Raw genomic sequence first — 72,089 nt, 5'->3', positions numbered from 1 at the left:
TGAAAACTAATTAATGGAAATTAAAACTCAAAACTAGATCTAGAATTCTATCTCTAATGGCTACTCGCTACCTAACCTAATTATCTTTTAGACCTAAGTCTTGTGTGTGGAAATGGGGGAGACCAGATCCACATTTTCGTGTATGGGCTGAGGAGCCATGTTTTGGGCCGGAAAATCGAGCCCAAAGCCCAATTTCTTCAATCCACAGAGCCCTTTCAGCTGGCTTTGACTTCAATAGATTTTTTCGTCTACTTCTGCTCCTCTGATTGGGTCAAGTTTGGAACCATTGGAAAGCTCTTTCCAAGACGGTCGTTTTGACATAAGGTATGCCCAATTCGAGGCCTAAGTCTAAAGATACAGTCTTCGGAAGTTATGCTAACTTTTGTGTGCTGATTCTGCCCGCGTTGACTTTGACTTTTCAGCTTTTGACATGGCTTTACAAAGGCTTTTCCTCCTTGAATCTTGGCCTTTAATCACATAATTTCTTAGCAACCAACCCTTGCTCCTTTATCTCGGCAAAGTGGCACGTTTCTGCACATAATTGACTTCAATGCCTGAAATACATAAAAGCACGTAATTAGCATTAACTCTTATTTAGTACTCGCATAATTGGTCTAAAAGTATTATTGTTAAGGGGTTAAAACTACAATTTTGGGCTCTTATCACTCATTAACTTTGGATAGATTGATAAACCTAGAAAACATATATTCTAAAGAACTAGGAGTGGAACGAATCTTTTACTTCAACTCTATTGCGATAGCATCGAGAGTAGAAATCTTTGATAAACAATCTAGACAAGAAAATAATTTAGTACTACTTGAGTTTGAGCTTCATCGTTTATTCGTAGGTAAGACTATCGTTTTCCCTTTTATCAAATGGCATCGCTGCCATCTTAGTTCCCTTTAGAATTGTTTTCGTTAGTATAAATAATCTTTCCAAAGTCCCATTAAACCCACCCACCTTCATTTGATTCTAACTGTGGTTGTCCATTTCAGAACTGAAATTTTCTTCGCAAGATTATACGGAACGCGACTGCGCCCTTGGTAGGCAGACTTGGAGCGCCACCCGCGCCCAAATCACTGGACATTAGTGAAGTACGGAGCGCGACCGCGCCTTTGGTAGGCAAACTTGGAGCACCACCCATGCCAAATCACTGGACATCAGTGAAGTACAGAGCACGACCACGCCCTTGGTAGGCAAACTTGGAGCACCACTCGTGCCCAAATCACTGGACCTCGATCTGGACCTGAGCGCGATCCGTGCCCTCCCAAGGCTTAACCAGAGCGCCCCCCGCACCACCCTCTTCTGAAATGCCCGATTTCCGCAGGTTAGTTCAAACTTCCATTACTTCAAGTTATTCAGTGTTTCTAACTCGTTATACACACTGAGCTTGCGTATACAAGACGTTATTCATAAGCGAAGCAAGAAGGCATTCAGGTACTTCTTCCTTCCACTCCTCACATCTCCTGTTAGAGGTTTATACTAGCATATCAGGATTGTTTTGAGTGTTGTCATGTTTAGTTAAGATTGGTCTTAGCCTTGCATGAGATTAAGGTCAGGCAGAAGAAAAAGGCCTAACGTAATCAACCGGCAATGTCAACAAACACACGCCTATCTAGTATACCAGACGCCTATCTAGAAATTTATAATTAGAGTTTTGTTTGCATATTAATTGTCCTAGAATATATATATATAGACGAGCAATCATGTTATTATTAAATTTATAACAATTATGGTATATCAATATGTAGACGAGCAATCATGTGATTATTATGAAAACCCTTCACCATGTTCATGCTGTGGTAGTCATGACCATTGGGCTTCTCATTGCCTATCCTATCAATAGTTTGAGCCTACTATAAGATATAATAATAATTATGAGCCTCAATTTTCAAATTTTTATAAAGACCCATACAATCAAGAGTTTTCTAGTCATCCAAACAGTACATAGAGTCAACCAGTGTCGTCTAATTCTAGTTCCGTAATGAGTATGTACAACAAACCAAACACTTTTCCGTGCACAATTTGTTCAGATCCAGACCACATTGCCTATTCATGTCCCATATTTATTCAGCCTCAACCTAACCCATCATAGTACAATATCAACCATAGTCACTCAAACGGCAATAACTATGACTATCAAGCACCATACCAGCCAGACCTTTCCACCATGCCAGAAATCACCCACCCATCTAGTTCGCCACCCTTCCCAGACCAAATTTCCCAAACTATGCTTCAGAACCTAACTATGCTTCAGAATATAGCCCAAATGATTTCCATGATCTCCTCACCTAACAAAGAACTTTCAACCTTGCCAGAGATCGACACACAACTAGAACAACCTTCCCATGACCCTCCCATTAACCATTATGTTGACTCCACACCCCTACCTGGATGAGGAAATTCTTGAAGACAACTATTTAGGATATGTTTTAGATGACCACTCAAATTGGAGCGATGCCTCAGAGGAACCTCCCGCTGATCTATTTGAAGATGAATATAATGAGGACACATTATAAGATATTTATAAAGGTGTGACAGAGGAAGAATTTGATAACTATTGGCATTCTCTTAATATGGACCCTCCTGTTAAGCATGTCCAAGCCTTTGTGTTTGCTAACCGCACTCGGCTGGATGATTCCTCGACACATTTGAATGATGCCATTGAGGATACTTATAGTGTTTTAGAGGAAGAGGGTGAGAAAATAGATATTAACAATTCTAATCTAACGCATGAACAAGTTAATGTGCAAGAAAAAGAGGAAGTTACATCTTTAGAGCAATGTGAATCTCAATTTAGCTTGCCAGTTAAGGAAATAACAATGGAAGAAATGAATGAATTTCTTAAAGATAAAGTCATGAACCACAACTTTATGGATTCAACTAAAATAGATGAAGATTTCTATGATTTCTTAAGAGCGTGTGAGGATCTAACAACTGATGAACCAGCAAACAACCACCATCCACTTGAGTTACCACCTCCTAAAATCCAACCATCTACCACAACTAAGCCGTCCATTCACCCACCATTTCAGAGGAACCTCGAATTTGCACATGAGCCTATTGCCTCAGAGACCCTCTATAATTTTTTCAACCCTCACAGTGAAGAGTGTTTGCCTAGCACACAATCCTATGAGTACACCATTCCTGTAGTTGAGAGCCAAGCTTTGACCAAGTGTAGTGAGAAACCTAGTTTGTCTTATTTTTCCGCATCTGAGCCTCATGAAAGACATCAAGATCCAAACTTCATTCCTTTCTCACCTAAAGTATTGCTAATTCTTCTTTTAGGTCATTCAAACTTTTTAACACAGCTACATCATGATGGTTTGCATATGTTTTTTGAGGGGTTGCATAAGTTTTCTTTTATTCTTCTACATGATTGCTTCCAATTATACAACTTCATTCTATTTGAGCGTGCATTTAGTATCATGTTTTTATGGCTAGACCCCAAACTCTTTCGACTACTAGTTTATAGTTGACCACGCATCATCTATTCTGTGCCACCCCAGTTTCTTATTTGGTTGGGGGTGTGCACCGTCTAGGGGAATCTGACGTAAAATGACCCCACATTAAGTCTACGAGAATCTGAATTTAAAACACCCACATTTTAAAACAAATTTTCAAAAACCTATTTTCAAAAATTTGTTTGCGGGTGGGGTGTTTGGTTTTTCCATTCTTGATCACTAAACTTCCTATTCTTATCCCTTCCTCATCTCGTAGCTAGATTTCTTGTTGTTTGTTGTGTTGATATCCTTTTTATTGTTAAGTTGTTAAATTCAGTAGTTAAATTTGAATTCGGTAGTTAATTGTTATTTGAATTTCTATTTGAATTTAATTTGGTTTTTGTCTAAGCATGCGATGATTTTTGTGTTAATCCCACCTTCCCAAATTGGTTGGGGGTGGTATTATTTCTTTTAGCATGGTTTTTATATGATCCACCAATTTAGCAGTAATTTTACGATGATTGTTGGGAATGTTGCCGATATTGGCATGCCTATGAGTAGATATTGTGGTAGGATGAAATTTCAATGAGCTAGGAAGTTACAATTCTAAATTCAATCTAAAAGATATTAGGGTTGTTTTAGAATAAAGAATATGGGTTGTTTCCATTTCCGGTTTTGGAAATTTTTGGAAACTCAAAACCTATATAAACTTCATTCATTCTCCACACAAAACTCACATCTCTCACCTTTCACTCCCAAGTTTTCCCTTTTTTTTTTTTTTCACTTCAAAGACTTAAGTCGCTTTCGAGCACGCCTCAGGCTCGATTGGAAGCCACTTCATGCCAAAACAATGTAAGTCAAATTTCACTTGAGCGCGACCCGCACCCTACCCAGACCAAACCTGAGCGCGACCCGCGCCCAAAACACTGTTAGTTCGATTGCACCAGAGCGAACCCCGCGCCCTGACCTCCTTAGGCACGAAAAATTCCGATTTTTGTGGGTTGTTCCAAGATCATTTGCAGGTTCTGGGGAGTAGTTTTGCGAGACAGCCCCTCGTATCATAAAGGAATAGTCTTTTGAAGACTTGTTCCAAAGAGACACCTATGATGCGTGGTTTCATGAAGTGGTCATTCTAGCAAGCTGGGAGCCACTATAGGATGCGAAAGAACCTTATTTCTTTAATGAAGAGGATGATGATGATGATTAAAGGGGAGTTAAGGTAAATTTTTAGTTTCAGTTAGTGTCTACTTATGTCCCAAGCAATTTAATCCTTATTAACCCTATAACGGGTGGAACTCCTATAGAGTTGCGTCAATTTTTATTTTCTATATTAGTATGTTTTAACCTTGTTTTGTAGATATTCCAGAATTTCAATTCACGCGTTCCCATGGTATTTTTCTACCATTTTTATTTAAATACTTTGAGGACAAAGTATGTTTCTTGTTTGCGGATAGGCATAGAAACACGTGTAATTAAGGCATTTGTTAGGATATAGATATATATACTAGAAAATTTTTAAAAATTTCAAAAATATAAATAAAAAGTTATGCTATACACTTAGGAATATTGGTATTGTTTTCTTTCTCTATGCTCTGAATAATCTAGAAATCTCACGTAGCTTTTGCATTAGATTAATTTTTAGAAACTTAGGTTAATATGTAGGTAATAATCTTTGCATCTATCTATAAATATATTACATGAGTATCTATGATTGTTTGGCAGTAAGTTTCTGAAATCTAGGCTAGAGTACTTATTCTACAAATCCTGTGAGAATATAGCCTAAAGCCTTATATGAGTGAAACATTTGAGAAATGACACAAGGGAGAAGTAAAATCTGGATAGAGAAATAACACGTCCACTTGTTTGATCACTATACCATATCTTAAGCGAGAATTTAGGCCCTCTTTGGATCGATATAGCCAGAAATTCAAACCTTATTAAATTATATTCCGCTAGTCGCCCCTCTGAGCCTTTCTTTAGCCTTTCATAAACCACAATTCCTTTAACCTTTTACAAAAAAAAAAAAAAAAAAAAAATTAGCCTACCCATTCTTTGAATGAGTCTGAGAATAGAGATGAAGAATAGAAAAGAGAAAGACCTTCGAAATCAAGAATTGTTAGTCGCTTCAGATAAGAAAATAAAGTTTCCATCCAAATAAAAAATAAATAAATAAAGAAAAGAAAATAAAGAGTTAGAACTCCAAAAAATAGAATCAAAGGAGTCAAAAGCTAAAGAAAAAAATATATATATACGGTTAAGGATGGAAACAAAGTGTAGAAGCAAAAGTAAAGAATAAGGTTTCTCTAGTTACATAATATTAAGACTCTATTATCTCAGACTTGTCTTTTTTGAATATCCATTTCCTTCCTTCTTAAACCATCTCCTAATCCCTACAAAACCTAATAAAGACCTCTAGCTTAATTAGGAATAGGTTAGTGTGATAGTAAGTGGCAGATGTGTTTGATCGACTTCGGCTCATTGTGTGTCATTGAGTTTGTAAGGTAAAGTGTGCCCACTGCACACTGGAGTAGCAAAACTTGAGCGGAAAATCAGAGTGTTTTTGTTTTGACATTTATGTAAGGACCTACTTAAGGACGTTATTCCAAAGTTTTAGAAATGGACCTGTTAGTGCATTTCATTGTATTACTCATTGTATATATGTTTAGTCGTAGATGATTGATTATTATGCATATATTAGCTTAGGTTTCGACTTGATTATTATGTATTCATTGCTGGTGAGATGTATAGATAATTGAGACATAAATAAGGAAACAATAGTTTTATTTCTTAGTCGTTGTAGTATAGATAAAGTTTGTGAGTACCTTCACTGGAAAACTTTCAAGAGGCTATAACTCGTCCACTAGGGAATTCCTAGTGGTTTAAGGCCTTGTTGCATGTGGTCAATGCAATCGCACTCGGCGAAACAATACTAGTTAGAACTCAATTTTTTGGTCACTTATTCTAATTTCTCATATTTGCTTGAGGACAAGCAAAATGCTATTTGGGGGTGATTTGATAAGAGCCCAAAACTGTAGTTTTAACCCCTTAACAATATAGCTGTTAGATTAATTATGTAATTAATAATATAAGTTTATCACTAATTACATGTTTTTGAGTATTTCAGGCTTTAGAGTTGAATAAATATAAATTAGTTACTAATTAGGCGTTAAAAGGAGCTAAAGTGATTACTATGAAAGGTCTATGAAGAAAGCCCAAGTTTCATGGAGAAAAAGCCTTTAAAAAGCCCAAGTCAAGCTGTTAAGTAAAAGTCAAACCGGATTAGAAAGTTGAAGAAAGGTCAACAGAACTTCAAAAGGTCATATCTTTGGGCTCAGACCTCGAATTTGGGCCCATTTTATATCAAAATGACTGGCTCAGAAAGTTCTTTCCAGTGGTCTAGACCTTAACTCGATCAGAGTAGTATAAGTTGGTGAAACCTCATGCTACAGTAACACGAACAGAATTGGAAGACTTGGATTCAACAAATTGGGTTTTGTGCTTGATTTTTCGGCCCAAAACATGGCTCCTCAGCCCATGCACGAATTTGGGGATCTAGCTCTTCTATATCAAGAGAGAAAAGCTTAGCTCTGAAATTATCTAGATCTAAACCTAGTTCTAGTTCATAAATTTAGTTTTTGGTAATATATAATTAGTTTTAATTCATTAAATTAGTTTTGATAGATTAATCTAGTTTAGTTGTTAATTTTATTTGTTTTTAGAACAAGTTTTGAATCTTAGAATAAATTAATTAGTTTATATTTGAAGTTTTAGTTCTAATTCAATATTTAATTCATAGATTTAGTTTGTTTTAAATTGATAATTAGTTATTCATAATCGTAATTTTAAATTCAATTTAAATTCATTTTGAATCATTGTTCGTATTGTTCAATAGATTAATAAGTACTTGTTATTCATTCAATCATGTCTTGTTCTTATTGTTCTATTAGATTTATAAGTTTAATTACTTATTCAATAATGACATGTTTTGATTGTTTTTGTGTGAGAAATGATAGTATAATGATTCTAGGCTAAATCTCCATTAGAGGGGGTTGAAGAAGGCTTGATGAAGCTTGATCTTTGTTAACTTAGAAATCGTCGTGATAATCTATTCAATTCTAGAAAGTAATTAGTTTACCATGAGAATGGGTTTGATTGTTTCACATCCTAGTTATTATTTGGTAGAGATTGTCATGAATAATTAGGGATTAGAATTACCAATTTGTTATGCAAAAGCATTTCGATTTGGATTGCGACATTTCTTTGTTAGGTGATTAAGTTGAGTTAAGGTGGAATCAATCCCCCCTAATTCCTTATCATATTATCAATTTAGTATTTCATAGTTTTACTTGCGTTTGAGTTTCATCGTTTATTCGTAGGTAAAACTATCGTTTTCCCTTTTATCAGAAACAGAGTATCATACTAATAAGTCAAGTAGTGAACCTATTCAGCCTTTATCCCACCTAATATGACCATCATGTTAAACCCTTTTAAGCCTTACAATAAGCCATTTTCTTTCATAAAACCCTTTACCCTTTACCCAACTCCAGACAAGGAGTATAGCCAAAATCTTTATCAACCATACCCATATGTTTCTGAGAATACGAGGGGCACAAAGAGGAAGAAATAGTACAAAAGGAATATTACAAGAACATACCATAGAGATACAATGAAGACCATCATTCTATTTTAAGTGAAAGAAGCTAGTGGAAAACAAGCATATCCAGTACTAATCAAGGATATACTATTGAGCTAAAGAAAAAAAAATAATAAAAAAAAAGAAGAAGAAGTTGAATAGAATGGATGGAAAAGCTAAGACAAAGGAAGAATTTTCTCTGCAATACAGAATTTGAAGAAATCTTCCAAAGAATGAAGCAAACCCCTTCGTGTTTTTCAGAAACAATCTTTGAATCCTTTTTACCTTTCCTTCATAAACCAATACCCAAGCCAAGTTACAACCCATGACTTATCACTACAGTATCGTACGAAGTCTAGAATAGGTGAGAGGATGCTAAAGTGAAGGACCCGACACTTCATATGTCATTGACATTCTTTCTATGAGACTACTTTCATCCAGAAGTCTGTATTTAAAGGTAGTATGTGGGATGTTCGTATTCATTATTCTTTTACCCACATACATGAGGTAAAATAGTATACCATCTTCTGAGAGATTCTTTTCTGAGAGTATGACCTGTGAGGATTGAAAGTCGAGATTATCTGTATAAAGGCAAACTAGGAATTCGGTTTCTTGGATAGGAGAGTATAGGAGATTGACTAAGTACACACATAAGCCTTGATTGAGAATTTTGTCAATTTTTACTATCCCCCATCATAATCTACGAGTCTTTGCAGCAATGTAGTTAGCAATGGAGACCGTCTGTTGGAGTAAGTACTAAGTGGGTAAGGAATTTCTCTCTCTGAAAAATACTTTCATTCTTGCACATGCTATTGATTGATTTTGTGGATATATCACCTGAAAATCGTCACGAGACTATAACTCGTCCTTTTTGGGGAACTTAAAGGTTAACCTTGCTGCATATGGTAAATGCAATCGCAATGCCTGTGAAAGTGAGTTAGGATTTTATTTTTGTTATTAGGATATGATTTTGATCACTTATCTATTTTTTATCTTATTTGCTAAGAGACTAGCAAAAGGCTAGTTGGGAGTTGTGATAAGTGCTCAAAAAGTGCAATTTAACCCTCAATTATGCCTCTTTTTTAGCCATCTTAGTGGACTAATAATGTTTGTAAGTTATGTTTTATGATTCTACAGGTGAAAAAGAGAGTTTTGTGGAATATTAAAGAAAAAATGGTAAAACGGAGCAATTCGGAGCATTAAGGATCACATGGGAATCCCGTGGACAATCATGGATAAGGCCAAGGAATTGAAGCTATTAAAGATGTGACTTGGACCTATTTTAAAACCTATTTGGAAGCCCAAGGCAAAAGGATTCGTTGCTTAGACCAAAGCCCGCAAAAGAGAATAGAAGGATAGAGCAGAAGAGACAAAATAGACTTCCGCATCTGGGACGTATGGATCATGAGTCCAGACGCATTACTCGCATCTGAGACACATGGATCGTGCATCCAGACGCATGAAACGACACTGTAGCCAATTACTTCTCAATTTTAGAGACGAAGTTGGACTCTGAAAGAAGTCTATTTGTATTAGGAAACAAATGGCGGTTTGGAATGCTTCTAGAATTCATTGTAACCCCTATAAATAGAGGACCTAAGTGCCTCATGTAATTTGCCAATTCACTTATACTCTTGTCTCCAGAACTTGAGGCAGAGAGAGATTAATAATAAAAGATTCGGTTTTAACTAGTCGAGTCTTAATAAGTTATTAGTTCTATTGCCCAGACCAGGGGATGGAAGTATAGATTAAGATTTTTATTTATTGCAATCGAATATCATGCTAGTTTAGGATTTTATTTATTGCAATTGAATATTTGCTAGTGACATGCTTTTATTTATTGTAATTAAATATAATGCTAGAATAGGGTTTTATTTATTGTAATTGAACATTATACTATTATTCTCTACTTTTCTTCTAGTTGTGTATTGTTTTAGAGTAAGGGAAATATTCCTTGTGTTTGCCTTAGATGGTGCTTCATTGAATAGCTGCCCAAGCTCACAAAAAGGAAAGAAGATACTAATAACATGAACATAGGAACAACCTTAAGTATAATTAATTGTTAACGATGTTTCATCCAAGAGGGCATCGACACTCGCTCGATTGCCTAATTGTAGTCTACTTGTGAGAACAACCATAAAGCAAAAGGTCGCAGATCAAAGGTATCGGTTGATTCTAATCTCTTGAATTCCCTCTCTTATAAATTCTCGATAGTTTAGTTAGTTTAGTTTAGTTTAGTTTAGCATTATAATTTACAATATCTAAAATCATAGTTTTTAATCCCTTAAACCACCTTTCCAGTCCTGTCCTTCACATAACATACACTTAAAAGTGGAACGATACCCTACTCATCTTTTACTTATTAAGGGATAATTAGGTTTTGATTCGCTTCTATATTGTTTAACAACCATCATCCATCTACATCATCTATCTACATTCCATAAATCATCTAAACACAAGAGCGTGTGTCACTATGCAGTGTTCTAGTAACACCGTGCTGAAATTGTTGATGTTCCTGCTGGAAAGACCGCTGCTCCTTTTTGAGGGTCTGCTATTTCGCTATGATGAGTCCCTGTGTTTGCATGAGCTGGTGGATGTGCTGGTGTAAATCCTCTAGCCTCCATGGAGGAAGTGAATTCCGTCTATGGGCTGAGTGAACTGTCGAGTGGCATATTCAACGAAGTAATCCACTTTCTCAGTATGGCGTGCTTGCTCGGCCGCTCTGGCAGCAGGTGGAAACCAAAATTTCTAGACGTAGTGGGCATAGATAGGACCTGTGGTAGCATCCTTGACCTCCATTAGGGCATCAGCCTCGAACCCCCAGTTCTGCATGATCCTGATGACCAGCACTGGTAGAGGAGCGGTGGACCTCCTGGGTTTACTGAGTTGCTCCAAAAATGAAGGTGACAATGCAGAAGCTATTCTTATGCTCTTGAAGAATGCATATAATATAGAGCATCACCTTACCGATATCAGAAGTCTTGGCCGAGCCAACCAAGTTGTAGGCTGTCCACTGAGATACTGCCAACTGATTCTTTCGTAGCAAACTTTAAAGCGCGCAGTGAGACTTGGGGTTTTTCACCCTTTCGAGAAACGTCTTTGCCATAATCATATCGATGGTCTTGTTGTCTGGGGACTATTCTGTCTTAACATAAGCCTTCAGAGGAATCCCCAAAACCTCACTCACCGCCTCCTTGGTGAGATCAAGCGTGCGACCATCCTTGACAACCGTGATGCGGTTATCCTCCCCTCTAAGCATATGATTATAAAATGAAAGAGTGAGAGAGGGATAATAAGCCGCACCTTTCAACAAAACCAAAGCTTCCCATCTTCTTCTTTTAACCTCAGCCTTGAAGTGCACTTCAAATAGATAAGAATTGAAGATGGGTCCAAAATTTTGCTCCGGCACAATTTTAAGAACTCGAGCCATTTAGATTATGAATTGATAAAATATGGGTTTTTAGTTAGAATGGGGGTTGAAAATAGAGCAGGCTGTAAAAAATTAGAGTGGTACTGTTTGGGGTGAGCGGGCGGTCGCGAGCTGGGTTGGGGCGCCTAAGGTTTGTGAATTGTGAGGAAAATGATTGTAGGTTGGGCGGTTGCGTGGGTTAAATAGGGTTGATGGCACATGCCTCACACGCGCCTTTTAAGTTAAAACAAAATTTTGGCCCAAGCCAAAATGAAATCCGAAAATTCCGATCTTGTCCTCAGTGCCTTACCAACTTCAAGAGCCGATCCACACTTCATTACTCGTCTAATCTCGACTCGTAAGGTACCAAAATGATCAACATTGAAAATGCTATGCAATGGTATAGGGTACACTCACATCCAATGGTGGATAAAAAATAGATGAGGGAAAGAAACAAAAAAAAACTGTAGGGAAGGAAAGTTTTAATTAATTTTTTTTGGGTTTTGAATAAGTTTGACTGAAATTTTAAAAAGGTGGGTAGTTTTAAGCCAGATTCCCAACACGTAGAAGTTTTTGAAAATTTAAGTCAATCCCAATCGGATGGCTAGATTACTCTCTTAGACTGAGTGTAATGCACTGGCGGAAAACACGTGTATACTTTATAAACATAATTATTATGAGGTTGAAGACCGGGACAAGTTGGTGTTTAACAGTTCAAGCACCAACCTTCTCTCAAAGCATGTCTCTTACATGCGTATGAACTTTTACCCAAACCAGGGATGGTTTTTGGTATAAGTATATATATCTTCAGCTACAGTTCTCTAGGAAATGCTTCCACACAATCATTGAAACTCATCCATCTAGTCATGCTAGGTGGAGGGTTTTTGTTCATTACGGAAGACATTTTGAAAGCTTTTTGAAAGTTTTTGAAAATATTTTAGAAAGGGAGAGATTGAGAAGGGGGGAAGATTTTTAGGAAATGAAGAATTTTTGAAAATTTTGTACAAGTTTAAGTCTTTTATCGTCAGATTCTTGAGACAAATAGAGAGGCAGAGGCAAAAAGTAGAATTAAATAGAGAATAGTATCACTTTGGGTTACTCTATTTGTTTAATTCTCGTTTGGAGACGCCTCATTATTTTTTTTAGTTGATTTCCTCAAGAAAAATATATCTCTAACCATATAGAGATTTTGATAAGAAGATAAAATTATACGTGGTTCTGGTATCATTTTTGTTACTCTGGGGGGTATAACTTTCATTTTTATATCCTCTAGTTTTGAAAATTATGGAGAGATGTTTTAAGAGACTCATACTCAAAAACTGTGATTCTAGACGCCAATACTTTTTCTAGAAAACAAACCATAACAGATAATCTCAGGAAACTTTCGTGTCGGCTCTGTGGCGAATCCAATCTAGACAGACAGAGCTTCAGCTATGCGAGTTGGGGGATTTACTGTGCAAGACATGGAATGTCCTGACCCGGGAGAATAGCTCGGTGATATAGGTGACCCTTAGTAAGCAAAACTAATCTCAAACCACCCCTAGATTGCGTTATTCTAGTGGTTGGTCTGTGTAAAATCCATTGGCCATTTTGTTTTTGAAAAAAAATCACATAACTATTGATGTATCTAGAATCTAGTAGTAACAAAATAGAGAAAACAACTGTTTCGAAAAAGAAATGTAAAATAAAGAAAATAAAAATTGTATACTCACTCCACAGGTTCACACTTACTCAAACGATGAGTAAAAAGTGTTTTACAAAGAATATGCGAGATATACGTGGACTAAGGCTCCAACACTTACAACCACACACTCCAAATGGACCCTCTAGCACTTACAACCACACACTCCAGCACTTACAACCACGCACTAAGGCTCCAGCACTTACAACCACACAGTTATCTTATTGATGTATTCCTTTTAAAGCAAAAGATGGAATGGAATAAGAAAGGAATATATCAAGGAAAAGTGGATTAAATCCTCGTAGATAGGATAATCATGAAAGAGGCTTTTGCGCTCCAGCTTCGTTCACGTCACTTGTTGCTTCAAAGGCTGTTTAGCTCTCGTATGTGAGTAAGTTTTATGCTTACTATAAACTAATAGCCTAAACAGCTGAAGATCAATCCATAAAAAAATATAAAAGCATACACCCCCAAATAAAATGAGATGATGCATGTGAAGTGTAGTATGAAGAATGATAAGAGAAAGTTTATGTAACTCATCATGGAACTTATGCAATAACCCGTCATAATTGAATTGTCCAAAAGAGTGAGAGGTTGGTAATAGGTTTCCTTCATGAGGCTCAAATGATGTGGAATAGGACATACCAGGTTTCTCGACTACTGAATTAATGAACTCTTGAGTTTCTTCTGTCGGAGTTTTCTCATTTATAGGTGATGATGCATTAAGGCATGTGAGAGAAACTGTGATTTCAGGCATATAGTCATCATCATAAGATTTGGAATTCTCATTATAGTCAGGTGGAGGTTGATGGAGATTTGATTGGTCATGAATATCAGGATGGGCTTTAACAATTGGCTTTGTTATAATAATACCTTGTTTCTCTTGTTGGATGGGTTCTGGACTGGTGGGAAGAATAGTAGTCTCAAATGTGGCCTCTTGTGAATCGGATTAGAGAAAACACAAGGTAGTTGCAATTTGTTGAGTTAGTATTATTTGCTTGGCCATTTCCTGGTAAAGTTGGTATGTGATGGATGGTGGAGTGGAATATAAATTTGATATGGATGGTGATGTGAATGGTAATGGGTTTTGGGTGAAACCATACTCTGACTGACCGGGTGGATATATGAATGGTGGTTGACTATTTGTGGTGGAACTCCATGAATTGTCGACATATTTAGAAAACTCTTGAGTGTCCCCTACTAGGGAAGTTTGAAAATTGAAGTTCGTAATCGTAAGGATTTCCCGTGATAGACTCAAATTTAGTATATGATGGACATTGGGATAACCAGTGATAAGGACAACCGTAAAAAGAAAAAGGTTATGGGTTTGCATTGTAATTCCATGACGGTTGCGATGTATATTGATAAGGCATGAATGCTCAATCAATGATGATGCACAAACAGTAGAAATTTATTTTTTGGATTTTTGAAAATATTTGCTTGGTCTATAGTTTACTATGCCCTGTTCAAGGGAAAAATTGGGCGCGAGATTAAGATGGCTCTACTACACGTCTCAGAAGAGTAGGAAGTCACTTCACCAAGTGGTGTGCTACCAAGAATGTCACTCATGATAAATCTGGGGGAGGGGAGTGAGGAAGGGAGTTGGTCCACCGGAATCTAGTAACTGATTACTCTAAATTCTCATGGCTATATTTTTGTCCTTTTCTGGAAGAGCATGACTACTTTGGGCTCTAGTTAGTTGATTTTAATTCAATTTTTTTGGTCTAGGGCTTCCAGAATCAAGCAACATCTGATTTATCTACATTGGGAAATAACTTCCCAATGGTTGTTATGTGGCTCGCGTTCAGCCTTATACGTGAATGTAAATTGCAGTGCGGAAATTAAATTTCAAACAATCCCGTAAGAATTCTTAAACACACAAGGTATCCTGTTACATGGGCTTCAAGGAGGTTTAGGATTTATCACTCAAGCCGTGCTTACAAGCTGTTTGAAGAAAAGGCGACGTTGGTTGGCGCGTGATCTGAGAATCAGGCCCAACCGTTCGAGCTTTTCCCTATTTTAAGTTACAATAAAAGTCTGCTTAAAAAGCCCACAATTTAGGTTTTTGATAGTTAAACAACTTTGCCTTCAAGGGCTCAAAACATAAAACTAAACTAATAATAAACTAATCTAATAGATTAACTAGTTTAGATAGATTATCTAGATTAACTAGAGCTAACTTAGTTAGAGTGTTTATTACCAAGTTGATTCAAAGTGTGCGAGTGATGATTCGCGACTTGTCTCGCACACTTGAACTTCTCAAGGCAATGAAAACTCTAATCTCTTGGGAAGTTTAGAACTTCAACCAAGTGTTCACTCATGTTCATCCACATAATCAATCAAAAACTCATATTTTCTTTTTAAATTTTTTTTTTAAAAAATATCTCTATCTATTACAAACAAGTTCCACTAATTTATACTACTTTATTACAAAACCCAGATCTGTAGTTCAACTAAACATTACAAAACAACTGAAACTATGAAAATCTGGACACTGAAATGCTGAGGTGAACTTTGGCGGTCGCCCACCGTAAGGGCGCAGTCACCCGTCAGATTCCAGCTAAGTTCTATCAGTTTTCGGCTGCAGCTTCACCTTCTCTCTAGCATGTTGATCTTGAACTTGGATTTGCAAAAAAGTAAGTCAGTAATGAAAAACAACAAATTAAATCAGCGAAAATTAGAAAAATAAGAAGTGAAAAGGTGAGAGTGGTGGTTCCTCCTTAGATGCTCAACCAAGCATTCTTGCTCCTTCAATCCATGACGGCGGTGCCATTTGAAATAGATTATGGTTGGAGTATTTCAAAGTTTTTGATGTGGTTTACCATAGATTGTTTAGAGTTATAATGATTAGGAGGTTTTTTAGAAGAAAGAAGGTAGAATCTTTAGTTTAGGACTTGTATTGGCTAACTAGTTATGAAGAACATTGAAAAGCCTAAGTTGAAATGATTTAAGTAACACAAACTTGAAAGAAATGAAAGGAAATGATTGATTGAAGAAAGAATAACAAAGAAAGAAGATTGATTGATTGAATAACAAAAGAAAATAAATAACAAGATTGAAAATGAAAAACAATAAAGTAAATGACTTGAATAAAAAAAAAAAAAAACTAGAAATTAAATCCTACACGACACTAGATTAAGTCTAGGTGCATTCTCTCTCCCTAACTTTTAGTTCTTATATCCCTACTTTATGCAAATGACTGATTTGCCCTTCTCCATTATATTTGAGACACCTCAGCCTTTGCTTTATGCTTTTGCTTTTTCCTTTTGCTTTTTGATTTCTTCTTGATCAAGATAAGTTTTAGAGAATGCCATCTTTTGAGTTGAGGACATCTATCTCTTGTCTTCTGAGTTAAGGACTTTGACTTTCAACCCTTTGGTTATGAGTCCTTGACTTTTAACCTTTGACTTTGACATTTGACTATTCCAGCACTTTTTGATAGTAGCTTCTAGTCTTCATAATAAGTGTAATTAAGTCACCTTTTGGTGCTAAAACGCAGCTTTTATGATAAATTGTCTGAATTTCTCTATAACCTGAAAAAGGCAATAAAAGCTATGGGTTGTCTTTTCATTAAACGTAAGAAGGGTTGTAATGTAATAATGTAAGGGTGATAAAACACACATTTGGGAGCTGATTAGGGTAACTAAAGGAAAACTATCCTTTTGGGTTTTTAACGTTTATTTGGTTATATCGATCCAAAAAGGACCTAAATGCTCTCTTAGGATATGGTTTGGTGATCAATCAAGTGGACGTGGGGTCTTTCTATCCAGACATCCTTTGTGTCATCACTCAATAATCACTCAGATGAGGCTTTTGGCTAGATTCTCACAGGATATGGAAACTAATTGTTCTAACCTTAGTCTCGAAAACTCACTGCTATATACAAACAAATGATGATGCATGCCATTTATGAAAATATGTAGAAACTATTGTACGTAAATTAGTCTAATCTCGATGAGCAAGTCCTTACTCTATTGCTATAATGAGATTTCTAAACCTTTTATTCATCATGGAAAAAGGAAACAAGACTTTTTAATACTAAACAGAAAAATATTTTTGGTCTTTTTCGAAAAACAATTTTAGAAAGGAAGAAATATACTATTATATCTAATATAGAAAATGTATAGTTTTTGCAAAATGTTACTATGCCACCCCAAAATAGAAATATTCTTTGTCCTCAAAGTATGAAAAGATAAGGAAAGATATTACCATAGAAACATGAGCAAAAATGGCGATACACCTGTATTCTGTTCTTCATGATGAAAATATGCCACCCCTAAATAAGTTTGGGGCGTGGGTTGTTTGATATAGAACGAGAAATATGTTGTTTATTGTACTAGGGATTTATGTAATTATTTTACTATGAAATTTTTGGGTTTTTGTATTTCTTGAAAGCATATGTAATGTAGAAGATCTAACATGCATATATTATTATTATTACACTAAGATTGAAGAAATAAAAAGTGTGAAATGTAAACTACGTAAACAACTATCTAAACGGACACATATGAAATGTGTGTGTGTGTGTCTGTGTGTAATTGTTTTTCTCAATCAAAATGTATCTCTAACCATATAGAAGGTTTGACAAGAAGATAAAATTATACATTGATCCGATATCATTTTGGTTACTCCGGGGCATATAATTTTAATTTTTATATCCTCTAGTTTTGAAAATTATGGAGAGATGTTTTAAGATACTCGTACTCAAAAGTCGTTATTCTTAATGCTAGTTTTAGAAAGAAAACCATAACTGGTGATCTCAGGCAACTTTCATGTCGACTATTTATTGAACCCAATCCAGTAAGACTGTGGCTTCAGTTATGTGTGTTGGGGGATTTACCGCACAAGACATAATGGAAGGGTTTAGCCGATTGGACACTAGTTGGTGGTAGAACTAGGTCTCTTTGGTGGATTTTGGTAGTTATGGTTAAAATAGGATGGAACTAATGCACTGTTCTAATTATTATAGGTACCTTGTCCTTGTTTGAATGTATTTGATGGTTTGATGTGGTTATTGAAACCTGGAAGTGGTTGGATTTGTGAATTATTACTCCACGTGAAATTTAGGTGTTGCCTCCATGGTGTATTTGGTACTTTGAAAGCACTGACTTCTTCTGGGTGAAGTGATGATATGTTGTTGAGCAATGGACAATTGGTATCTATGTGGTTTAAGCTGGGACAGAAAATGCATGGTGATATGGGAGACCCTTACTAACACATAACTGATCCTCAAACTGCCCTTAAAAGAATGGAGATTGCGTACTTCTAAGGGTTTGTCTATGTGGAATCCATTGCCCGTTTTGTTTTTTTTGGAAAAATCACATGACTATTGATGTATCAAGAATCACCTATTATGAGAACGGAGAAAAAACAACTATTTTGAAAAAGAAATGTAAAAGAAAGAAAAAGAAAATTGTATACTCGCTCCATAACGTCACATTTACTCAAATGACGAGTAAAAAATATTTTACAAAGAAAATGTGAGATATACGTGGACTAAGGTTCCGGCACTTACAACCACACTCTCCAATTGGAGGTTTCGGTTACCTTAAGGATGCACTCCCATGGAATGCATCGAGAAAACATAACATGAATCTTTTATAGTCAGATATTCTAGACTTTTTTAAGTTAGATTCCCCAAGACTATACATAAGATGGATGATATGTTCTTGACTATATACTAATAATTTAAACAGTTGGGGATCTTTATAGAAAAATATATGAAAGCATACACCCCCAAACAGAATGAAATGATGTAGTTGGAGTGTAATGCAGAATGATAAGAGAATGTTTGTGTAACCCATCACGGAACTTATGCAATAACCCGTCATGGTTGAATTGTCCAAATTAAATGAGTGAGAGGTTGGTAGTAGATGCCCTTCATGAGGCTCAAATGATGGGGAATGGGACACACCAGGTTTCTCAACTACTAAAATGATGGACTTTTGTGTTTGTATATTGGGAAAAGTCTCTTTACTGGGAAGGTTTAAAAAATTATGAATGACCTCAAAGACAATTGGCTTAAGTGCGAATTTGAGGTTTCTTTGAAATGGTTTCGTGGTGCAATCCTCAGAAATTGGTGTATTTTTTATGAATGGAGGTTGGATTTCAAGAGGTTTTAATTTGGGATGGTGATGATTGGGTAGTGGTTCTTCACAAGATCTCAAGGACTCAAAGAATTCTTCATCTAGTTGTGGCGTTTCCACAAGATTGTGGTTCATATATGTAATAGTAAAGATGCCACAAATTTGTTCAATCGATAAGTCTTTAACAGCTGAACTAAATTGAAATCCACTTTCCACCACATATTTTATTTCCTCTTTTCCAAGAATTTCATTTTCTTTGTCCTCTCTGCCTAGATCTTCATAAATTTTCTCAATGCCATTTTCCAAGTGTGTCGAGTTCAATACATGCTATTGAGTTTCTTCTACCAGAGTTTTCTCATTTATAGGTGATGATGCATTAAGGCATGTGAGAGAAACTGTGACTTCAGGCATATAGTCATCATCATAAGATTTGGAATTCTCATTATAGTCAGGTGGAGGTTGATGGGTTTTTAATTGGTCATGATTATCAGGATGGGCTTTAGCAATTGCCTTTGTTATAGTAATACCTTGTCTCTTTTTTCGGTTGGGTTCTGGACTGGTGGGAAGAAGATTAGTCCCAGATGTGGCCTCGTTTGAATCATATTGGAGAAAACATAAGGTAGTTGCTATTTATGGAGTTAGTATTGTTTGTTTGGCTATTTACTGGTAGAGTTGGTATGTGTTGGATGGTGGAGTGGAATATGAATTTGATATGGATGGTGATGTGAATGGCAATGGGCATTGGGTAAAACCATACTCTGACTGACCAGGTGGATATATGAATGGTGGTTGACTATTTGTGGTGGAACTCCATGAATTGTCGACGTGATCAGAAAAATCTTGAGTGTATTGGGTACTAGGGAGGTTTGAAAATTGATGTTCATAATCGTAGGGATTTCCCGTAGTAGACTCGAATTTGGTATATGATGGACAATGAGATAACCAATGATAAGGACTACTGCAAAAAGAATAAGGTTCTGGGTTTGCATTGTAATTCCATAACGGTTGCGATGCATATTGATAAAACATGAATGCTCAATCAATGATGATGCACAAACAGTAGAAATTCATTTTTTTTTGGATTTTTTGAAAATATTTCCTTGGTCTATATATTAGTATGCCCTGTTCAAGGGAACAATTAGGCGCGAGACTAGGGTGGCTCGACTACACGACTCAAAAGAGTAGGTAGTCACTTCACCAAGTGATGTGCTACCAAGAATCTCACTCACGATGAATCTAGGGGAGGGGAGTGAGGAAGGTAGTTGGTCCATGAAGTAGACTAGTTCGGAGTATCTCCAAGATTTTGATGTGGTTCACCATAGATTGTTTAGAGTTTGAATGTTGGGAGTTGAAGAAAGGAAGGTAGACTATTAGTTTAGGACTTGTATTTGTTTCTAGTTTATGAAGAACATTGAAAGGTTGAATTGTGTCTAAAGATTGAAATAACACAAACATTGAAAGGAAGGATTGAAATGAAATATTGGAACAAAGAACAAGGAAAAAAATATTGATTGATAGAATAACAAAGCAAAATAACAGCATTAAAATGAAGAACAATAAAGTAAAATGACTTGAAAGAAAAAAGACTAGAAAAATAAATCCTACATGACACTAGATTAAGTCTAGGTGCATTCTCTCTCCCTAACTTTTAGTTTATATACCCCTACTTTATGCCAATGACTGATTTAACCTTCTCCTTTACAATTGAGACATCTCACACTTTACTTTATGCCTTTGTTTTTTTTCTTTTCCATTTTGATTTCTTCTTGATCAAGATAGATTTTAGAGAATGCCATATTTTGTGTTAAGGACCTCCATCTCTGGTCTTCTGAGTTGAGGGCTTCAACCTTTAACTTTGACTTTGACTTTTTCAACACTTTTTCATAGAAGCTCTTAGTCTTCATAATAAGCGTGATTAAGGCTCCTTTCGGTGCTAAGACGTAGCTTTTATGATAAGTGGTCTGAATTTCTCTGTAACCTGAAAATGGCAATAAAAGCTATAAGTTGTCTTTTCATTAAATGTAAGAAGGGTTGTAATGCAGTAATGTAAGGGTAATAAAACGCACATTTGAGAGTTAATCACCACCCCCAAATAGCATCTTGTTTGTCCACAAGGAAGGGGGAGAGAAAAAAACTAAGATCACAAATGAGTTATTTATTACAAGTTATACTAATATCGTTACGCGGAGTGCGATTGCATTAACCATCTCTGGTCTTCTGAGTTGAGGGCTTCAACCTTTAACTTTGACTTTGACTTTTTCAACACTTTTTCATAGCAGCTCTTAGTCTTCATAATAAGCGTGATTAAGGCTCCTTTCGGTGCTAAGACGCAGCTTTTATGATAAGTGGTCTGAATTTCTTTGTAACCTGAAAATGGCAATAAAAGCTATAAGTTGTCTTTTCATTAAATGTAAGAAGGGTTGTAATGCAGTAAAGTAAGGGTAATAAAACGCACATTTGAGAGTTAATCACCACCCCCAAATAGCATCTTGTTTGTCCACAAGGAAGGGGGAGAGAAAAAAACTAAGATCACAAATGAGTTATTTATTACAAGTTATACTAATATCGTTACGCGGAGTGCGATTGCATTGACCATATGCAACAAGGCTTTAAACCACTAGAAATTCCCTAGTGGACGAGCTTTAAGCCTCGTGAGAGTTTTCTAGTGAAGGTACTCACAAGCTATTTCTATTTAGTACAAAAGGTCTTGTTTCCTTATTTATTCTCAGAAGTCCATACATCTTGTTAGCGGGGAATAAGGACAAGCTCCTTTGAACTTAGAGTAACATATGTACAGTAATTTAATCATCTACTAAAGATAAATATGCAAAAACATGAGCAATGAAATGCAAAAGTAAAGTTGTTTACGAGACTTTTGGAGAGCGTCTTTGAGGTGGGTTGTCACAGGGGTGTATTGCAATTACAACTCTCTGATAGATTCACTCAAGTTTCATTCTCTCAAGTGCAGTGGACACTTATATTCCTCACATACTTAAATGACGTCCAAAGAAACCGGGGTCGATTGATCACGCTTGCCACTTACTATCACACCATCCTATTCTTAATTGAGTTAGAGTTCTTTTATTAGGAGTCACGGGGCTAGGGTGATGGTTTAGAAAGAAAAAAGAAAGGAAAAACAAAATCTGATAAGTTGAGAAATTGGGTCTTCAAGATACTTGTAACTAGAGAAGAACCTCGTTTTGTTCTTTGCTTCCGAATTGTGATATTGTATTAGCCCTTTGGCTTTGTGACTCCATATGATTTTGAATTTTGAGAGTTCTAACTTTGCTTTTGTTTCTTTTTGTTTATGATATCATCTCCTTTTAATTTTGAACTTTTGGGAGATTCAATTCTTGACTCCTTTGATTTTTTTGGAGTTTTGGTTTTTGATGGGTCTTTCTTTTCTTTTCTTTTCTTTTCGAAGTAACTAACTAATCTATTTTTGTACAAGGTCTTCTCTTCTTTTTTTTTGATATCCATCCAATTCTCAACTCGTCAATTGGGTAAGCTTTTTACTGTGTGTTGTAACGGGTTAGGAATTTTTGTTGAAGAATAAAGAGGCTTTTAGAAAATGGTGAAGGCTCAAAAGGGGTAACTAGAGGAAAAACTATCTTCTTTGGGTTTTTAAGGTTTATTTTGCTATATCGATCCAAAAAGAGCCTAAATTCTCTCCGAGGATATGGCGTGGTGATCAAGCAAATGGACGTGTGGCCTTTCTATCTGGACATCCTTTGTGTCATCACTAAATAATTATTCAGATGAGTCTTTTGGCTAGATTCTCACAGGATATGAAACTTAATTGTTTTAACCTTGGTCTCGGAACTCACTGCTATATACAAACAAATGCTAATGCATGTCATTCATGAAAAGATGCAGAAACTATTGCACATATATTAGTCTAAGTTCGAAGAACGAATTCTTACTATATTGCTATAATGAGACTTCTAAACTTTTCATTCATCATAGAAAAGGGAAACAAGACTTTTTAATACTAAATAGAAAAAAAAATTGGTCATTTTCGAAAAAACATTTTAGAAAGGAAAAAATGTACTATTATACTATATAGAAAATGCCTAGTTTTTGCAAAATGCTACTATACCACCCCCAAATAGAACTATGCTTTGTTGTCAAAGTATGAAGAGATAAGCAAAGAGATTACCATAGAAACATGAGTAAAAACGGTGATACACCTGTATTCTGTTCTTCATGATGAAAATACGCCACTCTCAAATAAGTTTGGGGCGTGGGTTGTTTGATATAGAACGAGAAATACATAGTTTATTATAATAGGGATAATTATTCTACTATGAAATCTTTTTGGGGTTTTTTGTATTTTTGAAAACATATATGAAATACATGAAATAAAAATGGAAAATTTTGGCATGATCTATCTGTATTACCTTATACTCATATACTAAATTCCACAAGAAAATAAATAAAACATACATATATAATATTTAACATATAATTAAAAGTCATAATAAAGAAAAATAAAACAACAACTAAAGATTATAAACTATCTATACGTACACTACGGAGCTGCCTAGTCAGAATCCGTGCGTGACTTGTCTCGACTTCAAGAAGATCCTTCTCCTTGATGACGTCGGGTCTTAGCATGTCTATCACTACGCGGGAGCACGTCTCTAATTCTTTGCAGTGTTCTAGTGACACTGTGATGAAAACATCGTTGCTCCTGCTAGAAGGACCGCTACTCCTCTTTGAGGGTTGCTGTTCCGCCATGACGACTCCCTGAGTTTGCTTGAGCTGGTGGATGTATGAATGTAGAATCTTGTGGCCTCCATGGAGGAAGTGAATTCCGTTCATGGGCTAAGTGAATTGGTGAGTGGCATCTTCAGCAAAGTAATTGTAGGAACCGTTATTTTAGAATGACTATTTCTACAAACTGCGAGAACCATGCACAGCGGAATCAATGGGTTCTCACGATTTGGATAGAGAAAACATACCTTTGAGAATCGGTTTAGATAACTCTGAGAATCCAAGCTTTATGAAATCTGAAATCAACCTCTTGATCTTCTGTTGTATTCCTTTAGAATAGATTGGACGTTGTGTGGATAACGATCTACCAACCCCCTTCTTTCTCTCAAGATCATAAACGAATTCATATCTACTTTTCTTGCCTCTTTTTTAGAACAATGAATAGTGAATTTTGGCCAGAGAGAATGTATTCTATTTATAGGCTACAACAGGGACCATGAGGAGAAATTAGGGTTGGGCCTCTTGACGGGCTTGGGCTTCCCATGTTCGCCCTGAACACACAGCCCAAGTCCGTCAACAAATGGCTTATTCCACTAAAGGCCATTGTTGCACTACCGCCCTAATCCCAAATTATGTGTCAGCGTTTATGGGCTCCATATTATATGTTCGTTGATCTCCCCTTGTTTAAGATATCGAATGTCCGTTGATTAAGTCAAGTTACTGACAACTACATTAATCAACTTCTTATGTCCTTGAGTAGTACCACTCAACCTCATCGTCATGTCGGAATAAATCCACTTGTAGGGTTTACATGACAATCTTTTTGAGCTCCTCAAGGGGACATCATCAGCCCAACTTCTTGCGGGACACGGATTCCTTCTATAATCAACAGCACACCTTACATACAATGTCATTACCCAATCCATCGAGTTTGTTGATTCACAAATGAATCTCAGTCTTTGATGATTTAAAGCAATGTACAATGCATGTAAGTGCCCATTATTATATCCGGATTAGGAGGACAAGCATCCATAATAACAGAGGCGTTTGTTCTCTTATATAGTCAGTATAAGGAGAAACAACCTCACTTGGTCTTGTTCAATACACACAAAGTGTACTAGTGTAATCCTATAGTCAAGATAGACTAATACCAGATTATACTACAACCGTACTAATGGTTTGTCCAAATCCATCTAGGTTGTGAATGATTACTTATACTTTATAAGGTATTGATGATATGATCTTTTGTGTGTTCACACCATATCATCTACAACATAAAGTATTAGACACATGCATATAACTAATAACATATATATTATGCATAATATTTGCCCATATGATTCTCATTCAAAAAATGAAAAATTAGAGTTAATACAAAAGTAATGCTTTTAGTATATAACCCTATCAGTAATCCACTTTCTCAGTAAGGCGTGCTTGCTCAGCGGCTCTGGCTGCAGGTGGAAGCCAAAATTTCTAGACGCAGTGGGCATAGATAGGACTTGTGGTTGCGTCCTTGACCTCCACTAGGGCGTCTGTAGCCTCGAACCTGCAGTGATGCCTGATCCTAGTGACCAGCACTGGTGGATAGGCGGTTGACTTCTTGGGTTTACCAAATTGCTCCCAAACGAAGGTGACGATGCAGAAGTTATTCTTCTGCTCTTGAAGAATCCATAGAATATGGAGCATCCCCTTACCGATATTAGAAGGCTTGGCTGAGCCTAGCAAGTTGTAGGCAATCTACTGAGATACTGCCAACTGATTCCTTCGCAACAAACTCTGAAATGCGCAGTGAGACTTGGGGTTTTTCACCCCCTCAAGAAGTGTCTCTACTATCATCACATCGATGGTCTTATTGTCTGGGGACTATTCCATCTGAAAATAAACCTTCAGAGGAATCCCCAGAACTCCACTCACCACCTCCTTGGTGAGCTCAAGCGAGCGACCATCCTTGACAACCGTTTTGCGGTCATCCTCCCCTCTAAGCATACAATTATAAAATGAAAGAGTGAGAGAGGGATAATAAGCCGCACCTTCCAACAAAACCAAGGGCTCCCATCCTCTTCTTCTAATCTTAACCTTGAAGTGCACTTCAAATAGATCGGAATTGAAAAGGTTTTGAAAATTTTGCTCTAGCACGATTTTAAGAACTCGAGCCATTTAGAGTAGGGATTGATAAAATTGGGGATTTTAGTTAGAATGGGGGTTGAAAATGGAGCAGGCTGTGAAAAAATTAAGTGGTGGTGTGTATGGGTGAGCAGGCGGTCGCAAGTTGGATAGGAGCGGTTGCGAGCTGGCTTGGGCGGCTAGGGTTTAGAATTTTGGGAGGAAGAATATGGGAGGTTGGGCGGTCGCGTGGGCTAAATAGGTTTGATGGAACGTGCCTCACACGTGCCTTTTTTGTTAAAATGAAATTTTGGCCCAAGCCCAAATGAAATCAGGAAATTCCAATCTTGTCATCAATGCCTTGCCAACTTCAAGAGCCGATCCACACTTCGTTACTCATCTGATCATAATCCATGAGGTACGAAAACGATCAGCATCGAAAATGCCACGCAAAGATATTGGGTACACTCACATCCAATAGTGGATGAAAACAAGATGATGGAAAGAAACAAAAAGGAACTATAGGGAAATATATACAAACAAAAGAAGGAAGATTTTTAATTAATTTTTTTGGGTTTTGAATAAGTTTGACTAAAATTTTAAAAAGGTGGGTCTTTAAAATCAAATTCCCAAGACTTGAAATTTTTGAAAACTTGAATCAATCCCAACTAGATGGTTGGATTACTTTTCTTAGCTGTGCACGATGAGCAAGTGTCTGGCACATGAAAACCTTGAAAACTGAATTTTCACTATGAGGTTGAAGACCGGGCCAAGTTGATGTTTGACAATTCAAGCACCATCCTTCTCTCATAGCTCGTCTCTTACGTGCGTATGAACTCTTACCTAAACTAGGAATGATTTTCGGTATATGTGTCCATATCTTCAGCTGCAGTTCTCTAGGAAGTGCCTGTACACGATCATTGAAACTTATCCATCTAGTCTTGCTAGGTGGAGGGTTTTTGTTCGCTACAGAAGACATTTTTGAAAGTTTTCAGAAAGTTTTTAGAAAGTTTTTAGAAATAGAGAGATTGAGAAGGGGGAAAAGATTTTAGAAAGGGAAAATTTTGAAAATTTGTACAAGTTTGAGTCTTTTAAAGTCAGATTCTCGAGACAAATCGAGAGGTGAAGGCAAAAGATAGAATTAAACAGAGAATAGTATCACTTTGGGTTACTCTATTTGTTTAAAAGATAGAATACTCTATTTATTTTTATTTATTTATTATTTTTTTTTCAGTTGGTTTTCTCAATCAAAATATATCTCAAACCATATAGAGATTTTGACAAGAAGATAAAATTATACGTGAATCCGGTATCATTTTGGTTACTCCGGGGCGTATAATTTTCATTTTTATATCCTCTAGTTTTGAAATACATAGAGAGATGTTTTAAGAAATTCATACTCAAAAGTTGTGATCAAAACAAAGTATAACAGGAAATCTCAGGCAACTTTCGTGTCAGCTCTATGGCAAACCCAATCTAGACAGACAGAGCTTCAGCTACGCGAGTTTGGGGATTTACTATGCAAGACATGGAATGTCTTGACCCAGGCGAATAGCTCGGTGATATAGGTGACCCTTAGTAAGCAAAATTGATCTCAAACCGCCCCTAGATTGCGTTGTTCTAGGGGTTAGTCTGTGTAAAATCCATTGCCCCTTTTTGTTTTTGAAATAAAATCACATAACTATTGATGTATCGAGAATCTAACACTAACAGAAGAAAGAAAACAACTGTTTTGAAAAAGAAATATAAAAAATTGAAAAAAAAATTGTATACTCGCTCCACAGGTTCACACTTACTGTACTCAAACGACGAGTAAAAAGTGTTTTACAAAGAATATGTGAGATATACGTGGACTAAGGCTCTGGTACTTACAACCACACACTCCAAATAAAGGGTCCGGTTACCTTATTGATGTATTCCCTTTAAAGCAAAAGATGGAATGAAATTGGAAAGAAATACATCGCGGAAAAGAGGATTTAATCCTCGTAGATGGGATCTTGGAGAAGGATTTCTTGGACATTCGTAGACCGTAACTCATGAAAATATTTGAGGCGTTGACCATTTACTTGCATTGTGCTATTATCTATCTTTGTGGTTCTTTAAGGTAATAGCCCCATTCGGGGTGATTTCGGTTATTTTAAAAGGACCAGTCCATTGAGTATTCAGTTTTCCTTGGAAAAGATGTAATCTAAAGTTATAAAGCAAAACTTTTTGACTAATTAACTTCGAAATGTTTTTGTAAAATATGCTTGTCATGAATACTTTTCATGTTAGTTTTGCAATCTTTTGAAAGGTCTTAAGCATCATTTTGAATCTCTTCGAGCTCGTTTATCTGTAGTTTACGCTTTACACCTGCCGCATCGAGATTTTAATTAAGAGTTTTTAATGCCCACAGGGCACGATGCTCTAGTTCAACTGGCAAATGACAAGGTTTTCCAAAGACGAGCCTGTAGGGGGACATCCCTATAGGTGTTTTAAAAGCGGTTCTGTATGCCCATAACGCATCGTTCAGAAGGAGAGACCAGTCTTTTCTATTTGGATTAACTGTTTTCTCCAAGATATGTTTAATCTCTCGATTGGAGATTTCTACTTGATCACTTGTTTGAGGATGATACGGGGTTGCAACCTTGTAGGTTACTCCATAATTTTTCATGATATGTTCAAAAACTCGATTGCAAAAATATGATCCACCATCACTGATGATGGCTTTTGGAACACCAAATCTTGAAAAAATGTTTTCTTTTATGAAACCCACAACCTTTTTATTATCATTGTTACGACATGGTATGGCCTCAATCTATTTGGATACATAGTCTACGACTACTAGGATGTAAATGAAACCATTAGAAGTTGGGAAAGGTCCCATGAAATCGATGCCCCAGACGTCGAAAATTTCAACTATCATAATGGGATTTAAGGGCATCATGTTATGTGCAAAAATATGACCAAGATGTTGGCAACGAGCGCATGCTTTGCAATGAAGAAATGCATCGTGGAAGAGTGTTAACTAGTAGAATCCATATTGTAAGACTTTAGCAGAAGTTTTGTTTGCACTAAAATGTCGTCCACAGGACTGCTCGTGGCAAAAGGAAAAGACTACAGACTGTTCCCATTCTGGAATGCAACGTCAGATGATCTGATATGGGCAGTATTTAAAAAGATATGGGTCATCCCAATGATAGTACTTTACTTGAGCCATAAATTTTTTCCTCTGATTTCTATTCCATAATGGCAGAGTCTCTTCAGTCACCAGATAGTTCACAATATCAGCATACCAAGGTGCATAAAAGATCGCGTAAAGGTGCTCATCAGGAAAAGAATCTAAAATTGGTTCAAAATCATTGTCACTATCATTAGTTAACCTATATAGGTGGTCTGTCACTACATTTTCAACTCCTTTTTTAGCTTTTATCTCTAGAGTGAATTCTTGTAGGAGGAGAATCCATCGGATCAACCTCTGCTTAGCATCCTACTTTGCGATAAGGTACCTAAGTGATGCATGATCAGTGTAGATTAAGGTTTTTGAACCTATCAAATAAGGACGAAATTTCTCTAAAGCATAGACAATTAATGGCTAAGAATTCCTTTTCAGTGGTCGTATAATTTCGTTGAGCTTCATTTAGTGTTTTACTTGCATAGTAAACAACCGTAAGTCCCTTATCATGTTTTTTACCTAGAACGGTGCCAATAGCGTAGTCACTGGCGTCACATATGAGCTCAAATGGTTTTGACCAATCAGGAGGTTGAATTATAGGTTTTGTTATTAAGGCGGCTTTCAACTTTTCAAAAGCCTGCATGCAGTCCGAGTTAAACTCAAATGGTGCATCTTTTATAAGAAGATTAGTTAAAGGCTTAACAATTTTTGAGAAATTTTGGATGAATCTTCGATAAAATTCAACATGGCCTAGAAAGGGCCCTATGTCACAGATGTTCTGTGGAATAGGTAGAGTAGAAATTTTGTCTACTTTAGCTTTATCTACTTCTATACCATTTTTAGACACAATGTGACCTAACACTATTCCCTTTTTTACCATGAAGTGACACTTTTCCTAATTAAGGACTAGATTCTTTTCTTGACAACGCACCAATATTTTGGAAAGGTTGGATAAGCAATCGTTGAAAGAATCTCCATAGAGGGAAAAATTATCCATAAAAACTTCCATGAATCTCTCCACCATATCGCTGAAAATGTGTAACATGCAGCGTTGAAATGTGGCAGGTGCATTGTAGAAACCGAAGGGCATACGTGCATAAGCGTAAGTTCCAAAAGGGCAAGTGAAGGTAGTCTTTTCCTGATCTGTTTCATCAATTAAAATTTAAAAGTATCTTGAATACCCATCCAAGAAACAATAATAAGCATGTCATGCTAAACCTTCAAGCATCTAATCTACAAATGGTAGGGGAAATGATCTTTTCTTGTGACTACATTCAGCTTCCAATAATCAATACAAATCATCCACATGATGGGAACTCGTGTTGGAATTAACTCCCCTTCCTCATTTCGGACCATTGTAATCCCAGACTTCTTTGGCACCACATGAATAGGACTAACCCATTCGCTGTCAGATATGGGGTAAATGATTCTAGCATCTAGTAATATTAAGATATCCTCCCTTACTACCTCTTTCATAGCTATATTTAATCGATGCTGCGGCTCTCTAGAGGTCTTGGCATTTTCTTCCAGGTGAATCCGGTGGGTGCAAATCTTTGGATCAATTTCTTTTATATCATCAAGAGACCAACCAATAGCATAACGATGTTCCTGAATCACTCTAACTAAGCGCTCTTCTTCCTTCTCTAATAACTGGGATGAAATGATGATGGGATGAGTACCATCAGTATCAAGATAGATATATTTTAGGTCAGGAGGGAGAGGCTTAAGGGCAGGAGTAGGTGATGTAGGTAACAAGGTCTCAATAGGATTCTGCTCTTCCATAGTAAACACTTGGGCTAGTGACGTCTCTTCATGTTTAAGTAACTCATCATCTGAATTGTAATAACGAATTGATTCTAAAGTGGAAGTTTTATCTTCTTTGTAATGATCCATATCGAATTCTAAATCTATGAAAGATAAGAACTGATGCACCTCATTTTCTGGGAAAGTCCTATCACAGTAATCTTGCACTACACTGTCTATCATACTAACTTCTTCATCCAACTCTTCTTCCATCTGTTGTTGCATCATCTTGAAAACATTGACTTTTACTGAGAGATTTCCGAAAGATAGGGTCATAGATCCATTACGACAATTTTTGAGGGCGTTGGCAATTGCCAAGAATGGGCGCCCTAGAATGATGGGTAAGGAATTAAGAGCTACTTTGGTGTTAAGGATGACGAAATCAACATGGTAGTAAAAATCCTTAACCTTGAAAAACACATTTTTGACTACTCCTTTTGGTTATTTAATGGATCGGTCGGCTAATTGCAATGTCATGGTGGTAGGTATATGCTTGTAGAAGCTGAGTTGTTTAAATAGGTAGTATGGAAGGAGGTTAACACTTGCTCTAAGATCGAGCAAGGCAGTGGCAGTGTACTTGTCTCCTATAGTGCAAGGGATGGTGGGACAACTAGGATCTTTATATTTGACAATTACGTTGGTCTCTGTGAGGGTTAGAAATTTTTCTATAAGGAAGGCTTCTTTTGGAATGTTAGTTTTTCTTTTGTTGGTGCACATATCCTTAAGAAACTTGGCATGTTTGGGTAAATGTTTGATGGCATCGAGAAATGGCAGGTTTATGGTTAGATTCTTGAATGTTTCTCTGATTTCATCAAAATTTTCATCCTCCTTAGGTGTCATTAAGCGTGTTAGAAACAGTGTCTTTGGTTTGTACTACCTAACTGCGACAGGTGGATGAGTTACTAGTTTAGGAATAGGAACATTGATAGGGATATGTGGAGGTATTTGGCTTTCAATTTCTGGTTCTGGTACTGGAACTGGTACTTCTATAGGTGCAGGGTCTTCTGGTAAGACTACTTTGTTGTCAACTGTTTTGCCATATCGCAAAGTTGTGACTACTTTAAGCTCTTGGGTTTCAAGGTTTTGAACTTTTTGGCCTGGCAATGCACTTTTCTGGATTTTGTCTTGGGCTAATAAGTTTAGAGATTGTTGCATGGATGCTAGGATTTGTGTTTGTTATTGCATGACAGATATCATTATTTCGGTGGGCTTATCTGTTTGGACACTAGTTGATGGTGTAATGAGAACTAGGTCTCTTTGGTTGTTGATAGGTGGGTTTTGGTAGTTTTGGTTAAAATGGGATGGAACCAATGCTACGTTCTGGTTGTTATAGGTACCTTGTCCTTGTCCTTGTCTGAATGTATTTATTGGTTTGTTGAAACCTGGAGGTAGTTGGTTTTGTGGAATGTTTATCCATGTGAAGTTTGGATGTTGTCTCCGTGGTGTATTTGGTATATTGAAAGCACATATTTCTTCTGGTTGAAGTGAAGATAAGTTTATGATCAAGGGACAGGTGGCATCTATATGATTTAAGCTTTGATAGAAATTGCATGGTGAGGTATTTATGTTCATGACAAGATGAGGGGTTTGGTCTTTTTGTTTGGTTGTGAGAGCATCTATCTTTCTTGTGAGGGTTTTGATTAAAGTTTTGATTTCTTGATCGGATTTCACCTAAAAAATACCACTAGCCTTAGACGTACTGGGTTGGTTGTTCTGGAATTGTTTATATTACCCCAATGGGTACTCTTTTTAGCTAGGTTTTCAAGAAAGGTTAAAGCTTCGATTGCACCTCTATCCAAAAAATTACCATTACTCATGATGTCGAGGGTTACTTTGTGTTATTGGAGAAGACCTCCGAAGAAACATTGGACAAGAGTGAATTTTTCTAGTTTATGGTGAGGACATGAATGAAGTAGGTCAGAGAATCTATCCCATGCTTCGGAAAATGTTTCACTTGGACTCTGTCTGAAGAACTGTATCTTACTTCTTATCTCTTCTATTTTCTTCGGCGGAAAGTACTTCTTCATGAAGGAGAACACAACTTTTTCCCATGTATTGAAAGAATCGGGCTTCTGAGAAAGAAGCCAAGCATGACTCTTAACAACTAGAGTGAAAGGAAACACTCGTAGCTTAACCTGATTGTCGGTGATGCCCGGATGGTGGAAAGTATTGCATACTTCATGTATCCGGCGTAGATGCTCGTATTGTAACTCATGTTCTAACCCATGGATGATGGGTAGAAGATTGAACACATTCGGTGGAATGCAAAAATCGCTGGTGAGTGGTGTGAGTCATATACAAGATGGAGGCCCATCTTGCAACGATGTGTAGAAGTTGGAGAGACGCTCTTCAGCTTGCACTACTTCGTCAGCCATCTTAGTAGATGGAGGACTAAAAATAGGAGATTGTATAGGACGACGTGCTCCCCTACTGAGTAAGTTTTATTCTTGCTAATACCTGTAGTAGCTGAATGCAGTATCACGCACTTTTACCAAGATCACAAAACTATCATAACATACGCAAACGATGCAAAGTATGCTCAAGCAATCAAAGTTCGTTTTTGCAAGTATGGAGTTTTGAAAACTTTGCTTTGGTCTATAATTTACTATGCCCTATTCAAGGGAACAATTGGGCGTGAGACTAGGATGGCTCTACTACACGTCTCAGAAAAGTAGGCAGTCACTTCACCAAGTGGTGTGCTACAAAGAATCTCACTCATGATGAATCTGGGGGAGGGAAGTGAGGAAGGTAGTTGGTCAACCGTAATCTGGTACATGATTACTCTTAATCTTCGTGGCTATATTTTTGTCATTTTCTGGAGGAGCGTGACTACTTTGGGCTTTAGTTAGTTGATTTTAATTCATTTTTTTGGTCTAGGGCTTCAAGAATCAAGTATCGTCTAATTTACCTACATTAAGGAATGACTTCCCAATGGTTGTTATGTGGCTCGAGTTCAGCCTTATGCATGAATGTAAATTGTAGTGCAGAAATTAAATTTTAAACAATCATGTAACCATGCTTGAACACACAAGGTATCCTCTTACATGGGGTTCGAGAAGGTTTAGAATTTACCTCTTAAGTCGTGCTTACACGTTGCTTGAGGAGAAGGCGATGTTGGCTGGCGCGTGATCTGAGAATCAGGCCCAACCTTTCGAGCTTTTCCCTATTTTAGGTTACAATAAAGGTCCACTTAAAAAACCCACAAGTTGGGTTTTTGATAATTAAACAACTTTGCCTTCATGGGCACAAAACATAAAACTAAACTAATACTATACTAATCTAATAAATTAACTAGTTTAGATAGATTATCTAGATTAACTTGAGCTAACTTAGTTAGTGTGTTGATTACCAAGTTGATTCAAAGTGTGCAAGCGTATGATTTACGACTCGCCTTGCACACTTAAACTTCTTAAGGCAATAAAAACTCTAATCTCTTGGTAAGTTTAGAACTTCAACCATGTGTTCTCCCAAGTTCATCCATACAATCAATCAAAACTCAAATTTTCTATATTTTTTTCGTTTTCTTTTTTTTCTTTTTCTTTTCTTTACTTATATCTCTATCTATTACAAACATGTTCCACTGATTTATACTACTTTATTACAAAATCCGGGTCTGGAGTTCAACCACATAATGCAAAACAACTGAATAGTGAAAAAACTAGACACTGGAATGCTGAAGTGGCCTTGCGGTCGCATGTTAAATTCTGTCCAAGTTGTGTCAGTTTTCAGCCACAGCTTTAACTCCTCTCCAGTATGTTGATCTTGAACCTGCATTTGCATAAAATTAAGTTAGTAATGAAAAACAACGAAATAAATCAATGAAAATTAGAAAAATAAGAAGTTAAAAGGTGAGAATGGTGCTCCTCCTTAGATGTTCAACCAAGCACTCTTGCTTTTTCAATCCATGACAGCGGCGCCATTTGAAGTAGACTAGTTTGAAGTATCTCAAAGATTTTGATGTGGTTCACCATAGATTGTTTAGAGTTTGAATGTTGGGAGTTGAAGAAAGGAAGGTAAACTCTTAGTTTAGGACTTGTATTAGTTTCTACTTTATGAAGAACATTAAAAGGTTGAGTTGTTTTAAAGTTTGAAATAACACAAACATTGAAAGAAAGGATTGAAATGAAAGATTGGAACAAAGAACAACATAAAGAAGATTGATTGATGGAATAACAAAGCAAAATAACAAGATTAAAATGAAGAACAATAAAGAAAAATGATTTGAAAGAAAAAAAGACTAGAAAAATAAATCCTACATGACACTAGATTAAGTCTAAGTGTATTCTCTCTCCCTAACTTTTAGATTATATACCCCTACTTTATGCCAATGACTGATTTACCCTTCTCCATTACAATTTAGACACCTCACACTTTACTTTATACTTTTTGATTTCTTCTTGATCAAGACAGGTTTTAGAGAATGCCATATTTTGTGCTAAGGACCTCCATCTCTGGTCTTCTGAGTTGAGGGCTTCGACATTTGACTTTGACCATTGACTTTGACTTTTTTTTAGTACTTTTTCATAACATCTTTTGGTATGCATAATAAGCATGATTAAGGCTCCTTTCAGTGCTAAGACGCAGCTTTTATGATAAGTGGTCTAAATTTTTCTGTAACCTGAAAAATGCAATAAAAGTTATGAGTTGTCTTTTCATTAAACGTAAAAAGGGTTATAATGCAGTAATATAAGGGTAATAAAATGCACATTTGAGACCTAATTAGTCCACCAGAATCTGGTAACTGATTACTCTAAATCCTCGTGGCTATATTTTTATCATTTTCTAGAGGAGCGTGACTACTTTGGGCTCTAGTTGATTTATTTTAATTCAGTTTTTTTGGTCTAGGGCTTCAAGAATCAAGAAACGTTCGATTTATCTACATTAGGGAATGACTTTCTAGTGGTTGTTATGTGGCTAAGGGTTCAGCCTTATGCATGAATGTAAATTGCAGTGCGAAATTTAAATGTCAAACAATCATGTAAGCATGCTTGAACACACAAGGTATCCTCTTACATGGGCTTTAAGGAGGTTTAAAATTTACCTTTCAAGCCGTGTTTACATGCTGCTTGAGGAGAAGGCGACGTTGGTTGGCGCGTGATCTGGGAATCAGGCCCAACCGTTCGAGTTTTTCCCTGTTTTATATTACAAAAAAGGTTCACTTAAAAAGCGGCCGGATTGTGGGCTTTTTAATAATTAAACAACTTTGCCTTCAAGGGCCCAAAGCATAAAAGTAAACTAACACTAAAACTAATCTAATATATTAACTAGTTTAGATAGATTATCTAGATTAACTAGAGCTAAACTTAGTTAAAGTATTGATAACCAATGATTAAAAGTGTGCGAGCATATGATTCACGACTCGCCTCACATGCTTGAACTTCCCAAGGCAATGAAAACTCTAACTTTTGCTAAGTTTAGAACTTCAACCAAGTGTTCACTCATGTTCATCCACATAATCAATCAAAAACTCTTTTTTTTTTTTCTTTGTTTATTTTTTATTATTATTTATCTCTATCTATTACAAACAAGTTCCACTGATTTATACTACTCTATTATAAAATTTGAGTTTCATAGTACAACCAAACACAGAAAACAACTGAACTATGAAAAAATCAAATAGCATTGTGTAGAGGTGGACTCGCGGTCGCGCTCCGGCAAGGGGGCGATCGCACATCATAAGTGGGCGACGTTTGGTCGTCCTCCAGCTACAGCTTCAGCTCCTCTCCAGCATGTTGACGCGTCGAACCTAGATTTGCAAAAAAGTAAGTCAGTAATGAAAATAACGGAATAAATTAACGAAAATTAGAAAAATAAGAAGTGAAAAGGTGAGAGTGATGCTTCCCTTCTTAAATGCTCAACCAAGTCTTCTTGCTCCTGCAATCCCCGACAGTGGCGCCATTTGAAGTATTTCTAGTGTTAATTATCTCAAAGTTGTTGATGTGGTTCACCATAAATTGTTTGGAGCTTGAATGGTGGAAGTTTTAGAAGAAAGGAAGGTAGTTTTCTTTAGCTTAGGATTGTATTGGTTAACTAGTTTATGAAGAAAATTGAAAAAGCTTAAGTTGTTTAAGTGATTTAAAGAACACAAACTTGAAATGAATGAATTGAATGGATTGATTGAAAGAAAGAACAACAAACAAGAAATGATTGATTGATTGAAGAACATAAAGTATATAACAAGATTGAAAATGAAGAACAATAAAGTAATTAAATGACTTCAATAAAGAAAGACTAGAAATTAAATCCTACATGACACTAGAATAAGTCTAGGTGCATTCTCTCCCTAACTTTTAGTTCTTATACCCCTACTTTATACAAATGACTAATTTGCCCTTCTCTATTACATTTGAGACACCTCACCCTTTGCTTTATGCTTTAGCTTTTTGATTTCTTCTTAATCAAGATAGCTTTTAAAGAAAACCTTCTTTTGTGTTAAGGACATCTATCTCTTGTCTTCAGAGTTAAGGACTTGACTTTCAGCTCTTTGGTTCTAAGTCCTTGACTTTTGACTTTGACTTTGACTTTTTCAGTACTTTTTCATAGCAGCTTCGAGTCTTCATAATAAGCATAATTAAGGCTCCTTTTGGTTCTAAGATGCAGCTTTTACGATAAGTGGTATGAATTTCTCTGTAACCTGAAAAAAGACAATAAAAGTTATGAGTTGTCTTTTCATTATACGTAAGAAGGCTGTAATGCAGTAATGTAAGGATAATAAAACACATATTTAGGACTGATCAAGTCGCTATCTGATTATTATACTACATCAATCCAAACCGATTTTAACTGATAAGATAGCCTACGGAAACCAAACCGACCCAAATCGAAAACCGTAAAATCAATCAAATAATAAATTAAATCAATTAATTTTATCCACACAATTTATAAAATCTGCACAAAATTAATCATAGATATATATTACTCGAATGCCATTCTATCGACTCAGGTTTATATTGGTTTGTCAGATGACAAATCCGAAACAAACCCATATCTTATTAGAACTCAAAATTGAACCGATTACCAATAAAAAACTGAAGTCATTGACGGGTATCCATAATCAAATGAAAAAATAGTCAAAGTGGGTAACGTACTTTCCCCAAAAATTCAATTGGGGTAACATACTTTTTTAATTCCTCAATCGGAGTAATCTGTTAGTTTACCATTTAAATCAGCTTATGTGGCAGTCATTTTCACACGGGTAATATATTATTTGCAAAAACAATTATTTACATCTCATTTTTATGTTTGCATATGAGTTGCATGTGTCCAACAAAAGACTTAACCTTTAATCTGAAAAAAAAAAAAAAAATAATTTTTTCTGTAGTTGGTTTTAATGGTTTTCTCTTTTGTTTTTTTTTTCTCTCAAGTGTTGAAAGACTTAACCTATTGTAGATGTTAGTTTTTACTGGACAACAACCTGATGATTTGGGTGATAGGGAATGGCTGCACTCTTCTTGGGATAAGAGTTACCTACGTATCAAGTTTCTTGGGATAAACTTGAATCAAGCCTTACGTAGTTCATCTCTCTCTACTTATAGATGTGTGAGCTGACTTTCCTTATTTGCTCCAGGCCGTTATGAAGTGTAGATCCACCTTGTGTGCTATCTTGATGATTCGCCATTACTCTGATGTTACAAAGTTAATGTTTCCTTGATTAGTGTGTTGACTAAGCTACAAGATTGCGCTAGTTGATTTGCTTCCATAAATGGTTGTAACTGATGTTGTGGATGACTTTGGTGTTGGGTCGTGGGTACGATCTGATGGTGTGAACGCCCTGGGGTACGACAACCTTGTATGTGGACACGTGTATTATAGTGTGGAATGGAGGGTACTTACACAGTCCCCTTTATTTTTTATTCATTGTTTGGACAGCTGTTGCGTGGAAAAAAGACGGTTAAAAAGTAAAGTTTGAAAGCACGTGTCTGACAACTGTTTGTTTTGAATTTAGGTTTCGAGGAATGTGCGGGAACTATTGGGCTGGATTCGTGGGCCCATAATTACGGCGATTTGTGGGCGAGTAATGATTTAGGCATTTGGAAACACGAAACATCTTTGTATTCTCTCGAGGTTTTGGCAGCTGTAGGGTTTTGACCTGTTAAGGGTTTCTCTTTCTCATTTCTTAATATAGGAAAAGAAAACAAAAAACAGAGCGAAAGAAAGGAGAAAAAGAAAAGAAAAAAAACTTTTCCCATCTTCGGTATTAACGTCTTTTGATTTTGCAAACTTTGATCTTTTCTTCTTCTTTTGATTTTGCAATGTCTATGACTAGTGATAGTTTGAGTGGTGAAGTTGAAATTGATGAATGGAGAGAGAGAACAGTAAGTGATGAAGAGGAAGATGTTGAAATTAGGTCTCGTACTGGTGATGAAGCTTCGTCGTTTCCATTGTTGGAGACGAGGGCTGAGGATGCGATGAGGCCTAGGTCGGAGGATTGTTATACTTCTCTGAGGGAGGAGTTTGGTTGGGTGAAGGTCGACCTGGCCATGTACAATCTGAGTGGGGAGAGGAATATGTTTAGTGGTGACTACACTCCTTAGGGTGGAGGAGTAGATGTTTATTATGGACAGTTGAAGGTTGGGATGAGGCTGCCTTTTTCCCATCTTATTGTGGAGGTGCTGAATTATTTGGGAAAGGCCCATTGTCAATTCATAGGGAACAGTTGGAGGATTTTCCATGTGTTGGATTTGTTGAATGATAGGGGCTATAACATCTGCTTATCAGATGTGTTGGAGCATTTTGTTGTGAGGAGGTCGGGTGCTCTGAACTTTAGTTTTCAGGTCGGTAAGGGGAAATCTCCTGTTATCGTGGGGGTGAATAAGGAGGATTGGGGGCGTAGGCCGTTGTTAGTTATGGGTAGATATTGTCCTCCTCGTTGGGAGTTGGCAAATCGTGTTATACAGTGGGATGGTAGGTCGTTGGCTTTAGCTCGTAATGTGTGTATTGTGTATTATAATTTGAACTTTCTGACTTATTTGTTTTGTTTTTGCAAAGGCTTCTATTCGTGGTCATACTAAGACCGGTGCTACTGAAAGGTTTGCTTGTTTAAGCTGGGAGGAGAAACGAGCTTTGTTGGGGGAGGTTGCTCATTACTTTAAGAGGCAATGGAGGAGAGAAAATTAACCATAAGAAGTTGGAGCAAAAGGAGAGGGCTCGCAAGGCTTTGGTTATTCTCTCTGATTCTAGCTTGGATTCTATCATGGAGGGGAGAGCCAAAAGAAAGCACCTATTTCTGGAGGGAAAAGGGCTGGAGGGGCTGGTGATAGCCATTCTGGGGCAGCTAGGATGGGTGGCATGGCTACTGAAAGCCGTTCTGCAGCAAGATGCTCTGAGGTGGGTGATATGGATCGTTTGGCATCCCAACGTTCTGAGTTGGGGGATGGAGGACGCACTGCATCCAACCGCTTCTCCTCTAGTGATACGGATCATTCTGCATCCAACCGCTTCTCCTCTGGTGATGTAGATTGTTCTACATCCAACCGTTCTGGAGCGGGTGCTGGAAGTGCTAGTGGTCTTTCTGTTGATGATGCTGGTGGAAGTGCTGGTGGGGATGGTGATGCTCCCACTTCATTCCAGAGGCATAATCTGAAGAGGCGCTCTGAAGTGGTTGAGACGGAGGGGGCTAAGAGATCCCGAACTGTATCTGAGGAACGACTTAGTATTATAGTAGGTCGTACTTCTTTAGGTCGGGCACCTTTGAAGAAAATGAACTTAGGTGATTTGGCTGTTGACGTTGGGGTAGCAGAGGCCCGTGGTAAGAAGAAGGTGGTTGATGGTGAGCCTATTGCTCAACAGTGCAAGGGGTCAGGGAGTGTGGCCCCAAGTGAAAAGAGTGGAGATGACGTTCTGAGCAGGCTCGTCATGTATGAGGACCCTGTTAGTGGGCTGAGGAAGTTTGTGAAGAATGGGGACTGTAGTTTCAGGCCATATTGGTTGCTAGAGGGCTGCTGGAAAGCATTATTCTTTATGGAGATAGGCGTAAGCTGGATGGTAAAAGTATGGAGGTGAACTTGAGGGAGATAGATCGGTCATTGTGCTTTTTGAGTGTTCTTCCGTTCTGAGCTTGTTTTCTTTGGGCTTTGTCAATATTGATCCGATCTAATCTTAATTTCTTATTTGTCAGGTTCTGGCCATGTACAGGTAGTTGAGGGAGATGACATTTATCTCCGATCTGTACAAGAAGGAGTTGGATGCCAGCAAGGAGGCATATGACAAGTTGGTGTCTGAGCAACAGGTGGAGAGGGCTGAGGTCGCAGCACTGAAGACTCAAGTGCAAGAGCTAAATGGGAAAGTGGCTCTGTTGCAACCCTCTCTTGACTCTGCAAAGCTGGAGGTTCAGCAGTGGGTCGCCGAGTGCAAGAAGGCGCGGGCCGTTACTGAAAGAGCTGAGTCTGGATATAATAACTTGGTGGATTTGGTGGAAGGTGGTGATACTTATGTTCTGGTTGATGACTTCTTAGAGCTAGATCATAAGTATGAGCTCCTCAAGATGTCGGGCTTGAACGGGCGTGCAAACAAGTGTGTCATCGAACATACCGGGTGCGCAGATGCTAGTAGACGATCTGACCTGCCATCCGATCTAGGTGCTGCTCCTGCTACCTTTCCTGATGATGTTGTCAAAGATGTGTTGAATGTTGGTGATGATCCGGCTAGCAGTTCTGGTGCTATACAGGGAAGTGAGCTGGATCCCTTGAATGTTGATCAAGTTTCTCTTTCTGTTTTTGCTTCTCTGATTTGATCTTGGTTGGTTGTTGCTTTGAACAATATTGAAACACTTGCATTTTGCTACTGATAAACAATATTTTTGATGATGGGGATACTGAGGTCGTTTTTCCAGGATAACCTGGGGGCCTCCAGTATCTAACCAAACTTGTATTTAAGTAGAAATAGTGAAATTAATTACTTGCTGAGATTGTGTTTTGATGCTTGCATGCAAATGATTGCTTTTGATTATTGTTTGATAACTTGTGCTGTTTAGCGATAACATTGATGAACTGCTGAACTTGGGTAGGTCGTCTGATTGTAACAGGTCGTAGAGCTTTTGTGTACGACCTGGTAGATTTGCGTAGTTGCACCTAGGCTTTTCCATGTTTAGGTGTGTGTAAGTCGTTCCTTTTGGGGGAACCTACTATAATTAGACTTTGAATGACCATTGTAGTTGAGTCTAACTTAAACCGCTTGAGGTTGTAAGCTGACTTGGGGTCCTTTTGGGTCCCCTGGATTGTATTTATCTGATAATTGGCCTTTGAGTGGCAATTACAGTTGAATCATACTTAACCTTGGCATTGGTGTTAAGTTGATTTAGGGTCCTTTTGGGGGACCTTGGTTTGAATTGATTGATAATTAACCACTGCGTGGTTGTAGTTGAGTCGTTGTAGCCTTTTTGATGTACGACCTGACATTGTGATGTCCTAGGTCGGGTTGTGCAGTGTAAGATGCATGGTACTCATGTAATGCAAAAAATGACATCAGTACTTGAAATGTTGATGAAATTTTATTCAAATCGACTTATGTATCTAGAGAAAAACTTATTGATAAAATTGCTTTAGGAGAGCTGTATTCCAAGGTCGGGGAAGCATATCACCGAGCTGAGTTTTGATCCAGTATACGCCATTTCCAACGACTTTGTCAACAATGTAGGGGCCTTCCCATGTTGGGTCGAGCTTGGCTGGAGCTAGTGTCTTTTTGAGGACTAGGTCTCCAACTTGAAATGGTCTTGGGATGACCTTCTTGTTGTAAGATCATTAGATTGTTTGGTGGTACCGAGCTAGGGATATTGCAGCTGCTTCTCTACGTTTCTCTAGGAGATCAACTTCTTTTGCCAAGATGCTATCATTGTCTCCTGATTTTACGATGTTAGAATGTGTGGTTGTGATTGTGAGTTCTGATGGTATTACTGCTTCTGTTCCGAAGCAAAGTGTGAATGGAGACTCATTGGTACAGGCTCTGGCTGTTGTTCTATATGCCCATAAAATGTTCTCGAGCTGCTCTGGCCATTGGCTTTTCTTGCTCTCCAACTTCTTTTGGAGATTTTCTTTGATGACTTTGTTTGTAGCCTCTGCTTGGCCATTGCTTTGTGCATATCTAGGTGTAAAAAATGCTTGAGTGATGTGCCATTTTTGTAGAAAAGCCTTGACTTGTGTGCCAGCAAATTGGGTTCCGTTGTCCATGACAAGGGTGTGGGGTAGACCAAATCTTGTGATGATATTGGTCCATATGAAGTTGGTGACATTGACTTCCTTGACTTGGACTAGTGGGATTGCTTCAACCCACTTGGTGAAGTAATCTGTGGCTGCTAGGACGTATTTGAGCCCTATTTTCTTTTGTTGGATGAATGGTCCTATGATGTCTAGCCCCCACATGTGGAAAGGCCATGGGCTAGCAATATTGATTAATTCCCTTGCTGGACTTAGGTGGTTGCAGCCAAATGTTTGACATTGGTGGCATTTAAGAACGTACCTTTTTGCCTCGATATGCATGTCTGGCTAATAATACCCTTGGGCTATTGCTTTATGTGCCAGAGATCATGCTCCTGCATGATTACCACATTCACCTTTGTGGATTTTGTCGAAAATGAGCTGGCCTTTGCGCAGAGTTATGCACCTTAGATGGGGCCCTCCTGCAGATTTGCGGAATAATTAATCGTCCATTGATTACTGTGTATCTTGGGGCTCGGAATTGTATTGCACGAGTATTCTTTGCCTCAGCCGGGAGCTCACCCTGTAAAATGTACTTCAGGAATGGGCCTATCCAAGATTAAGTGATTTCTTCTTCGGATGAGGGTTGAAAGTCAGTGAGGCTGTTAACACTTTCTTTCTGGTATGCTGGTCTTTCCAGAATGTCAATGTAGACTGTGTTGGGGCAAACCTCTTGTGTCTTTGAGGCTAACAAAGCTAGACTGTCTGCATGTCTGTTATCTTCCCTGGGAATGTGCTCCAATGAGAACGTTTTGAACAATCTGATGAGGTCAATGACGACCTGAGCGTACTTTGCCAGGTTTGCTCCATTTGTGACATATTCTTTGGTGATCTGCTTGACGATTAGCTGGGAGTCGCTATAAGCTTTAAGTTTTGGGACTTGTAGCTGCTGTGCCATGTAGAGGCCTGTGATCAATGCTTCGTATTCCGCTTTGTTGTTGGACATTGCAAAATCGATCTTGATTGATTTTTGTAGCTGGGTGCCTTCTGGTGATGTTAACACAGCCCCCAGTCCACTTCTGCTGCTGTTGCATGATCCATCTACGTAGAGGTGCCATGTGTCTGGGGTGGCTGGTTGATGGAGTGAAGTGATGGGATCGGGTTCCCAGTTGGTGTCTTCGATGGGGAAGTCAACCAGGAAATCAACAACGACCTGTCCTTTGCAAGACGTTCGGGGAGCAAACTCTATGTGGTGTTCTCCGAGCTCTTCAGCCCACTTGGCCATTCGAGCGATTTTGTTGCTGGAACTCAATACTTGCTTGATGGGTGCATCGGTGATTACTTTAATGCTGTAAGATTGGAAGTAAGGTCATAACTTCCGAGCTGAGTAGAGTAAAGAAAGCATCGTTTGCTCCATCGGAGAATAGTGATTTTCTGAATCTGCCAACATATTGCTGGTGAAGTGACTGGCTTTTCGACTCCTTCGTGTTCACAAAAAAGAACTGAGCTGATTGCAAAGTCGGTTGTTGCAAGGTAAAGCCCCAGTGTTTCTCCTTCCTTTGGCTTGGACAGGACGGGCGGCGTTAATAAGTAAGCTTTCAGGTCGGTGAAGGCTTTGTGGCATTCGTCTGTCCATGTGAATGTTGCGCCTTTTTTGAATATTTGCAGGAATGGTCTGCATTTGTTAAATGCTCGTGAGATGAATCTGTTGAGTGCTGAAACCATGCCTAATAACTTGTGAATTTGTTGCTTTGTAGTTGGTGCTAGCATCTCAAGGAGAGCTCGTATTTTTCTGGATTTGCTTCAATGCGCTTTTGTGAAATGAGGTAACCTAAGAATTTTCACGAGGCTACTCCGAATATGCATTTTGCTGGGTTGAGTCTCATCTTGTTTTGGCAGAGTCATTCAAAGGCTTCTTGCAGGTGGGAGATGTGATCGCCCGCCTTTTTGCTTTTAACCACCATGTCGTCTATGTAGAACTCCATAGTGTCTCCTAGCAAGTCTTTGAACATTTTGGTGACCAGTCTTTGGTAGGTAGCACCGGCATTCTTCAAGCCGAATGGTAGGACGTTGTAACATAATGTTCCTCGCTCGGTTACGAAGGATGTCTTTTCTTGGTCTTCTGCAAGCGGTATTTGGTTGTATCCACTATATGCGTCCATAAATGATAAAAGCTTGGGGCCACACGTTTGATCTACTAGTACGTTGATCCTTGGTAGGGGGAAGTTGTCCTTTGGGCAGTGCTTGTTGACGTTGGTGAAGTATATGCAAAGTCGTACCTAACCATTCTTCTTTGGAACGGCCACAATGTTGGCTAGCCAGGTCAGGTACTCGACTTCTCTAATGAATCCAACATTCTTGAGCTTTTCTATCTCTTCATTGATAGCTTTTTGAAATTTGAGTGCTAGTTTTCTAGGTCGTTGTTTGACAGGCTTGACAGTTGGATCTATATTTAACTTGTGGCAATCGACTTGAGGGTTGATTCCTGGCATATCGATATACGACCAAGCAAAAACATCTTTATTGAGAGATAGAAATTTGACAAGTTGCTCCTTGAGCTTGGGGTCTAAATCAGCCCCTACATAAACAAACTTTGGGTCATCATCTGAGCCCAGATTGACTTTTTCTTCTGGTTCTATTTGAGCATGTTTCCTTTGAGCTTGTCTGCTGCAGTTGCTGTAAGGCTGGACGTTTAAGGATCTTGCTTCTGTGGGACGTCTTTGTCTTCGACGACCTGAGGCTTTAGTGAGGTTGTTGTGCTGACATGATTGCATCGGTGAGCTTCTAGTTGGTTGCTTCTGAGCTCCATGATGCCTCGGGAGCGGGAAATTACAGGACCTAGTGTAGGGTTGATGGAATTGCTTGGATCTTATGAATCCATCGGCATCCTAGAATAGAAGTGTAGGACGATTTGACATCGATCACACTGAATCGTGTTGAGGTTTTGACTATGTCTTCCTTTTCTCCAATGGAGACTGGTAAGATGACATCTTCAATGGCATCTGTGCGATCTCCGTTGAACCTATAGAGCGGTGCATTTGATTCTATCATCACCGAGTCTGGCAAGTGCATGTCCTTGTAAGTTTGATAGAAAAGTATGTCACACGAGCTGCCTGGATCGATGAGGACTCTTTTGACTGTCCACCCGTTAATTTTGACATGCACTACCAGGATATCATTGTGGGGTAGGCACACCTTGTCTAGATCCTCTTCAGTGAATGAAATTGTTGTTGTTGTTTGAAGGTTGGTGGGATTAATCACCTCAGCTTTGTGTGAGAGATGGTAGATTTCTTGAAGCTCTCCTACTCTTTTGCGCTTCTCCCGACCTAAGGTTTCATCATTTGAAGTGTATGTAATCATGTTGATTACTTTCTCATCATCGTGGTCGGAGGAGTGTTGTCTCCTGTTGTGCCTCGACCGACCTGGAAATTTAGATCGTCGAAATGTTCTTCCTCCTCGCTGCTGTTGCCGTGTCGCTCGTTCTTCGCGGCTCGCTTCGTGGCGTTTGGCATCCAGCTTGTGCCTTAGGTCACTTTCTGGCATAAACTCTTTCAATTTGGCTTCCTCCACTAAGTCTTAGAGGTAGTGTTTGAGGCTCCAACAATCATTGGTGTCATGGTGGTAGAGCTTATGGAAATAGCAGTATGGACGTTCTCGTATGGGGATCAACTTGTTGATGTTAGGCTTGAAGTATGGTGATGTATATATCTTCTTCAGGATCTGAGTCGGCGTTCTAGAGAAGTTGGAGAATTCTCTCTTTATGTACGAAGGCCTGCTGGAGCTGGATCTCTTGTTGTTGTTGTTGTTGCCTGCATATTGATTGCTTTCTTTGGGTCCTCGCCTGTCGCTTATTGCGAGGACTTCTTTTTCTTTGCGTTGGGCCATCCATTCTTCTTATTTTATGTACTTGTCAACTTTGTGATACAAGTCGTTTAGGGTCTCTGGCTTGTTGCGCATGAGGGACCCTGCTAGGTCAGAGTCGCCTAAGAGGGCGTTTGTGAACACAGAAGTTGCATAGTTGTCTGTGAGTCCTGATTCCAGCGAGAGGAGCTCCTTCTTAAAACGTCTTAGGAACACATGGATTGTCTCGCCATGCGCTTGTTTTAGCTGAAACAACGAGTCTAGGTCGGCTTGTTTCTTCCTATTGTGGACGAATTCTGCTGCGAATGTTTTGGCCAACTTGTCGAAGTTGTTGATGGAGTCAGGAGGGAGTTTGTAGAACCAATCTATTGCTCTGTCCTTCAAGCTGGCTGGAAAGAGTTTGCACTTTAGGTAGTCATAGTCCGAGGTGCTGTAGAGTGTAAGGATTTGGCTAAAACGAGCTACGTGCTGGCCTAGGCATGAGTTACCGTCATACAATGGGAACTTTGACTGGATGAATTCTGAGGGAGGTTGCTTTTCCCTAATTTCTGTGGTGAATGGTGATGCCTTGTACGTCTGCAGCATCTTTTGAGCGATCTGGATCGCGCTGGCTTTGTCGCTTGACTTCTCCAACTGTTGGGCAAAGTTTTATAGTCTTTGATTGGTGGTGGTGGTGATGGCTGTGACGGCGTTGTTCTCTACTGCGTCTGGAGTGCCATTATTGGTGTTGGAGGTGGGGTGCTTGCGCATCGTCTGGTTCTCTTGTTGAAGTACTACGAACGACTCCTGTAGCGTCTTCATCTTATCTGCTAGTGCTTGTAATTGTGCTTCCATGTTGGCTTGTTTGTGACCAGCTTCGTGGGCTTGAGAAAATGGTATGTGTATTTTCTCAAAAGAACGAACCGGCAGACGGCGCCAATGTAGATGTTAGTGTTTACTGGACAACAACCTGATGATTTGGGTGATAAGGAATGACCACACTCTTCTTGGGATAAGAGTTGCCTACGTATCAAGTTTATTGGGATAAACTTGAATTAAGCCTTACGTAGTTCATCTCTCTCTATTTATAGATGTTTGAACTGACTTTCCTTATTTGCTCCAGGCCGTTATGAAGTGTAGATCCACCTTGTGTGATATCTTGATGATTCTCCATTACTCTGATGTTACAAAGTTAATGTTTCCTTGATTGGTGCGTTGACTGAGCTCCAAGATTGCGCTAGTTGATTTGCTTCCATAAATGGCTGTAACTGATGTTGTGGATGACTTGGGTGTTGGGTCGTGGATACGATCTGGTGGTGTGGATGACCTTGTATGTGGACACGTGTACTGTAGTGTGGAATGGAGGGTACTTACACCCATCTCTATTGAAACTTATTATGATTAAAGTTTAGTTCATATAATTAGTGGTGGACAGTGATACGACTTCCTGATGTTTATGTATGAACATCATTATAATCTGACGCGATTAAAATAAAAGCTCACTGGATTGGGGTATTTCGGCGATTAAGTGGTTGTTGGTGACGGTATAATGACTAGCTAAGGGTGTGTATATGACTGTTAAAGTGTTAAAGTAGATGGTTTGTTGATTTCACAACCAAATTTGTTTCTTTGTGATTTCCTAACCAATTTTGGATAATCCAGAACTCCATATATTGTTATTGAATGGCTATGAAAGGTTGACAGACAATTTTGATTTTCGGTAAAATTGTTCATAAAATTGCCTCCAAGTAAGTTTTAGAATCTTCTATTTGTGCAGATCGAATAAAGTTTTAAGCCTCAATTTCAACTTTAAAAATAAGCAACATATTTTTTTGTTTGGGAGACGACATGGTTTTATTGTGTTGGAGACTTGGAGAAGACGAAGTCAAGGCCCACAAAGCATGGGTATTTTTTTCTCACGTGCTAGTCTAATGAGGTGTCTGGACATGTATATGTGTCCAACTATTTTCTTAGTTGGAGAAAAGTAGTGAATTAAGGATTGAACGGCAAGTTAACATATTACCCCAATTTACAAATTTAAAAAGTACATTACTTAAGAAAAAAATTAGGTTACCCCAATTGAATTTTCGGGAAAATTACATTACCCACTTTGGCTATTTTTGTAATTGAATTACAATGGTAGTCACGGTCCCAAAGTCGCTATAGAAGAGGCGCATAAAATTTTGTCAAACAAAATGAAAACAATCTTAGTATAGACCTCAAGTCTTCAACACTACCAATTTTTTCCAAAACCACAAAGAAACTACACTCTTCTTCTAGACAATCAGTTAGTAGTCTTCTTTACATTTTCTTATTTTCCTTTTGACCATGACCAACACCTATAGATCTTTCAAATATATATATCTTTCTTCAGATTTCATTCTCAATTACAAGTATTTCAGGTAACAACATCGTTTGCACTTCTTCATAGGATTACCATAGTTTCTGCTTGGAAAGTACGTACACGTATGATCCAACCTCCACTCCTAAATGAATATTTTTCTTAAGTGAATCGTTCTGCCTGGAAACTTTTTGGTAAATGCTAAATTATAGCCTTAGGATGATTGATTGTCTGAGTGCTGATATCCAAATTTTGCTTGTTTTGTTTTCCAAACAGAGCACCAGATTAATTAATGAAGAAAGGTTTGTTTATTCTGGTCTTATGTCTACTAGTAGAGAAAATGGTAAATGAACCAACAGCTTAAGTAGTTGAAGACAGATGTGGAACGGTACGTGAGCACAACATGACTACAGTTGTTCCCAACTTCATTGGGACAATGGAGAGAATAAGTGTCCTGATGCAGCCTACTGGTTTTGGAATAACAAAAGTGGGCACTGGACCAGATGCATACTAGCGGCTTGGTCAGTGTTATGGAGACCTCAACTTGCTTAATTGTGTACAGTGTTATGCTGTGGCACATAGTCGTTTGGCCAGATGCGTTACTTACAACTCTCGACGTGTCTACCTTGGCGGTTGCTTTTGTTGGGGAATAATGATTCCAATCAATCTCCATTACACAGATAATTTGTAGTATGAACACACTACTACTCCAGACAAATTCTAAATATCCACTACAGCCAGCCTAGTATGCCCAACTCTCTAAACAACTATTAACAACAAATAATAATGTACAGAAAATATAAAGCATACCACAACACAAAGATGTACCGTGGTTTGGCCAATGATGCCTATTTCCACAAGAGCTAATCCTTTTATAACGTACACTACTACAGAATGACACATATACCACTGTTTTTAAGTGGTATAAATATATTTACCACTGTTATATAACCGTGACAATAGGTGATGTGGTATATAATAATAGCAAAACTGTGGTATATATGTTTAACGGATACCACGGTTTTTCAAAGAACCGTGGTTTATATGCCCATTATATACCACGATTGTCAACAGAACCGTGGCATATAAACTATTGAAACCGTGGTTTATATTAGTGTATGTGTTATAATACCGTGGTATATAGTTATACTAAACACTACGGTTTATGCCAAACCGTGGTATATATATATATATAATAATAATAATAATAATAATAATAATAATAATAATGCTAGTAACAGTCTTCCACTTAAAAACCGAACCTGCATAACAAAATTTACAGAGCCTGCCTACATACAACATTTCCATCTTCCCAACAAATTCCAAAATGTACAATAAACTATCAAACATTGCAAAAAATGATAATAATAAAAAAAAAAAAAAAAAAAACTTCCATTAATTTTTTTGAGTGCACTAAGAAAACAAACTTCAAATTCCTTTTCATAAATTAAAAGGTAAAACTCATAAATTAAACCGGAGGGTCCAACATAGCTAAAACTCATCCTCATTCGCCCGACCAAACACCCCATTTTCTGGATGAACTAAATAATATCGAAGTCGAACACCGTCAAGTTTATCTTATGCGTGTATGTCTCCTTCAGTTCTAAATTTGTTATCCGGATGAGTCAAAGCACATCACTAACAGATTGATTGACCGCGATCTTTCTCGATCTTACACCTGCAGAGTGGAATGCATTAAACAATCAGCTACTACCTAATTCTAAATTGTAATTGTAATCGAGGGAACTGGGAAGGAACCAAAAAGATTTAGGAATAAATATTTCGAAAAGAACACATACTTAGAAAGCGCAAAACATACAAAACTATGGCTCGGTCGGGGCAATCACGAAACATGATGTGATATTGATGGTAAATCCAGAGGTTGATACTGAACCAGAAGTTTAGCTTGACTTTGATTGGAAAAGTAAAAGTCTAGCATATTTTACAAAAGTGAAGTACCAGATTGTACATGACCTCAATGCAAATCTAAGTAACAGACAAACCTTACCTAAGACGATATAACTGAACTTGATATTTCCTACATCCCCTTGTTTTCTTCAGAAGGACCCCGACCATAACCGCAAGATGAGATGTTTGGTATACACACGGTGTCGCCGCTCTCTTGCATAAATTACCCGAAGATCAAAGAGAGCATCACCGCAGCTGAAACCATCACCAATCCCGTAGATCCATTTTGAATAACGCTTGACTTTTAGGGCAATAATCCTTTGAGATTTCTGTGAATCGTCCCTCACAAAATCACACTCTTCAAGGTGAACAAGGAATGGACCATAATTATACAACCCATAGCTCACATTAACAGCACCACCCATCCGGTCATAATAATCGGGTGTAAGGTGACCCAATCGTCGTACACATCCCACCGATGATGAAACCCGACAAACAAAGTTTAAGCCGGACACGCAAGAAAGCAAACAATGTCTCAATAGATGGTCTCCACTTTCCTCTCGTGAGTTCGAGGGTTTCTAGGTTTACCTGTGTTGCATTGCTAAATTCCACCTCACCAGATGCACAACTTCGATCACCAAGTCCGCATGAAAAGGGTTGCAGAGTATGGGAACCGAGAGGACCGGACCGATTGTAATAAAGAGGAGGTCCTACTATAGGCGGAAGGTTGTTATTAGATAAGTTGGTGATGACTTGGTTGACTACGTTGACCAATTGGAACGAAACTTGCTTGCTCCGCAAACAAAGTTTCATTTGCGTTTATGTTATCCACACAGGGAAGTATATCATCAAGAGCCAGATGAGAAGTTGGGTTCGACCCACCGATCCATTGCAACACAAGTATCTCCGACTACACTGGGAAGAAAAATCAAGTTTAACTAGTTTAGTTATATCGCACAACTTGGATAGAGCACTATCTAGATAATTCTTTGGAATGTTAAGCCTCTGTTTTTTCTGTTTCGGTGAGATGCATCTAAATGCTAGTTGAACTTATGGACTTTCTAGTAAAGAAAAAAAAAAATGTAAGCACAATAATATTTTGAATCGATAATTCCAAAATCAGATCCCTGCTCCCGGACCCATCAAGAGAAACTTGGAATGGTTTTCTCAAGCAACACCCCGGCTGAAATGAATGAATATTACAGCTCCACTCGTTTAAGAATTCTCTTCAAGGACTTTAAAGTTAAATATGAATTTGTCAAAACGACCAATTGAATCACCGCCTTTTTTCCCTGCCTATTTTCGTTGTTATTATACAGGCATCTTAGGTGATCACCCAATCTGAGGTTCCAAGTTAAAAAAGTTATGAACGTAGCATTTACTCACATAAAGAGAAATACGATATCGCAAAGCGGGTAAAGCTCCATGTGATCAAAGAAAAATCATTTCCATTAAAACATTTACAAAAGGAATGGAGTTGCAAAACAAACAACAAGAAGTACTAGAAAATAGTAACAAGTTTCGATGCTTGAAAGATAAAATGTTCCGTAAAATGGATTTCTTCAAAAAAATAAGGATACTGATAAAGAGAACTAGGAAAATGATAGGACAACCTTGGGCAAGAACAAAAGGACGAAAAACTATTAAAAAAAAAAAAAAAAAAGAAAGAAATTGTGTCACAAAGTAACTACAAATTCTAGTTCGGACATTCGATCAACCTAGAGGAATAATATCATAAATTTAAGACATTCTAACCGAAATGAACACTTAATCATTTGAATTAAACACTATACATCACAAAATTATTTGTGACAACATCATCATCCTCTAAACCAGCAATCTACTATACATTTTACATATTAATAGTTTAGTGTGAAGCTCATAAGCTTCGGAGGAAAGAAAGTAGTGTCTTCTAGTACAATGTCCGCATAGATCATCGCGTGACTATCAAATACTTTACTTAAAAACAGTTAAACTAGCCATCCAAGCATAATGTGTAAAAGAAAGCACCTTGGGTATATAGAAAAAAAAAATACTGTTTAACTTGTAACATTGATTCTAGACTAAAATTGATTAAGAACCATAGTCAAATACATAGGTAGGCTACACTCCAATATTCCAATTTTTGTTCCTTTTTCCTATAAATGTAAGCCAAAGAGCTAAAGCATCAGACTTACTTATGGAGAAGGAGAAATACTCCGCACAAGATAAATGTGCTCGCTACAAGGACCCAAAATTGATAACCACCAAGCCGCAACCAAGCATATGGTCGAAAAAATCACAATGGCTTAAAGAAACATATAAAAAGAGCGAGAGTGCTCTACAAAATATCGGAGAGAATTAATGAAATTGAGGCGTTATTTGACTCACATGCTCACAAGGAATTGCATACCAAAAATAGAAAATACCAAAAACCCCAAAATCAAACAAGGTTTAAAAAACAGAGGCATATATTATTTAAATAATGACTGATCCAAAACTATCGATGAGAAGTCAAGGTTTCAAAATACTTACGTAATCCAAGAAATGTCAAGAGGAGCATTACAAAGAAAGAATCGGGATAAGGCATAGTCTCCTCAAACGAACACATATAATTTAACAATCTGCATATATCTCAATGGAAATCACTGCAAAGATAAACCTTTAAAATTTTTTCTTACACAAGATTCAACACATCTTTTATGTTCTCGAATTCTCCTTCGCTTTATCCGCAAGTTTACTAGAAAAGGAATTAATCTTTAAGCGTCAATTACATCAATCTTTGTCCGACATCGTGACCCAAGAAAAAGCGAACCACTCCAACACGCTTTAGCTGCGAGAGATAGTCCGATACATTCCTTAGGTTATCCACAAGAACATTTGATTGCTTCACAATATATTCCAAAGTGTCTCCTGTGGTTCCCATGAAATTTACCCCGCCCAAAGGTGTACAAAACGATGCATCCAACACTACAACAACAAAATCAAACATTAGCAAAGATTGCATCATAAACAACCAAGCATACATCAACAAGGGAAAAAAAAGTGAGGGAGATCTTACATAGCAGCAATAGTGAAAGAGTATAAGGAATATAAGTGAGAGGGCATAAGCCGCTCGAGAATAGCCATAAGGCTCACGCCGGCAAACAAATAATAACAAAGAATGTGATACAAAAAATAAAGACAGTCCAAAAATGGCTAACCAAGCCAAAGCAATTACGAAGAACGGAGGCAGTAAAACCTACATGATCGCATTCAACACAAATAGTCAATTACCAAAACCATTCCAAGTACACATCCTAGAAACAAGTAAAAGTTTGGGATTTCTGTTTTCATGTTTTTATAAACCATATAATAATATGCGAACCAAGAACAAAGAAATAAATTAAACTCTAGAACTCAAATCCCAAAAAACAAAACATGATAATAAAAAAAACGATGCAAAATACATATCGAGATCATGGAGAAAACAAAAATATAACACTAAAATGGATTTACGAAAACAACAAATAACAAGCCATACTTCAAAGTTGATTCAGGATAATAGATACAAACTAGGAAGATAAACAAAACTAACTTAGGACTAAAAGTCGCAAATCATTGAAAGGAACCAAACCCCAAATTCCAAAAACTTACAACTCCATTAAAGACTAACAAAACCCGGATGAAAAAAATATACATATATATAAATAAAAAAGCGGTTGTTCGATATAAAAAATTCACAAGCCAAATATAATAATAATTCAATGAAAAAAAGAACTACAACTTACAGCCCAAGAATGGAGTTCACTGATATTCCATCCACCAAATTAACGCTTTTAAAATTATCAAGAGGGTCTCTTCTATATGTTCTCTTAGCTGCTAATATAAGCGCGTTGAATTAAAACCAGATCCATTTTCTGTAGTTTCATTTCTCTCTCCTTCTCTCTCTTCTCTCTCAACAACAACGACATCCAAATGTAAATACGCGACACCCAAACCACAAAACACACACACCACCACTCAACCCAATTGTTTACAAGTTCCCAAAAATTGATAAGTAAAACAACAACAACATGAACTAGACATAGCATCTCATTCGATTATATATTAAGGTAAGGATGAATGATGTGTCACCCGAAAGCAGATCCAATCACCAATGCGAGGTAGCCATTTCGAATCGCCAGGGGGTTTTGTTGTCGACTAGAATTCGAGGTTGCTTACAATGGTTGCAAAAGGATCTGAACGCGTAGTTTCTGTTTGTGCAGCTTCCACACTCCCAATCCCCTTCTCTCCCTTCACCCATCTCTCTCTCTCTCTTCTTTTGCATTTGAGGTAACGCAATTTGAACGAGAGAGTCGTAGAACTGTAGAAGTTGTGGGGAGAGACCGAGAGAATAGCGGAATCCAATTTGAATGAGTTTCAGAATGTGTGTATTTTTTTTTTTTTTTGGCGATTTGACTATTTGGCATAAAGTCATAAACCACGGTAGAAAATGGAAAATTTATATACCACTGTTTATGTTTAAGGTAGTGGGGATGTGGAGTACTCTCATGCTGAAAAAAAAAACTAACCATGGTATATGGCCCAACTTATCCCACGGTTTTCATGTAAGTGTGGCATATATTAGTAAACCAATGACCAAAGAAATTTCCGCCGTAATATATAAGTATTTCCCACGGTTTTTGGAAGAACCGTGGTATAAACGTTCTTATTGACCGTGGTATATGTGTTATTCTGTAGTAGTGGTAGGAAGGAAGATTACAATCATTCCTAGATCACTCCTCTCTTTTTATAGGCTTTTCTCTCTGCAAAGGTTTTCTTTTAATCTTGATTGCTCTCAAAATTGGGTTTCAATTTCGTGACTTGTGTTGGCTCTTCTTTTGGCTTGGTTTTCCAAAACCTTGTTTTTGGTTTATATCCTAAAAACCTTATTTGCGGTTACTATAGATATAAACTACAAAAAATAGAATTGGGCGCGGGCGTGCTCTCGGCAAGGCCAATTTCGAGCGTGCGCACCCTCAAGTACTTGTTCCATTTTCCAGTAACAAGGGCGCTAGTGAGCCTTGGGCTAGACCAGTCTGAGCCCGCGTGCGCTCAGACCTCTTCACTCGAACAAAACTGATTTCTCTCTTCTTCCTCATTCTCATGTAAGGGATAACTCCAACAATCTCCCCCTCCTGAACAATGAGGGGGCTACCTCCATGCATTCCCAAATCAACAGGAGGAGTCTGCTACCATTCTGGCGGTAGCACAACAAATATCAAATTTACCTTTCGGTAACACTTTGGTCATCATATCCGACCCACCCATTCTTGTCGATATGGATCTTCTCAATGCACAAATGCTTGTCTTTGAGTACTTCTCTAATCCAACGATAACGCACATGTATGTGCTTGGATCTAAATTGAAAACTCGGATTCTTGCTCAAATGGATGGCGCTCTGACTGTCACATAGAACTACAAACTATTTCTGCTTTAGCCCTAGTTCATTGAAGAACCTCTTCATCCATAGCATCTCTTTGCAACACTTTTTGGCTGCAATATACTCGGCTTCTGTAGTGGAGAGAGCACCACACTTTTGCAACTTAGATTGCTAAGAAACTCCACCCCTGCAAAAGTAAACAGATAATCGGAGGTGGAGTTTATCGAGTCAACATCACCTGCCATGTCTACATCAATGTAGTCTTAAAGTAAGGGCTTACTTCCACCAAAACACAAACACGGTTTGGAAGTGCCCTTGAGATATCTCAATATCCACTTAACACATCAATGCTCCTTACCCGGATTTGACAGAAATCGGCTTACAACACCAACGATGAAAGCAATATCTGGTCTTGTACACATCATTGCATACATCAAGCTGCCCACTACGGATGCATAAAGAATCTTTTCCATCTGACTCTGCTCATGCTCACCCTTTGAACACATCTCTTTGGTCATGTGGAACTGGTTACCAAGCGGACAACTGACTGGCTTCTCTTGATCTATGTTGAATCTCTTCAACACCTTCTCAATGTAGCTTTCTTGAGAAAGCCACAACTTCCCACTCTTTCTGTCCTGAGTGATCCGTATCCCAAGTATCTACTTTGCTTGATCCAAATCCTTCATCTCAAAGGACTTACTCAAGTCTTTCTTCAGCTTGAATATCTTCTTGATGTTCGGGCCAACTATCAACATATCATCCACATACAACAAGAGCACTATGAAATCCCCGTCTAGAAATTTCTGAACAAACACACACTGATCGGAAGCAGACTTCTTGTATCCTTGCTTCACCATAAAGGAATCAAACTTTATATACCACTGTCTCGGTGTTTGCTTCAACCCATACAAACTCTTTATCAGCTTGCATACTAGGTGCTCCTTGCCTTTGACCTCAAACCCTTTTGGCTGGTCTATATAGACATCTTCTTCAAGGTCTCCATGAAGAAAGGTTGTCTTGACATCTAGTTGCTCAACCTCTAGGTTCATACTTGCGGTCAGACCCAATACCACCCTGATAGAAGTCATCTTAACTACAGGAGAGAAAATTTCATCAAAGTCAATACCTTTCCTTTTACCGAAACCCTTCACAAAAAGGTGAGCTTTGTGCCTTGGGTGTGGATTATTCTCCTCATGCTTGACTTTCCAAATACACTTATTATTGAGAATTTTTCTTCCTTTCGGTTTCTCAACTAACTCATAAATGTGATTCTTATGAAAAGAATCCATCTCATCATGCATGGCCTTCAACCACTTCTCTTTGTATGTACCTTCAAGAGCCTCTTGATAGTACATAGGTTCTCCACCATCAGATAGTAAAACATATGTATGTGGTGGATACCTGGTTGAAGCTTGTCTCTCTCTGTCGAACCTCCTTTCCCCATTTTTTTGTGCCTCAGGAGGATGCACTTCTGCTTGCTCAAGTGGTGGTTCATGTACTTCATATGCATCTTCTATATCAATAGGTTTTATCCCATCATGAGCAATAGGATCATCATCATGAGCTTCAAACCCATGGTTCTCTGCATTCTCAATGCCTTCTGCACATTCCATAATAGGGACTTCTGGTTCTGAATCAACAAGATCATTAGTGAAAGCTTCTAGCTTCTCACCATCCTCAAAGTCTGCTATGGTTTGGTTTTCCAAGAACATAATATCTCGACTTCGGATTACCTTCTTGTTAATCAGATCATAGAGTTTGTAGCCAAACTTCTTATCCCCATAACCCAGAAAAATGCACTGCTTGGCTTTGTCATCAAGCTTGGATCTCCCATCTTTGGGAATATGAACAAATGCCCTGCACCCAAATACCCTCAAGTATCCATAATCAACATCTCTACCTGACCATACTCTCTTTGGATAATCACTATTCAGAGGCTTTGAGGCTGATAGGTTGATCACATGCACGGCGGTACGCATTACTTCTACCCAGTAACTTCTAAGTAACTTAAAGTGAGATAGCATGCATCTCATCCTCTCTACAATGGTACAATTCATCCTTTCGGCTATACCATTTTGTTGCGGTGTCTTGGGAACGGTCTGCTTATGACAAATCCCATGACTCTTGCAATACTCTTCAACCAGCCCTATATACTCACTCCCATTATCTGAGTGAATACACTTCAAAGATTTCCCTGTCTCTCTTTCCACCATGCTATGGAAAATCTTGAACACGCCAAGTGCGTCATCCTTGGTCTTCAAACTATATGCTTATATCTTTCTTGACGCATCATCAATCAAAGTCAAGAAGTACAAAGCTCCCCTATAGGACTTTAAGTCAGTGTGAACTAGCTCAAGGACATTGTCCTTTCTGTGAGATGGGAATCTTTGGAAAGACACCCTGTGTTGATTTCTGATAAGCACATAAATACTACACATGTATGCCCATATATATGTTATATTGTCTAGTTAATTAATATAATTTCCTTTGATTAGTCTATTTCCTTGGTTTTATAGAAAGCAACGCAAATACGAAGAAACGGGTTGAGACTGAGGCCTTTATGGAGTTATGAGATTCTCATGTCTTGATTACAAAGAGACTACACAAAACGAGATATGAAATAACATGTGTATGACATTATAAAGCTATTGCAAAAAGTTGAGGTATTGTTGTCAAGAGGTCAGAGCGCGCCCGCACCCCCTTCTAAAATCGCAGAATTACAGTGTTTTTCACAGCACCCTTCGCAGCTTATCTCCACCGCTTGAACTCGATTTGGATAGTTCCAAATCTGATTAAAACACAAAAGGAAGCTTTCTAAAGAAGTTCCAAAGCTTGCATGCCCTAATCAAAGCCTTTATATATAGAAAGCAAAACGAAGAGACAGAGGGAGCTCTCGGGAACATAGAAGATAGAAAAAGAAATAGTGGAGTAAAGAGAGAAAGAGAAGAAGAAGAGAGGAAACTCAAAAGTGAAGTAGAGAGAGACTCAACCCACACTATAAACAGGTGATATCTTGAGTGGGGTTGAGGTTTGGAGCAACACCGAAGCGATTCGAAGAAAAAGATAGAAGCTTGGAGCAAGGAAGAAACAAACTCATCGTGACAATGAGTTTGTCTATCTCTTACTTTGGTTTTTGTATTATTATGATTATGTGTAGCTAAATCCAAGCTAGGGCTTAGAGGAAGCCCTAGACTTGTGTAGGTTTATATTGTTTAGTTGATCCATTGTTCTCGGAACTTAAAAATTCATTGATTGTTTTCATATTGATATTAGTGGTTTACCTTCATTGATTATATCTTGCATGTTATGTCATGACTTGACTAATTAATAGTTGGATTAATATTTTGTTCTTATCAAAGCATTAATTTTATCGTTTACGTAAACTTGTGAGAAGTCGTGCTGTAAGAAGACGATTTTTTCTAGGAGTTTATATTCTCGTTTGCTGAAATTCAATCAAACCAATATATAGATTATATAAGAGCTCAACGTTCACATCTTTGAGAAACCTAGGGTTACCTTTCCCTCGTGTTACTCGTAATAAAAGGAGAACTTTGAATTAATTGAATTAGGATAACTTACAACAGTCTAGGGTGGATTCGAATGCCTTAGTATTCTCTCCCTTAATAGTTTTATTATTTTCATAGTTTAACTACCTTTAGTTAATAATTACTATTCCATTAAAACAATATTGTTCGAATTAGGTTAAGTAGTATTTTAATATTCAATTATACCCAACACGCAATCTCTGTGGGTTCGACCTTGTTCTCGCACACCTACTACAATAGACCTTGTGTGCTTGTAAGTAATAATAGTAATAGGAGGTAATTAACCTGTTTATTTAGGTTGGTCAAATACCTATCACTTTCCTACTAAATAGTGACTACATCTATTTAAATATGTACCTTTGATGTCTGGCAAGTCCTTTTGCTTGGCAAGAACTTCCATGCCTTTTTCTCCCATATGGCATAGTCTCTTATGTTATAGCTCGGAGGAAACTTCTTCTTCTACCGCATTTACTTCTGTTTTATACAAACTAGCCTGTGTCTTGTAAAGAGAGCAAGTTTTCTTCCCTTTGGCTGTTACAATGGAACCTCTACTCAGTTTCCATATCATGTTACCAAACGAGTTTAGAAAGCCATCATCATCTAACTTCGCAGCAGAAATCAGGTTTAGCCGAATGTCAGGGACATGTCTTACATTCTTGAGTGTCAAGGTGTAGCTGACATTGGTTTCTACATGAACATCACCAATGCCTACAATCTTTGAGACTCCATTGTTATCCATCTTTACCTCACCAAATTCACCACAGCAGTAGGTAGTGAAGAATCCCCTGTGCGGTGTGACGTAATAGGATGCTCCTGTATCTATCAGCCACTCTGTATCCTAGCATGCGGTACTAAGACAGCACACACCACATTCTGAAACAATTCCCACTAGACCATCGTCGACTAGTGCGATAGTATCTCTGCCTGTGTTTCCATTCCTCTTTACCATGTCTTTTATGTACACAATTATTCTTCTCATCCCTCTTTAGTGTTTTGCACTTATACCTGAAGTGACCCTTGGTGGCACAATAATAATATTGTCTCTCTACCTTAGGAGTTCTAGCTTCACCGCCAGATTTGCTTCTATCATCACCTCTAGAATGAGATGGTTTTCTGCTTTTACCTCTCCCTCACTTCTATGTGACAAGGATCTCTGAGTGAGATGAGCTGCTTCTTGAACCTCTTCTTGTCTCCTCATTCAATAATGCCCCAGTAGCCATCTCCATGGAAATAACTCCATCCTTAGCGGCTCCATTAAGAGAAACTGCTAAAGTCTTACAACTGTCGGGTAGAGAGTTTAATAGTAACAAAGCCTCAACTTCGTCACCCATATCAATCTTCATCAAGTGTAACTGATTGATGGTATTCTATATTTCATTAAGATGCTCAGACATTGAAGAACCTTCTTTGTACTTCGTGTTGGCAAACTTCTTAATGAGTAACACTTTGTTTCCAGCCGACTTCCTTTTATAGAGGTCTTCGAGTTTCTTCCACAAGCCAAAAGTTGTAGTCTCTTGGGATACATGGTGGAAGACACTGCCGTCAATTCACTGTCGAATGTACCCAATAGCTTTTCTATCAAGCTTGCTCCACTCAGTTGCAGTGATTGTTTCTGGTTTTTCTCCTCCATTTTCAATGGGTTGTGCTAAGTCCTTGCAATAAAGCAAGTCTTCCATCTTGGCCTTCCAAATAGTATAGTTCGCTCTACTCAAACTATTCATGCGAGTGTTCACTGAATGGTCCATCTCTACAAGTTATTTAAACTCAAATCTTCTCTCATGAATTTTGTCAAACACCTTCCGAGCAAAATTCAGATAACAACCTAGGTTAATCCAACTTGGCTCTGATACCACTTGTTAGGGAATAGCGATTCCAATCGATCCCCACTACACAGATGACTTGTAATATGAACGCACTAGTACTCCAGACAAATTCTAAATATCCACTACAACTAGCCTAGTATGCCCAACTTTCTAAACAACTATTAACAACAAATAATAATGCAAAGAAAATATAGAGCATACCACAATACAAAGATGTACCATGGCTCGTCCAATAATACCTACTTCCACAAGAGCTAATTCTTTTATAACGTGGGAAAGAAGATTACAGTCACTCCTCTCAAGTCTCTCCACCTTACTAGATCACTCCTCTCTCTTTACAGGTTTTTCTCTCTACAAAGGTTTTCTCTCAATCTTGACTGCTCTCAAAATTGGGTTTCAATTTTTTGACTTGTGTTGGCTCTTCTTTTGGCTTGGTTTTTCAAAACCTTGTTTTTGGTTTATATCCCAAAAACTTGATTCGCAGTTACTGTAGATAGAAACTGCGAAAAATAGACATGGGCGCGGGCGCGCTCTCAGCAAAGCCAATTTCATGCGCGCGCCCTCAAGTGCCTGTTCACACGAACAGAACTGATTTCTCTGGCTATCATAAAGCGTACACATCCTGCTATGGAGTAGTGAAAAGCTTGAAAAATTAGAAGAAGCTCAATCCATAGCATTCCCAGCAAAACAAGTAGGATATTCATCCTCTTCATCCTAATCTACACCACTAGCCCTCTCCTCATGCAGAGATCAATGCCTTTGGACACATTCACTATATGCCTAGGCATTTAAGTGAAGCTTAATATGAGTCCTAGGTAACTCAGGCACGTAACCCTAAGATAACATAATCTTAGTTACTAAAATAGGTAGGGGTGCAGTGGTCTGGCCTATAGCCATAAACTCTTCACGCAGAAAATCAATGAGGCAAAAACCATACCTCCTATTATGCAAAATCCAAAGGACATGTAGGAATGACAAATTCATGTCACTTGGCTTCGTGGTGCTACAAATGTTCTTCCCAAGCCACTGCATCACATCCAGTTGGTTGATCCTCAGTGACTGTTGCCTGGCACAATGTGAACGACCACTGTAACTGCCTTCTAGCAACGTTTCCAGCATCAGTTGATGCACTCCTTCGAACTGGGAGCCTTGTAAGGTCAAGGTGACCTATTTCGCGGCAATCCCAGTGATGGATGTTATCAATTCGTGCGTCACATCCATCTCAACTCCATCCAAGATCACAAATAGCCTCCTTGATGGAGTTGTTCTATTAAACCGATAAATTTTTAAAACCAAATTCTCATGGTAGTACTCCTCAGTAAAGTACCACATTCGATCCCACCCTCTAGCACGCACCTCAGTACCATAGAATAGCTGGAATATCTCCGCGTTGAATGCGAATTCCGGCATGATTTTTACTGGTCTAGCCATGGTGTGGATGAAATTAAAATACGAGTAGAGAAATAAGTAGGGGAGGATTAGGGGAAGGTGTTGTAAAAAACTTGTAAAGGTTGGTGGTGATGAAGGTGTAGGGCGCGCTTAGATTTAGGTTATGAAGGGCGTGGGTCACGCTCTGTGCAATTTAGGTCAGAACGATTTTGTTTGGTGAAGATGAAGAAATTGGGTCGAGGTGTGTGGTAAAATGGGAGGGTCGGTGGGGTGTAGATATCATGGGTTTTGGTGGAAAATAGATTTTTGGCCCATGCCCACATCTTTTATGAAATACCCATCATGTCCTGTTGTCTCGTAAACTTAAAACTAAGATTCCCGATTTGTTTGCGGTCCGATTTATGCGAATGAGCTATGAAAATGATTAGTGTAGGGGATTTTATGAGTATCCCCTAATCCTCCTCTATATCTTGTGATTCATTAGTTTTTTTCTTGATAGAGAAGGGATGAGATTATTTAGAGTTCAGGGTTGAACCTCCTGGCGGCTGCCTACGTATCTCCTTGTTTATTTAGGAGAATCAAACCTTATTTTGAGTAGTTCCTAAGAGTGAATTCCTATGGTTTATATAGGAAGAGCTTTGAGAGCCCTAGGGTCAGGGTTAAGCTCACCGCTTGTGCTCCCTTCCATCTTTGGACTCTGCCTTCCTATTAGGAATCCTCTCCTTATGGAAGTTTGAATCTAGACCATATCTTATTAGAGGTAGGTTTCCTTGTTGATCACAATATCCCATCGTATATGGGAAGATTATATCTAAAAGGTAACTCTTAAGATATGTCATTACGATTCCTTCTTCATCCTCAAAGATCGCCCTTTTCAGTTTCCTTATGTTCAGGAACTGTCCATATCAGTTCCTAACGAATTGGAGAATTGTTATGCCTAGGGGCGGTCAGTCACGTGTCTGGCATGTGCATACCAAACCCTCGTGATAAACACGAGATCACTTACTCACAAATAAAACTGATCTGGTGGTTCTCGTTTCATTCTAGACATCTATAGTCCTGGGTCATTTCCCATACACGTGTCATCTAATCAATGACAGGAAATCCCCCTTACAGATGCCCCCTTTCATGCAATCTAGCACATGGGTGCTTGAAGTGACACTACTTTTGGCGTGAGAATCTTTTTCATAAACAGTTGTTGGAACTGCTTATGTACTCAACTAATTAAGGCTTCTGAAGAGATGGCTCGAGCTGACACTCCATTTCCCGAAAAAGGTAATGATGGCAGTTCTATCCCGAAAAGACGCAATGCTTGGACTAATCGTAACCGTCCATCATATCTGTATAAAAAGGATCTGGTGAAAGAGCCCTCATTATCTCTTCCACTATCTTTTCCCTGTATACTGAACCCCCTGATCTCCCGTTAGGGTTTAACCAAAACTCCAAACTTTCTCTCTTTTCCAATCATGAATCCCAACTGGTCACTTATAAACTTCGGGGATCTTTCTTCCCTGGAACTGATCTAAGAGAAATTTCACATCCCTGCTAATATTGGTCTTAAGTGGGGGAGATTGTCTGATGAGTTAGCCTACAAAGAAGTAGTGCTCATCACAATCGGTCAACTTAGGGCTGAAATCACTCTTCCCCTCTACCCACTATTAAGAGAATGTCTGATTCACTTTAATCTTGGTCTGGGTCAAACAGCACCCTTGTTCTATAGAACTGTCATGTACTCTGCCATACTGGCCAAGAGAAATGGATTCATTCTGAATCGTTGGGTGTTTGGATATTTTTATGAGGTCCACCGTATTCGGGGACCAATCTTAATGCTACCTCATGACCAGAGACAAGAATTCTCCCATCATCTTTTTCGAGGGAAATCAAAGTGACGAGGGTTGGGCTGATCACCACCTTCGAGTGTTGGGTGATGCGTGGGATGTTCATCCTCTAGATGCTGATGGTGAGCCGGTGGGGATTCCTATTCCTAGAAAACACACTCATGCTCCAACTAGTAAGTCTATTTTCTCGTGAATTTTACAATCATCATTAGAGGTTTTTTGACTGAGTTCTTTTACTATTCTTCCTTAGGTGACTCTTCCCCCTAGAACCAATTAACTGCAACTGATGCTGCTATGGTGTACTTCATCAAGAAGATCCCCAAGGATCAAAGGTTGCCCTGGGTGATAGTTCCTAACCCCACCCATCTCTTTGAATATTTCAACATGTCTGCTTAAGAACTGCTAACACTTGCCCCGGCTTTTCCCTTTTCGGGATAAATACTGCGAATTTTGGGCGCACAATACTTCCTCCTCCTGTGGATCAAGATGATGGACTTCTTCCTCCTCCAGTTTAGGATGAATCCTCTTTGAGTACTAGAAGGAGAGGAAGCCGCAAAGAAAAGAGTTTTGTGGCAACCTCCAGTGATGTTGCTACATCGGGTTCAGTTCAGGAGCCTGATGTCAGTGATGATTGTGTGATCACTGGCGAGAGGGGCCTTGAACTGCCTCATGAACTTCTGGCTGCTAGCAATATTAAGAGGGAAGTACATGCGTCCAATCATTCAAAACTGAAGAGAGTTGATCCTACTCTTGATTCTGATGTTGCCCCTTCTGGTAAGAAAATGAATTTTTGCCCTCTCTATGAATGAAGAAACACTTTTTAAGGTTCCTGTGACAATTCCCCAATATTGTAAGTCTTTTTAGAAAGTAGTTGTACCCCTACCAGTTCCAGACCCTCCCATAGGTTCTGAACAGGCTGGTGACTTTGTACCTTTGACTGTTGATCCTTCCCTCCCCGATGATCGAAAGGGGAAGGGCGTTACTCAGACAACTGTTGCTCTCCCCCCTCCTCGATTTGGAGATAGGAGGGGGTTGAGTAACGACATTCCCTTCTTGCCACAATCTCCTGATTCTTCTGAAACAGAGATGATCATGGAGATGAGGCGTTGGGGCCGAATTGATGAGCTTCCCGTCACCAACAAGCACTCAGTTAATGATGTTGATATCACGTTCGGAGTTCTGGAAGTTGCACGACTTCCTGTTGATAAAGATGAAGCCAACATGGCTGGTAGTCTGGAATCTGTCATTTCACAGATCTGCTGTTTATCTTGCCAAGGTAAGGTTTCCTTCTCCGTACAATGTTTTGTTTCTCTCATGTTTACTTACACATCCTGTATTCTTTTTCAGTTAGTGAATAACTTCTTAGCTATGAAAGAACCGATCTTTGCGACCTCTGCCAGTACACCTGCCGATGACATTGGCACTGGTGAGCTTAACTGGGCAAGAGAGGATGCTGAGAAAAGGGCTTAGGAACTGCAAACCTAGGTAGACCAACTTTTGGCCAGAGAGAAAAAGTCAGATGCTGGTTTCAAGAACATGAGAGAGACCATTGCCAACCTCCAAAATTCTCTAGACAAAGCTCAAAGGGGAGCTGCTGAGGCTGCTTCTTGGAAAGTGAAATTCTAGGAAGTGCGTTCTTAATTCACTACTCTGCAAACAAAGCATGATCAAGTTCAGGGGGAGCTTCACCATAGGAATACTGAAATGAGAACCCTTGGCCAAGCAATTACTCATACAAATGAAGTCATGACAGGCTATGAGAGGGCTCTCAAGGAGAAGCGTCTACGTTCCGAAAAGAAAGATGGCGATCTCTTGGCAGAGACCTCTGAGTTCTATTCCAAAGTGGTGCAGGAGGTAAAGAAAAGGTCAACTAAAAATGACATTCATTTTCCTATGAGAGTACTTGATGTTTCTGAAGAGTCCTTCAATGCAGCCAAACAAGTTAAGTTTGAGGAGGCTATTGAGGCTACTGGGTATGTTTCTTAGGTGGATGATCAGGGGTGGGTGACCAACCCTTTTATCTTATTTCCTTATCTAAATACCAGTATCTCAGTGATTCAGAATGAACTTATGCCCGATGCCTCCTCATCCTCTGAAGAATACACCGATGATGACATGCCTCCCATTCAGCTTCCTTTTTTGCATGTGCCTATTTCAGGTGAATGTTCTGTTTAGCCTTCAACCGTTCCAGCCAGTCCAACCAAACGGTCAGTTCCTGAGAGTGGTCCAGAAGTTCTTGATGTTGGTGCAGCAGCAAGTACTGATGCTGAACCGAAGTTCGATTCCACCCCTGCTCAATAGGCTAAGTAAAGACTTAGCTATTTAGTTCATGATTTAGAAAACATTGAAAACATTTATTTTTAAACAATTTTTCTATGGGTTTGTAATATTGAACTATATTGCTCACATACTATTTACTTACTGAGCTTTGTAGCTCTTCTAGTGCATGCATTTAAAATGTTCTATGTTATATAACATATAATGACATGTACTACTATGCATATTCTACTCCTGATGCCCCTAAAGTTCATTTGGAACAACAATAGGTGGCCCTAATAGGCTAAACATGTTAAAATGAGGCATAGCCAGAATCTGATCAGGATATCATGGGAGCCGTCTAAGTTAACCGTAACTAAAAGTTCGATCGTAATATAGGCACAGCGTCCTAGAGGAGCCATGTGTCTTTGCGAAAGTAACTGGGTGCCTTGAGCGCAACACTATATTTAATAATGATAGGTCCTGTTTATTTAAAAAATAAATAGGTTATCGCCAGAACAACAGTGGGGGAGTCTTCCTCAGTGCAATCATGCCGATATAAATCCAGGCCAATGATTGGGTGCTAGGATTTGGATCCAACCCAGATCTTCCCAGCAACCCCCACTTTTGATGTTATGAGAGCTCAAGAAACTGGCATACAGTTCAGGCTCCTAAGAACACTATCTCTGGTTCCAAGTCAAACTGGCATACAGTTTACTGAACAGTTAGTGTGGTTAGATTCCCTAAAGACTGGCATACAGTTCAACTTCCCCAAACTCAGTATCACTGGTTCCAAAGCAAATTGGCATATAATATTTTTGAACATATAGTGAGAAGATAATTCTCTAAAAACTTAGTCCATTGTGGATAATAAATAAAGAATTGAAGCATGGAATAAATTTGATTTCAAGGTGAGGAATTTTATTGATAACTGGAGAGAATAAATAATGCATAAAGGAGCATGAAATAACAATTTACTGATAGTACTTGCGAAGGTGGTGTGTGTTCCATGGTTTGACAAGAACGTCCCCTTCAACAATACATAGGTAGTAAAAACCAGTTTGCCCAACCTTGCCGATGATGCATGCTCCTTCCTAATTGGGCCCAAGCTTGCCGCTATGCTCTGGGATCTCACGTAGAACTAGATAGACGGATTTGAAAGCTTGAATTCAGACTCCCTTGTCGTATGATCTGTTTAGAATATGTTAGTTTGTAGCTAAGCGCAGTGCGGCGCCTTCCCACTTTTCATCTAGGAAATCCATTTCTCTGCATAATAATTCCTCATTGTCCAGGGTGTGCACAACATCTGACTTCTGAGTGGGAGCTACCAGTTTGGGAGGTATGATAGCTTCAGTTCTGTAGGTCAGTGAAAATGGGGACTCACCAATCGATCGTTTGGGTGTAGTTTGGTATTCCCATAGGATCTTAGGTAGTTCCTCGACCCATAAACCCTATGCGTCATCTAATTTTCACTTCATGTTATCCAAGATAACCCTATTGGAGGCCTCAGCCTGGCCATTGCCTTGTGGATACCTTAGAGTTGAGAAAAAATAGGTAATGTCAAACCTCACAGAGTTCAACGACCAATCTACTTGCAAACTATTACCCATTATCTGAGATGATAAATTTAGGAATGCCAAACCTACAAACAATGTTGTTCCAAATGAACTTTATGACTTCCTATTCCCGAATGAAGACAAGGGGAACTGCTTCTATCCACTTAGTGAAGTAATCCGTCGTGACCAGTAAGAATCAGACATTGTCGGGAGCAAGTGGTAAGGGTACCATAATATCAGTTCCCCACTGTGTGAATGGCCATGGATTAGCCAATGGGTGCTACTCTATTGCTGGAGCATAGATAAGTGGAGCATATCGTTGACACTTTTCACATTTGCAAGCAAAAACTTTTGCATCCTTTTGCATATAAGGCCAAAAGTACCCTTGCCTTAGGATCTTAATTGAGAGAGAGTGTTCTGCCCCTAGCGTGGTTGCCACAAATTCCTTCATGAACTTCTCGCATGACCTGTTCAGTAAGGTCTGGGGAGAGACATCGGAGATGAGGTCCCATAAACGACTTTTTGTAAATATCATCTTTAATGAGGGTGAATCTTGGTACCTTTGCAAGCAGATGCCTTGCTGTGTTCTTATCCTCCAGGAGTGTTCCATCCTTGAGGTAAGACTTGTATGAATCCATCCAGTTTGGTGTGGTGGCTGGAATAACACAAACTGTTGTAACAGGGAGTGCTTGGGTGCTAAGTTTGTCTTGGAACTCTATAGGGATGGAGCGAGACTCGCTATTACCCAACATTGAGGTGACATATGCCAAAGCATCTGCGTATCGATTTTCTGATCGAGGCAACTGATAAAACTGGATATTCTCGAATTTGCTCTAAAGACCCCTTACCAATTCCAGGTATTTAGCCATTCGTTCATCCCTGGCTTCATAACCTCTATCAACTTGAAACATAACTAGCTGTGAGTTACTAAAAATTATGAGGTGTGTTAGGCCCAGGTTAAGAGCCATTGTGAGGCCAGCAAGTGTCACCTCATACTCCGCCTCATTGTTTGAGGCATTCCAACCTAACCGAATGGATTTCTCCAGTCGCATGTTGTCAAGAGTAACTAACACAGCTCCAACTCCTGCACCTCTGTCATTTGAAGATCCATCCACAAATAGTCGCCATCCAGAGCACGGCTCCCAAAGGTTTGGATGGGTGTTTGGGATTTCAGGTAGGATACAATCATCTGAACTGGGGATTGTTGAGTCGTACCCAGGATAGGTCATTAGGAAATCTCCCAAGAATTCTGCTAGTGCCTAACCCTTCTCTGAGATTCGTGGGACGTAGATAGTATCATACTCTGACAGTTGCACGGACCATTTAGGTAACCTTCTTGACCTGTTCAACCTTTCTTGAACTGATCGTAACTTGTACTCTGTGATTACTCTGATAGTGTAGGACTGGAAATATGGTCGTAATTTCTCCACCGCAAAAACAAAGGCTAAAGCAACTATTTCGAGTTTAGGGTACCTTGTCTCTGCTGGTAGGAGCGTTCGGCTCAAGAAATATACAGGTTTCTCAACCTTTTTTTCGTCCACACGTATCAATACCGAACTGATACCGTAGTCAGATGAACAGAGATAAAGACTCAAAACTTCTCCCTCAATTGGTTTGGAAAGGATCGGTGGTGCCCCAAGGTACGTTTTAAGTTGATCGAATGATTTTTGGTATTCTTTCGTCCATGCAAATGATGTATTTTTTCGCAATAACTGAAACAGAGGTTTGCACTTATTTCAACTCTTGGAGATGAACATGTTCAAAGCTGCTAACCTGCTCACAACTTTTTTAACCTCTTTCATGTTTTTAGGTGAAGGCATTTCTATGAGCGCTCGGATTTGATTTGGGTTTGCCTCGATTCCTCGCTTAGTAACCAAGTACCCTAAAAACTTCCCTGATGAGACGGTTAAAGTACATTTCATAGGGTTGAGTTTTCATGCAATACTCTCGGAGAATGTCAAATGCACGTTGCATGTAGGAGAGATAATCTCCACGTCTTAGGCTTTTGATCAAGAGATCGTCTAGATACACCTCCACAATGTCGCTTATCAATCCTTCAAATATTTTGTTTACCAAACATTGGTACGTGGCTCCCGCCTTTTTCAGTACGAACGGCATGACCTTATAATAGTACAGGCCATCCTCGATTGTGAAACTAGCATGCTTGTGGTCTTCCTCATGCAATGTGATCTAGTTGTAGCCAAATAACCCATCTGTGAAAGATAATAGTTCATGTCCAGCCGTTGTATCTACCAATTTGTCAATCTATGGTAGAGGGTAATTATCTTTTGGACATGCGCGGTTTAGATTTGTGAAGTAGATGCAGATTCTCCATGATCCATTCTTCTTATGTACTGGGACAATATTAGAAATTCATGTGGGGAAATTGATTTCCCTGACAAAATTAGCTGCCTTTAGCTTTTCAACTTCGGCTTTTACTGCTTTGGATCTATCAGCACCTATTTTTCTCGGTTTCTGCTCGATTACTACTGCATCACTGCGGCCATTGAGCCGGTGGCATGCCACATGGGGGCCAATTCCTGGCATTTCGTCGAATGTCCAAGCAAACACGTCTTTGTGTTCTCAGAGGAAGTGTATTAGAGACTGGCACTTTTCAGAACTCAATAAGGTGTCAATGAACATGGTTTTTGGCGAGCTTCCTCCCACAATTTCTACTTCTCCTAACGGCTCCAGTGAGGGGGGATCCTCCTTCTGTTTTGGGACCAGGTCTAGGAGAAGGGGATCCAACTATAATTGCTATTTGGCGAGTTGACCCACCTCCATTGGTTCAAAAGGGAGTGGGCACTGCTTGGTCACCAGAGCGTAGCATATTTTGGCAGCCACCTGATCTCCTCTGATTGTCTCAATTTTCTAGTTATGTTGGAATTTTAGACACTAGTGATAGGTGTTGGGAACAGCGTGGAGTCTATGCAGCCTAGTCCTACCCAAGATCATATGATAGGGTGTGTTAGCTTTTACCACAACAAAATTTATGACGAGGGTTACCGAACTAGTAGCTACGGGTAGCTGGATTTTCCCAAATATTAGAGC

The 72,089-nt window shown here is 38.5% G+C and overlaps 2 protein-coding genes and 1 pseudogene across 2 annotated transcripts; all 3 read right to left on the bottom strand.

The window, feature by feature from the left end:
• Positions 1–47,053: 47,053 nt before the first annotated feature.
• On the bottom strand, positions 47,054–47,605 carry LOC147497993 (uncharacterized). Its single transcript, XM_086563091.1, has one exon. It carries the CDS (start codon positions 47,603–47,605, stop codon positions 47,054–47,056), a length of 552 nt encoding a protein of 183 aa, XP_086419217.1.
• A 3,792-nt stretch (positions 47,606–51,397) lies between these two features.
• Positions 51,398–53,698, bottom strand: LOC147497992 (uncharacterized; annotated as a pseudogene).
• A 15,738-nt stretch (positions 53,699–69,436) lies between these two features.
• On the bottom strand, positions 69,437–70,090 carry LOC147497991 (uncharacterized). Its single transcript, XM_086563090.1, has 2 exons — positions 69,887–70,090; positions 69,437–69,841 (listed from the first exon to the last, which is right to left on the bottom strand). The coding sequence occupies exons 1-2, from the start codon at positions 70,088–70,090 to the stop codon at positions 69,437–69,439; spliced, it is 609 nt and encodes a 202-aa protein (XP_086419216.1).
• Between the last annotated feature and the right edge of the window lie 1,999 nt (positions 70,091–72,089).

The sequence above is a fragment of the Coptis chinensis genome, chromosome 5, assembly GCF_015680905.1.
Source record: "Coptis chinensis isolate HL-2020 chromosome 5, ASM1568090v1, whole genome shotgun sequence".
Classification (NCBI taxonomy): domain Eukaryota; kingdom Viridiplantae; phylum Streptophyta; class Magnoliopsida; order Ranunculales; family Ranunculaceae; genus Coptis; species Coptis chinensis.
The sequence above is the reverse complement of the archived record's forward strand: the minus strand, read 5'-3'. Positions and strand labels throughout refer to the sequence as shown.

Excerpts from the sequence above, each read along its gene's own strand:
- LOC147497991 (XM_086563090.1), bottom strand. The coding sequence starts at position 70,090 with ATGCGACTGGAGAAATCCATTCGGTTAGGTTGGAATGCCTCAAACAAT. Across the intron at positions 69,842-69,886 it reads TGGCTAAATACCTGGAATTG|TTGCCTCGATCAGAAAATCG; the intron begins GTAAGGGGTCTT and ends CAGTTTTATCAG.
- LOC147497993 (XM_086563091.1), bottom strand. The coding sequence starts at position 47,605 with ATGCTGCAGACGTACAAGGCATCACCATTCACCACAGAAATTAGGGAA.